General features: G+C 39.5%; 2 protein-coding genes across 2 annotated transcripts; one reads left to right on the top strand and one right to left on the bottom strand.

The window, feature by feature from the left end:
• Window positions 1-19,190: 19,190 nt before the first annotated feature.
• LOC135700272 (lactosylceramide 4-alpha-galactosyltransferase-like) lies at window positions 19,191-40,143 on the bottom strand. The gene is made up of 2 exons (XM_065220744.1): window positions 38,940-40,143; window positions 19,191-22,359 (listed from the first exon to the last, which is right to left on the bottom strand). The coding sequence occupies exons 1-2, from the start codon at window positions 39,638-39,640 to the stop codon at window positions 21,996-21,998; spliced, it is 1,065 nt and encodes a 354-aa protein (XP_065076816.1). The 5' UTR covers window positions 39,641-40,143; the 3' UTR covers window positions 19,191-21,995.
• On the top strand, window positions 26,139-30,437 carry LOC135700274 (uncharacterized). The gene is made up of 5 exons (XM_065220746.1): window positions 26,139-28,161; window positions 28,296-28,386; window positions 29,562-29,747; window positions 29,808-29,969; window positions 30,139-30,437. Exons 1-5 carry the CDS (start codon window positions 28,067-28,069, stop codon window positions 30,280-30,282), a joined length of 678 nt encoding a protein of 225 aa, XP_065076818.1. The 5' UTR covers window positions 26,139-28,066; the 3' UTR covers window positions 30,283-30,437.
• Window positions 40,144-72,089: the final 31,946 nt, after the last annotated feature.

Genomic DNA, 72,089 nt, shown 5'->3' with positions numbered 1-72,089 from the left:
ACCTACATTTTTAAAATTATGGAGTGTATGGCTTTAATAACAAGCGTACTGGTAGATCCAGAAGAGCGATTTAATTTGTACGTGAATTGCTAGAGCAAAACGTAAGAAGGTAATATCAGTGCTAACATTTGAAAACGGCGCAAAAGCCATTTGTAAACAAATGGTTTGTGGGCCCTTTACTCGCTACCCGAAGAACGCCCACGCAAACCAACAGCATCGTCAGGAAGGGGAAAATTTCCCCTACCCGATGTTGCTGTTGTGTCGCGTGGGTGTACTTCAAGTAGTGAGTAAAGGGCCCACAAACCATTTGTTTACAAATGGCTTTTGTGCCGTTTTCAAATGTTAGCACTGATATAAAGATTATTTCAAATATTTATTGGGCCTTATTACGGGTGTCACTTCACGGTGAAAACGAAGTGAAGTGACCAGTTGTCACTCACGGTGAAGTGATTGCCGTGTAAATCAAATGGGAATCACTTCACCGTGAGTGATAAGTTGTCACTTCACCGTGAAGTGACATCGGTAATAAGGGCCATTATCTTATATTATAGTTACTTTTTGAGTGATGTTGATTATAACACAATAAATCAAAAACAACACTTCAACGTTTAATTTTGAGAGAAGTTATAAAATTGTTTGTTTCCATGTAGGGGAAATGGCTCTAATGTTGGTCTATTGATCTAAAATTGAACCCATCGCTAAAAATCAGCTATTTATCAATTGTATCTATATGAACGCGTCATCGGGACGGTACCAGTGGATATTTTTGGTCGCTATTGAAAATTTATTCGATTGCTGAATTTATGTATGGGCGATTGCATTTTGCATTCCTCTTGTTTCTAATTCATACGAACGAAACGTAAATTTCATAATCATAACGTATCATTTTCATACGACACATTTATGAAATCTATATTTGTCTATTTCAAAAAAACATAAATGATAACGGAGGTGTTCGTTCATATTTCTATCGTATGAAATTCAGAATAAATTCTTTTTGGTAAATTCCATAAACATTTCGTATGAAATTCAAACGAATTATTTCCTCAGTGTAGGGATGACTAGGTATACTATTCAAAACGAATTCTTTTTGCCCAAATAAGGCCGGAACAAATCTCAAGTTTTTCTTTTGTCAGCCTCCCCCCCCTCCCTTCAAAATTTTGGAATATCATAAAGGGGGAAGTAAAAAAAAAAACTTTCAGTGTATATTTATTTTTTGAGTATCGGTATTTCATTTGGGTATGGATACTCGCTTTGCTAGATCTTATTATGTTGTAGAATATCACCTTGTTCTTTTACAGAATTTTTACATAAATTTGAAATAAACCGGTACGGCATGCCAGGTCCTTGAAATCGAATCAGCCGGTTTCAGTTGTTGAAAACGGATTTTATCGAACTCATTCCTAATCTTTTTTGGCAATCCACTAACCGTCTTCAATCTGATCGATCCCTCTTGTTCGTTGCGTACATCTTCATCTTGTTCCAGTCGGATCACTACCAAGAACCATTCTCATTGGGTCGGTATCCGACATTGTTACGATGGGCCCAGCCCACCATAGTCGCCAGATTTTTGCATTCGATCTAAATTTCTTAACTTACAAACCTGCTGCAATGATACTAAATTATTCAATTCTTTTCTACAGTGATTCAACCATTTCCGAGCTACATCCAATCTTTTCAAAATTGGTTTATATTCTTAAGAAGTGAGACCAAATCAGAAACGATCCAGGAAATTCATAACTGAGGTGACACTTTTCAAAGCAGATTCAAAACTGAGTCTGAACTTTTCTGCTGATGTAAGTTCAAAGTTTCGAATAAGTCATCAACATTTTTCTAACTAAGTCTAAACTTTTCTGCTATGTCATTCAATCCTTTTTAAAGTTGTCAAAGCTTTCCTGAAGTGATTCAACAAATCCCGAATCCAATCTTAAAAGAATTGGTTTCGCATTTTCTGAAGTCAGGCAACATTAGTTGATTTAATCCCTTTCCTAAATGAATCAAAGGTTTCCTGCATTGATTCAACTTTTTCCAACTGTTCTTAACTGCTTTGGCATTTGGCAAATACACAATCTTGTTTAGGCCATCTAGTTTTCTAACACTTTATGAGCTTAAATTTTCCAAATGGAGTAACATCTTTTCTGAAGTGGTTCATAATCTTCTTTAGGGAGTCCAAACTTTTCTGTAGAGTGATTGAATTTTATTTAATGTTAGTTTGAACTTTCCTGAAGTAATTTAACTAACTTTTAGCGTAGATTCCGCTCCTTTAGACCCCTCCTCGTTCTTGTGAGATTCACATCCTTTGAAAATTAGGCTGAGAAATGGAAGAATGGACCTTCGTGTGTTCATACCGGATACTAGATTTTTTAAGCAAGCACAAATGTTGAGAATACTGGGTTTCCATCCACAAAAGTACTAGGGGAAAAGTTCTCTTCGACAATACCTTAACCTATTATCGTCAGGGGGGTAAACAACGTCCTTGAGAGCTCAATTTTGGCATGTGGATAAATTGTGTTTCAGAGCAACTATTGGCCAAATTTGAGTGCTCTAGGACTTTGTTTACCCCCCTGACGAAAATAGGTTAAGGTATTGCCGAAGCCAACTTTTCCCCTATTTATATAGAAATTTGGGTTTCTTGATCAGCCAAGATGGATTTTGGCTCTGTCCTTTGAAAAACAGGCTTGGATGTTATAGAAGAGACCTTTGTGAGTTCATTCGTGATGGTAGATTTGTTTGAAGTCAGGTTGGATTTCGGTTCAATCGTTTGAAATTTGTGCTTGGATTTTATTGAATGGAAGTTGTTGAATACCGGAAGAACGAACCTGGTTAACGTTCACAAAAGAAGGTATTTTCATAAAAAATGATTTTTCTGTTTTGTCGTACTGAGTTTTGGCTCCTATCTTTGAAAAATAGACTTGTATTTTATAGAATAGAAGTTGCTGAAACCATACGTGATGATATATTTTTTGAAATATTTTTTGAAGCATGCACTATTTTTTTAGAAAACTGGGTTTGAATTCTCAAAAGTACTCATTTTTATAGAAATTTGGGTTTCTTGTTCAGCCAAGTTGAATTTCGGCTCCTTCCTTTGAAAAATAGGCGTGGATTTTACAGAATTGCTAAATCCATACGTATTCTCAAAGAAATTTGGTTTTTAGGTTCTGCCAAATTGCAGATTTGGGTCATATTTTTGAAAAATAGGCTTTTATTTTATAGAATGGACCTTGCTGAACCGGGTTTGTAATTCGAAAAGTATTTTTTTCTTCGAAATTTGGTTTTCCCTTTCTGCTAAGTTGGATTGTGATACTATTCTTTCAAAGTTATGCTTAGAATTTATAGAATTGACCTTGCTGAATTCATATGTGATGATTTTTAAGCACATACAAAGTCAGCTTTAAATTGACAAAACTAGGTATTTTTGTTAAAATTTGGTTTTTATGTTCAGCCAAGATGGATTTTGGTTCCTTCCTTTGAATATTACACTGGAATTTTGTTGAATAGGCCTTCCTGAATCCATACGTCTATTTAGATTTTTTTGAAGCAAGCACAATTGTTGAGAAAACTGAGTTATATTTGGATTGGGAGGAACTATCGAAAACAGAACGTTTTTTATAAGAACTTTTACGTTTGTGGTATTCTGCTTGATGGTTTAAAGGGTGTCCACGATGAAATTGCCACACACAAAATTGATTCGCAAAATTCGAGTTTTCATCCGATTGCCATCAAATTTTCAGGGATTGAGAAATAACTATTAAACTTCATTTTACCATTTTACTCGTATTTTATTTACAGTCCATACGCAAATGCCCGCACCTTGGCCTTAACCCCGGCCATAAGATTCTGCACAACTTGTGAATCAACCGTTTTTTGCATGTAAACCCATACTTTCTTCAGTTCCTCGACTGTCTTCACTACCTTAGGTCGTTTAAGAAGGTGCTGCTTCATAATCGCCCAGTACTTCTCGATGGGGCGGAGCTCCGGAGTGTTGGGAGGGTTGAACATTTTCGGCACGAAATTGACCTTATTGTCCGCATACCACTTCAGCACGTCCTTGGAGTAGTGGCATGAGGCCAAATCCGGCCAGAAGATTGTTGGGACGTTGTGGGCCTTCAGGAGAGGAAGCAGCCGCTTCTGGAGGCACTCTTTTATGTACACCTGTCCGTTCATCGTGTCCTGGGTCACGAAAGGTGCACTCCGCTTCCCGCACGTGCAGATGGCTTGCCAAACCAGGAATTTCTTCGCAAATTTGGACATCTTCTGAGTGCGGACATGCTCCGGAACGCTGAACTTATCCTTGGCCGTGAAAAACAGGTTGCCGGGGATCTGTTTGAAGTCGGCCTTCACATATGTTTCGTCGTCCATGATGCAGCATTCAACTTTCGTCAGCATGTTGAGGTACAACTTCCTGGCACGGGTTTTGGCGGACTTGTTCTGCTTCTCGTCGCGATTAGGGGGCTTTTGTAGCTTGAACGTTCGAAGCCCAGCCTTAGTTTTGGCTTTCTGGACAAAACTTCGGCTTAGGTGCAGCTTCTTAGCCACATCCCTAACGGAGGCGTTCGGATTTCGGTTGAAGGCCCCAACTACGCGGTTGTGATTTTTGGTGTTGTACGGAATACTTTTTCCTTCACTTCTGGGCTTCCGATCGGTGGTCAACCGTTCCTCGAACCGCTTAATCACTCGCGACACCGTGGAATTCGCGATTCCCAACGTTTTAGCGATGGAACGATGCGAGAGATCCTTGTTCTCGTGATGAATGCGCAAGATTTTATCACGCACGAGCTGTTCTTTCGACTCCATTTCCGCGAGTTTTGATCACAGGACTTTAAAACTTGCAGGATGTAAATAATGCACTATGAACTAAATCCACCCAAATTTTCATTAAATTCTACCCAACGGTTAAAAAGTTAGAGCAATTTCATAGTGTGGCAATTTCATCGTGGACACCCTTTATCCGGAATTTATCAATACCCAAAAATCAATTGTCCCTATTCATCTACATTATTACCAATGTTCTTGCTTGAAAGGATACAAAAACTTATGCGCGAAATGTCTTGTTGATAACCTGAGTGTTACATATAATAAAGGGCAACATTTGTGGCATTGTGTGTGTGTGTATGTGTGTGTGTGTGTGTGTGTGTGTGTGTGTGTGTGTGTGTGTGTGTGTGTGTATGTATGTGTGTCTGTGTGTGAGTGTGTGTGTGTGTGTGTGTGTGTGTGTGTGTGTGTGTGTGTGTGTGTGTACAATCTAACCCCCACTGTCCGGCAGTGTTATTATGGAAGAAAACTGCTTTTTATTACACTTAAATTAAAGCAGGTTTAGTCCGGGAGTAAGAAGGTATTAGCTCTATTGCAGCTCCAGTGACCCATTTCAGAATGCCTGGCAGTTCACGACCACTCCGAGGTCACTTTTACTTACAATAAGCCCCGCATGTTCACTCTACCTTTATCAAATGGATAATGGTATCATAAACACACTTCCAGATTCAAAAAATATTATTTCCAAATCTGGCACGTATATAGTTTTGAAATTTGTTCAACTGTATTAAATCGATTTGAATGGACATTTCTTACCAATTTTGTTTCGAATACCTCTTGATTCATCTGCTGGCAGCACTTACTGGCCCTTACCGGCGACCAACTCGCTTGATTCACTCCATCTTGATGACCTTCTGTTTGCCTATCAGCCTCTTCCAATTTTCGTCCTTCAGATACAAATCCGGAATAAGATCTTATCACAATCAATTTTAGAGTTTTTTTAATCGTTCAAATTTGATAAAATCCATAAAAACACAGAGACTTTTTTTTTAGCAAAATCAAAACACGTCATTTCAATCGCGCGGCCTACTTCCTTCATCGGCATGATGTCTATTTACTTCTGGACGAAAAATCATGAATTTTGAGCCGTCTAACGGTACCAGTACATGAGTTTTTGGAATGGTCCTTTTTGGGGCCCTATCGGAACCGGTTCTGGGTATCCGGATGTGGCCATTGTAGTGATCAAGACAGACCAACAATAACAAACCAAGTTAATTTTGACAATTCAAGGGCAACATTTGTGGCATTAGTGTCAAAAATCACGGCTTCAAAGAAGTATAAGGCTAATGCGAAGGCTAAGAAAAAATGTTAGCGTTTGAAATATATGGTTTAGATGTAATGTAAAACGAATTTAAAATGTTTTATTTTTTTTTTGGTTTATTTTTTATTCCCCCCCCCCCCTTGACTGGTGCGAGCATCGAGTGACAAAAGAAAAACTTGTGATTTGTTTCGGCCACAGCCCTTATAACAGTGGAGCTCTCAGAAAGGAACTTTCGGATAGATCACATCGGCACACTAATCATGAATCATAAGGTCTTTGTATTTCCCGCTCCATGGTTACTTGACTATAGATCCCAACGTTTATACACAAGAGAATAAAGAAATTAATAAACATAATTGCATTATGCAAATGCACCATCACTTGGCTTAACCTAAATTACGATTGGGAACTGCTTATGCGAAAGTAACACATTCAAGACAATAGAGCAAAGAATAGTTATTACGAGGTAAACAAAGGTTGCGCACGTTCGCGATGTTTGTTTGTTTTTAAAGAACTGTACTGCTTTCTAGTCATTCTAGTTTTAGGCTATCCTATTCGAGATTGATCTAATGATTAAACAATTGAATACTATATTTAATGAACAGAACAAAACGTCTTACGGCAATTTATGAACGAAGTGTGACTGTGAGTAACAATTTCAGATGATGTGGAAGGATGATCGTTCCTCAATTTTCGATATTCTTCGTTAAGTAAGGTTGGGTGATGTTTAAACAAGTTTTAAGTTATCCTCAATCGGGTTATATGTTTGTTGTTCGATCGTTTTCGGTTTTTCAGATGTTTGTGTTTTATTTATTAAGTAACTTGTTATTGAGGTTATTATTCCGGGTTATTATCATTATTTATTTGAGTTTGAATCAGGTATGTGGAAAATAGACATCGAAGAAATCAATTATTACGTTAAGGGGTTTTCTTAATACGCTTATCTACAAAAATTTAAGGTATATTTTGCCGGGCTTGCGCATGATGAATGTAAATATTTGATTGTTATGTATTGTTTCTATTTCGACACATAGAGCGAATATTTTAGGACAACCTATTTTTATGTAGAGCATTAAAAATTTTTGGTTTGAATGTTGTGAATTAATTCAGAAGAACGTATCCAATCGAAAGCATGTCGCCAGCTTGCGAATCATGTAGGGGAAGAGTGCCCCCCTCAATAATTTTGAAAATAAATCATTTTCAATGCTATCTCACAAACTACACGAATGGTGCTCCTATGAAGCATTATAGAAAATTCTATAATTCTAGCTTTTTTACGATTCCTGCATGGATGCATCACGATTATTGAATTGGATTTGGATTGGCCACAAATTCAAGAGCCACATGTGCAAAGGGCATACAAGCTTTTTGTATACAAACGTCGCTAGAACTATTCCACAGCCGCAGACAGTTATGAACAAAGGCGGGCGCACACTTTTTGCCTGTAGATTTGAAGACATACTTCAAATCTCCGCGTACATCGTACGGGTTAGGCAAAAGGTGTGCGTTTGACTTTGTACTGTCCCAGTAATGGCCCTCCGCTCATTTTCAACTTCTATTCAATTCTTATACTGCCGTACTCTAACGGAACTATCTACCTACCCTTTCCTAAGGACCATTCTCTAGCTAATAAATTATCACACTAAAGCTTCATGTTAGATAGCATTTCCAACCAACTCTACATAAGCAGGTTTGTCTACAAAAATCTGGTATGCCCTTTTCACGTATTGTTCTTGAATTTATTTTTAGTATATCTCATACGGGCCAAAAGGGTCCACCCGTAAATTTGTGTATTAGTTTGTTAATTTATCCAACAATCTTTAGGAAATTGCTTAATAGTGCATTCAAGATATGCATTCACCCAAAATAGCAAAATAACCTGTATAACATATTATCAACAATAGTTTTCATTTGATTTCATCGGCACACATGGCGAACTTGTTTTGAGAAGGATTAGTAATTTCCATTTAATTCTACTACCTTATTTGCTTATCCTTGACAGATACGCGTATTTCGTCTACAATGTGCAGACTTCTTTAGTGTCTTGTACCCTTGCACTGAACTGGCCGGCTTGACGTGCCGCAAGGGCTCTGTAAGGGTTCCTACTTGTAGAGACCTGAAGCTAAGTGCTAGTTCCACAGTGACAGTATCACATCATTAAGTTTTCCCAAATTGCTGTACTAACCCTTCATTTCGATGACTGTATGATTTCCGAAATGATACGGAAATGGGTTAGTGATGTGATGTTGTTTATACAACCCGAGCAGTGCGTGGGGTCTTAGGTGACATTGATCGAGTCTCTTTATCGATTTGCTCCTTTGTTAATAACTTTGCTGCAAAACCGTTTCTTTTCGTGTTTTCCCTTGAATGCGCTAGATAATAGCTGCACATATCGAACTGCGTGCTGCAAATGGCTGACAATGTCTTTTCATGGCCGTGCGGATGCAGGGAGGGGATCGATGAAGAGAGTCTGTCGGTGTCGCTTAGGACCTTATGCAGTGTTCAACTTGTATTATTTTCTTTGTTTTATTGTTAACGGTTTTCTCTTTTTGTCGTCTTCTATGTCACATTACAAACTATTTCAAATGTACTACGGACCGAGCCTTCTTTCGGATGCTGAGCGGACTGTCATCTGGAAGGGTTGCGCACGAGGAGCGATTTTAATCCCCCCAGTTTTGAAGACATTCCGGAGCGAGGATCCATTATGTTGCGTCAGAGGGATGATGGAAGTGGCATGTCAAGAAACATAATACAACAAGAGAAGGATTAAAGCGAAGGCATCAAATCAAGAAGACAAATACACAAACCTTTCTTCTTAGGTTGTAATCTTTGCTATCAAATTGTTCGAAGCATTTACTTTTGAGCGGCAGATGACGCGATTGTGTCGGTCTCATAGCGGTCGTATGAGGAAATGGAAGAGTTGCCGTGATATGTAATCTTCGATTAAAGGTAAACAAGGAGTACATGGGAACGTCGAAAACTGTAAGTATACTCCGATCTATTCTAGTACTCTTGTATAAAACCTATTGTAAACCGGCTAGATATTGTAGTCGTCGTCGCCGGGACGCATAGTCATGTGAGGATTGCTAGATCCGTGATCACTCATGATAAAGCGCACAAGGTTCTCAACATTAAATACATTGCACGGGTTGGGTCGCACAGAGGGTTGATTAGATGTAAATTGCTTTGAAACACCCGCATAAACGATAACCATAAGGAGTGCCTAACAACCTATTCGGGTTATCATGCCAACAATATGTGGTACGGTCGCACGATTTGTTATATCGTTCATGTATGGTGCTCGTTTATTAGGGCAGCTATAAACCCAGCAATTTGTCATAAGGGTCGCTGACACTCATTGCACGCTCTTTCATTCTCCGGCTGATTGAATGGATGACAGAGTTTGACGTCACACTCCTTCAGACGTTTGGGTGGCGGGAGCGCAAAAGGGATGACGGGTTCACTGAGCCTTACATATTTACATCTCATTGATAGGCAAATCACAGTTTAAAACTCACTAATAATCTCTTTCAATCTCTTTTAATTTCTTTTTCATTTACGGTGTGATGTAATCGATGCGCTATGTGACGAGAGCGCAAACAAAACGAGGCCATTGTTCAACGATACGAAAAATAATTAAAAAACGAAAATGAAACATGCAGACTTCTTCAGTGCCTCGTACTAATACTCGAATATCTAGTCGAGTATTAGTACAAGACACTGGAGAAGTCTGCACATTGTAGACGAAATACGCGTATCTGTCAAGGATAAGCAAATAAGTTAGTGGAATTAAATGGAAATTACTAATCCTTCTCTCTCTCTTTATACAGGTATTCCACTAAGACGCCCACATTCATCGGGAACAGCAACATGCTTAAGAATTTCATGTTATACATAATTTTTTTTAATCTGTTGCACTCCATTTTCGACGCATGGCCGTTTTACCCCTGAGAGTGGGCACTCTTGCCACATTTCCAGCATTTTTAACAGGCAGATTTGAAAAATTCATAAACAGCTTTTGATGTGATTTAATTTGGATTATATTGATGGTACATCAAGACAATGCCATAAACTTGCGGTTAGGTGTACGAACTCATTTAAAATCCACGATATGGATCATTAGGGTGGCCCCTAGATCCCCTATGAACGTTTGCTTAGTTAAATAAGTTGCTCTACGCAAGTAAATGGCTAAGGATAACAGAAAAAAAAAATTCCAGAGGCACCTTATCTGCCCATGAAAGCGTAACAATTTTTGCCTGATTTAGGAAATTTTTCATGGAACAGTTATGTTTTTATGGGTACCTAGTTAGTAGAGTGGGTCATCGTTATATGGAAAAACGCAAACCTTACCTCACCAATCGAGAACAACCCTTTTTTGGTTCTCTTTGGAGCCCCAAACAACTGTGCACAATTTGGAGACGATTGGTTGTAACTCGGCTCTCCGCATTGCGTTTGAAATTAGTATGGGAAAACCAACTTTTTTGCATTTTTATCCCTAGAGACCACAACTGTATTAACTGTATTAACCGTTCAACTAAGGCCTCATAGCCTAGTCAGTAAAGGCACGGTATTACCAAGCCGGAGGCGGCGGGTTCGATTCCCGGTCCGGTCGAGGGAATCTTTCGAGTTGGAAATTTTCTCGAATTCCCTGGGCATAGAATATCATTGTGCTTGCCACACAATATACAAATTCATGCAATTGGTATTGGCATCGAAAGCTCTCAATTAATAGCTGTGGAAGTGCATTTAGAACACTAAGTTGAGAGCACGCAATAAGCTAATATGCGCTAAGCAATAAGCTTGAAATGCGAATAAGAAGAAGAAGAAAGTATGTACAAATATAGTCCAGGAAGTGCCTAACAACTTTGCCAAAGGAAGTACAGTGCAAAGTTATAACTATTCAAATATTGAATTAAACACCAAAAATACCTTTTTCTGGCAACACTGCCGGTGTACCGATGATATCGGAGTTTCTTATCTTACTGATTCTGTATGTTCAGATGAATTATTCAAAAATAATTGCTCTATCTCATATGTGTAGTAGGATAGGGGCGGGGGGGGGGAGGGGCGTAAAAATATACCCCGCCCCCTCACTCATATCAATAGTTTCAACCTGAAATAACTTCGGAGTTTCTTATCTTATCGATTTGGTATGTTCAGGATGAATTATTCAAAAACATTTGCTCAATCTCAAAAGCGTTGTTAGAGAGCGGGGGGAGGGTTTACTATAATTCAGGGCTGATAGCAGTGTTAAGCAATAAAAATAGTGAATTAGTGACTAAAATCATTTAAAAAAGTGACTGAAAAGTGACTAATATCATTTTAAAAGTTACCAAAATGTGACTTAAACATGATCAAAAAAACTTCTATAAATAGAATCATGCAAATTGATTTATCAGTCATCCAAAAAAGGTAGACATTGATTTCCTATCTGTACGCATTCGTTTAAAGTTTATATTGCAAGATCTTGCACAACTAGACTAAAAACTAACAACACTGTGTAACACGACTTTCAATAACAGATATATTTTAACACATTTGAAATTTTTATGGTCTCCTGAATTAAAGTCTGGAATAAATCTTTTCTCTAACACGTTAAGCGTTGTAGATATGAACTATGATAATCCTCCGCGTTTGCTTAGTTACCTAATAAGAAGACATTGCCTAATTATTAGAACTATTACCGAAATGAGGAATGAAACGACGAGATGGCGTTTTAAAATATTAATTTTAATTTTTGAATTACTTAAAAAAGGTGAATTCTCCTACAAGGAGTTGACATTCATTTTACTGGGCCGAACATCTACTGGACCGAACAAGGCTGAATGAGTCATTAGGTCTTCTTGGGACAGTTTTTTTTTCATGAATGTTTCTACCATAAAGTACCATAGTTTCATTAACCTATGATCCTAATTTCACGCATTTTTCAAAAATACAATCCAATCCAAATAAATTTTCCAAAAATACAATCCAAATGTTTCCAAATGAAATATTTTAAATTGAGATAGAAATTCTGATAGGTATTATTGACTAGTGTAAAGCAAAAATATGATTTTAAAAAATATTACAACATCTTTAGAAAACTATTTTCATTTGCTCTGCAATGCTCATTACATTATTTATAATTCTCGTAAGCGATTGCCTGAAGAATTCTCCTGAAAATTCACCTGGAGTTCATCTCAGCATTTACGTAATATTATCCTGAAATTCCCATGGAATTAACTTAGGAATATTTTTTTTAGTTCTGCTAGGAAATCCCAAAAAATCTTCGAAATGCTGCTGGGATTCTGTTTTGAATTATCTGAAAAAAAATTACTCCGGAATATCCTTAGAATACTTCTCGAAACCCACTTGATATTTAGCTCAGAATTTTCTAAGGATATTCCTAAGAAATCCGTTGGAAGTATTCTTAAAATATAAATTGAATGTATGTTGGAATTAACGTTGAATTTTGATCCTTTCCTTGGTATTCAACTCACAACAATGAAATTCTCACCTGAAAAATTACTTGCAATTTTGCTTAGATATCTCCACAACATTTGTCATAACCCTCTTGAATTTTTGACCGAATTCATTTGAGGTTCAATAGAAGTTATACTCATATTTATTAAATTGTAATCTTATGATTCCTTCGAAAACTCACATGGAAATATTCTTCGGATTTTTTTTGTCCCAGAATCTTCTTTAAATTATCCCCAGAATGTTCTCTTTTGTATTATCTTGAAGTTCTCCTCAGAATGATCATGAAGTAATCCTCATTCTGGTCCAAATTTTCTCATAATTCCTTAAGAATTAGAGTCAAAAGCTGTTATGAATTTTCATTAAAATTTGGATTGAATCCTATTCAAAGTTGCCTTGGAATTCCACTCAGAATTACCTACAAAACTAGAGTTCTAGGACATTGAAAATTGACAAGAATAAAGTTTTCAACTCATCAGGTAAATGAACTTGGTGAAAGGTGAAATTTTAAAGGTGTGGATTCAAATTTAACTTAAACCAATCAGTAGATTAATTATATATAAAACCAAAAGCTACTTATTGATGAAGTGTTTGATTTTAGTTACAATATGGTTCTTATATATTGTAAAATAAATATTTAATTGTATTTGTATTGTAAATATTTAACATGGGTATTTGAGACTGTCCAGTTATGGGTAACAATTTGAATTCCAATTTGCCGTATTTAAAGTTCCAGAGCTTTACAGAGCTTAACAGGATTATATTTAAGTTGAAGTATTTCATTCAAAAGAATTTATTTTTATGGAGTTCATCTAAAATAAATTCGAGTGGAAGTACCTGAGAGTGCCTCGAATTTTCTTTATAAAAGTGAAGAAATTCTTTGCAGAACACTAAAACAATCATCAAATACGTCCTGATAATCTTTTTGAATTATAAACTTTTTTAAAGAATTCACCACCTTAGAAATTCCCATGCTGATCACCTCTGAGTTCTTATAAATTTTTAATCTGAATTGTCTTGGAGTTCTCCTCTAAGTGCTATTTAAAATTCACATGGAGTTCTCCTTAAGATTATCTGGAACTGCTTTCCAAGTAGTTCCTAGTCCAAGAAATTGTTCACAGGGCTACTTAAAAAACACTGATCTCACACAATTGACTTGGAGCTCTAGTCATAACCCTCGTATAGTTCATCCCAAAATTCCCTAGAATTTTTTGTCCGAAGTACCTTGGTATTACATATCTCTAGAATCTATTCTAAAATCTGTTCTGTGCTTTGGAAAAAGTGATTTTAAGTGTTCTTCAAAGTAACTGTATACACACTACGAAAAAACATGTAAATTTCAGTGCCCTGAGACCGACACATGCAAGCGGCCCTTTTGACATAAGAATCAGTTGAAAACGACGAGAAAATCAATTCAATCAAACGCACTTTTCGTCGAGTTGCATAGGTTTCAGTTTCAAGACACTTATTTTACATGTTATGTTTTATTACGTTCCATGATTTACGTCAAAACTGAATTACGTCTCGTGTAAAAATAATATTTTCTAAGTGTATAATCTTGAAATTTTTTAAAGAGAGGAAAAGAAGCACATTTTTTTTTCAATTTGGCATCGAAGTTGACGAGTTTATTCCGGTGACATCGAATTTCCGGTATTTTCCGGTTATCCCGATTTCCCGGTCACTCTGATTATTTAATTTTGCAGTTGAATCTGGACTCCTCAAAGGTGCGAAATCGCAAATAAAAGTGTGCTTTGATGATGTCTTGTCTTGGTTTCTTCTGCGTACTTTTTCGTTCGTTAGTTTAAGGAACTTCCAACTAAGAACTAAGTATGGTGTAGCACTGTTACATTTTTTATTGATTTTTTAAAGAATTTTACATTGCAATTCAAGCGGGAATGGCGAAAAAAGTGACTCTAGTGACTTTTTGTCGAAAATAGGGACTTTTTAGTGACCACCTTAAAAAAAGTGACAAAGTCACTAAAAAGTGACCCACTATCAGCCCTGCTATATGCAGTTTTTAAAACGAAAATTGTTGTAGTGTAAATATTTAATATCCACTTGTCCGTTCATTTGTTAGTGAAGAGATGTTTGAATTATTAGCAGCTGGAAAATTTTAAATTTCTCTACAAAGCTTTTATTAGAAATAGTAAACTGCCATTCGGGCCACACGCATATAGAAAACACAGAAGTAGTCGTACGTCAAGAACCAAAAACAAGAGAAAACGAAAACTGTCTTCACCAGTTTCGTCTCAGACACAGGTACAGTCGGATTTCGCTTGTTGGGCTAAGTTTCAGTTGGGCTCCCAAGCTAAACGTCACTTCTAACAGTGCTGATTCCTTTTCGAAATTTCGGCCGACTTCTTGCAAAAACCGGCAAACGAGTGGAGTAATGATACAGATTATTTCAATGCGATACAACGGGTTGCTTTCTTGATGGTTGTCAACGATATGGCTGAATGAGGGGTGAATCTAATTTCTGACTTATCAAGAAATCCACCCGAGACCTAGTTCAACATCAATATTTGCTTCAAGGGATAGAACAGCATCGAAAAGAGTACCCAGAGAAATCGTAGAATATATAAAAATGAAATATAATTCTTACAATCCAATGACATTTGTGTGAATATATCTGACATTGTATATTGCACCAAAAGAGTAGGGAAGAGAATGGGAGTAACCGCTTTACAACTGCTCTTATGAGATTGAGCAAATGTTTTTGAATAACCAATCCGAACAACTCGAGAGATGGGAAACTCCGAAGTTATTTTAGTCTTTATCTTTACTTTCATTGATATAAATGAGGGCCAGAAAGCATACCAGTAAGCCCACCCATAGGAAGGCAAGTCATCAGTAACAGCACTCCATACGGTTGTTACAAAACTAGAAAGATCTTTTGAAGCAAAAGAAATTTCACTTGCTGCATTCCTTGACATTGAAGGTGCATTCAATAATTCATCTCACGATTCAATGACTACAGCTATGATGAAACGTGGTTTCGATCAAAGTATTGTAAATTGGATCAATGAAATGTTATCAAAAAGAGAAATATCAGCAAACCTTGAAAGCTCACTCATCAGTGTAAGAGCAACCAAAGGATGCCCGCAAGGAGGCGTGTTATCACCTCTATTGTGGTCTTTAATAGTTGATGATCTTCTCAAAAATTTAATAGCCCAAGGTTTCGAAATAATTGGCTTCGCAGATGATAAAGTCATAATAGTACGTGGCAAATATGATTGTATTATCGCTAACAGAATGCAAATTACTTTAAATTTTGTCTCATCGTGGTGTGATAGGGAAGGATTAAACATAAATCCTTCTAAAACTACTATCGTGCCATCTACCCGAAGGAAGAAATTTTCATTAGACAACATAAGATTGAAAGGCACAGTTTTGGAACTTTCCAATGCTGTCAAATATCTTGGAGTAATCCTCGATAGTAAACTTGATTGGAATATGCACCTAGAGCAGGCAATAAACAAAGCTACTAATGTTCTATGGATATGCAAAAGAACATTTGGTAAACAGTGGGGACTGAAACCGAAAATGATCCATTGGATTTACTCGGCAATTGTGAAACCCAGGATTACTTGTGGTGCATTGGTCTGGTGGTCAAAAACAAAAGAGAGTGTTGCTCAGACAAAGTTAGAGAAGGTTAGCAACTCTCTCAATAACAGGTGCAATGATGAGTACACCATCGAAGGCATTGGATGCTTTGCTTTATATTAGAAGCCGAAAAGTGTGCTCTAAGGATTACAAGGTCAGTGAAACTCTTTGAAGGAGACCTTAGAGGACATCTTAGGATTCTAAAAACTGTTAGTATCAACTCTCTAGTAAGGAACAACGAAGACTGGATGGAGAAAAGATACAATTTCAATCGACTTTTTCAAGTAGTTGACCCTGGGCGTAATTCATGGCAATTGGGTGGCCCGGTTCTTCGTCCAGATCGGATTGTTTTTTTTATACAGATGGTTCAAGATTGAACAATCAAGTGGGAGCAGGAGTAACTGGCCCAGGGATAGAAATATCGGTTCCTATGGGCAGATGGCCAACTGTGTTCCGAGCTGAAATCCAAGCAATTTAAAAAAAATATATGCGTGATGTCTGACAGTCCAACTGCTCTAAATGCTTTAATGTCGGTGACATGTACATCAAAACTTGTCTGGGAGTGTGTTCAATCACTTCAAAAATTGTCTTGTCATAATTAAGTCAACTTATATTGGGTTCCTGGTCATTGTGGGATTGAGGGAAATGAAAGAGCTGATGCACTAGCAAGACTCGGATCTTCTCATAAGTTCATCGGGCCAGAGCCCTTTTGTGGCTTATCGGCTGCATCTCTTAGAATGGAACTAAAAGCGTGGGAATTTTCAAAAGGAAAACTGGAAGAACACTTCTATTGCTTGGCAGTCGAAGCGATTTATTAATCCAAACATTTCTGTGACCCACAAAATCCTGGAACTTTCTAAGAAAGATCTTACCATATATATATAGGTCTTATAACAAGTCATTGTCCGAGCCGTTATCACTTGAAGCTGATTGGAAAACTTCAAAATGATGTGGCATAGAAAAGGAAGACTCGGAACGTTTGCTATGCCACTGTCCGGCAATTTTCAATAAAAAGCGTAAGTTCTTCGACAAGGGGCTGATAGAACCCTTTGACATTTGGAGAACAACTCCCAGTACGGCAGTGCACTTTATTCGAAGTAAAGGGTGATACGGTCAAAATTTGGTCAATATCAACTTGACGTATTTCTTTCAATTTTGCATTTAAAAAACCTGAACACCCCTCATTTTGAAGGTGTGTGTGTGTAGAATGTTGCTCCTATTTTGATTTTGGAATTCACTCTTCAGTTGTCAAAATGCCGTCCAAGCAAGAAGAGCAGCGTATCAAAATTTTGCTCGCGCATCGCGAAAATCCGAGCTACTCGCACGCAAAGTTGGCAAAATCGCTAAAAGTTGCCAAATCAACCGTTACAAATGTAATTAAAGTGTTTGGGGAACATTTGTCGACAGCCAGGAAGTCTGGATCGGGGGGAAATCGAAAACCGGAAGCCGCTGAGACGACAAAGAGAGTTGCCGGTAGTTTCAAGCGAAACCCTAACCTCTCTCTCCGAGATGCCGCAAATAAGCTGGGTGTATCGTCTACAACCGTGCATCGAGCCAAAAAACGAGCCGGACTATCGACTTACAAGAAGGTAGTGACTCCAAATCGCGATGATAAACAAAATACGACGGCCAAAGCGCGATCCCGGAGGCTGTACACGACGATGCTGACGAAGTTTGACTGCGTGGTAATGGACGACGAAACCTACGTCAAAGCCGACTACAAGCAGCTTCCGGGACAGGAGTTTTATACGGCAAAAGGAAGGGGAAAGGTAGCAGATGTTTTCAAGCACATGAAACTGTCAAAGTTCGCAAAGAAATATCTGGTTTGGCAAGCCATCTGTACCTGTGGCTTGAAAAGCAGCATTTTCATAGCTTCCGGGACTGTCAACCAAGAAATTTACGTGAAAGAGTGTTTGAATAAACGTCTGCTGCCTTTCCTGAAGAAACACGGTTGTTCCGTACTGTTTTGGCCGGATTTGGCATCTTGCCATTACGGTAAAAAGGCCATGGAGTGGTACGCCGCCAACAACGTGCAGGTGGTTCCCAAGGACAAGAACCCTCCCAACACGCCAGAGCTCCACTCAATTGAGAAATAATGGGCTATTGTCAAGCGGAACCTAAAGAAGACCAAAAAAACTGCTAAGGGCGAGCAGCAGTTCAAGGCAAACTGGCTTTCTGCGGCGAAGAAGGTGGACAAGGTGGCTGTACAAAATCTGATGGCAGGGGTCAAGCGTAAGGCCCGGCAATTCGGATTTGGAAAAGCGGAAGCCTAACTGAATATTTTTCCTGAATTTTATACTAATTGAACTTGAAAAAGAAATTTAATTTGATTTTTTAAATAAACGATTTCACCGATTTACACGCGTTTTCCCTTGACCAAATTTTGACCGTATCACCCTTTATAATGCCGTGCTGGGATAATGCTATTAGTCAAACGATGGCGATCACTCCTAATAATAGTGATACGACATCTTGATATAGCTAAAGAAAAAAAAATGGGGAATATCTAGATAGAGCTGGAATTAGGGCGTAACAGCTTTTGTAAACAATGACTTATCTCGATGATTTCTCAGAAGCCATGGCTCTCCCTGGCAAATCGACATCACCATCGAGTAGAGGAAGACTTCCTCTACCCGATGGTTATGTTTATTTGTGTAGGCGTGCCTTGAATTCCGAGAAATCAACGAAAGAAGTCATTGTTTAGAAAGGCTGTTACGCCCTAATTCCAGCTCTATCTAGATATATCACAATAGATCAGAAAAATGGTCGAAGTGATGAAAATACCCGACAAGGAAAAAAAAAACCACCCATATCAAACTACGTCTATTAAATGGAGCACATGTTTTTGAATACATCTGAACATTCCAACTTGACAAGATCAGATCAGAAACACAGAAGTTATTGCAGTTTCAAGTTTTACTTCCATTTATATGAGTGAGGGGGGCGGAGTATAGTTAGCCCCCCTCATCTCTTAATATGCCTATGAGATTGAAAAATTGTTTTTGAATACGAACAACGAAGTTATTTCAGTTTGAAACTTGATATGAGTTACTCCCCCCCCTCCCGCAATCCCCCCTCCGACTACGCATATGAGATAGATCTATTGTTTTTGAAAATTTCATCTGAACATACCAAACCGATAAAATAATTAACTTCGAAATTATTTCAATTTGGAGTCGGACTTTCATTGGTACAGTGTTGGTAGAAAAAGGGATTTTTGACATTTAATTCTAAACATTGCTCTTTGAACAGCTATAACTTTTTTAAGGGGCATTCTAGCACAATACATCCTTGAGCAAAGCTTTTAGGCACTTCCTGGGCTATACTTTAACGCATTTAGATGTGTAGTTTGTGCAAAATTATGGTCCCTAGTAATAAAGATGCAAAAAGGTAGGTTTTCCCATACTAATTTCCACACAAATTTCAAACGCAATGCGGAAAGCAGTGCGCAAAACAGTCAGGTTCATTGAGTCATTTTGATATGAATATGAACTGCCATCTGCCTCATCATTCACTGCCTCCTGAGAGTCTGAATGATTGAGAGGTAAACGAGTCACTGACAGCCGAGCACTCAGTCAGTAGCTCAGTCAACACGTTTATTCTGCCGTGATGGACCCAATATTTGTTTTGAATAACTGAGCGTACATTTTCAATGGAAAAATGACTCAATTACATGCTGTGTGAGCGAAGGCAAGCAGTGTGCGTCGCCTGCTCGTGAGTGACTGAATGTTTTTGTTGGCTCTTTCATTGTGTCGTCCTTTACCGTTTGGTACAAACGGTCTGCACAGAGCAATGGATTGAATAGTGCAGTGCTTTCACACTCAGTCTCAAGTCCCAGTCCCAAATTTTGCACAGTTGTTTGGGACCCCAAATGGAACCAAAAAAACATTGTTCTGAAAAAATGATCATGATGACCTATCCTACTAGTTAGTCTTCGGAAATAAAAAAAAATATGATCATGTGATGGTGGACTTTGATGAATATAATTTTGATTGCGACAAGTTTAAAAAAAAACATCTATGAAGAAAACGAGAATCATGATGAAAACTAAACTATTTGAGTCCACACTTGGTCCTATGTATGTCACTTATTCGTAGTTGATGAAGTTGGGAGCATGAGCTCATAATCACATTTTTTTTCTAAAATATCGATTGTTAAATAAGATTCACTCGAATAGCTAATTGATCTCAGACTACGTACACGGTAACCGGAAAATATTCAATTATGACTACCCAAATGTACGCATTTTTGAAGGAAAATTGGACTACCCATGAAATGTGATTTTTGTACCCATTTCTGAGTAGCTGTTGCTATAAAACTGAATAACAATTATCAATTTATGAGTATCATTTTACTTATTTAATGGGTAGTTCAATTTTCCATCGAAAATGCTTATTTGATTAGTCATTATTAATTCCTTTGTAGTAATTATTGAGCATTTTACGGTTAATGTAGGGTTAAGAACGGCCTAAATCCACCGATTTCCAAGGACGAGATCGCTAGTTGTGACCTTCTGAAAGCAAATTTGACAAATTTTAAATATCATATACAAACTCTACCACTTCTTGTATCTTATCAAATATCATTATAGTATCCCATTGTTTCATAATACCGAAAAATAGCATTTTAGCTGTAATGAGCAATTGAGCCTGCTTGACAACTAGTATTATTTGGAACAATTTTAACTAGTATCTCACTTTCCGGCACGTGCTTCCAAAAATATGGTATTTTGTAATCGTAAACTTGAACATATTTGTAGTTCTGTGGCGAACGTTTCAGCACAATTGATCTTAAGAGAACAAAGTTGTCAATTTTGTATGTTTATCGAACAGCACTGTACATACAAAATGTTGAATCAATTTTCAGTGTTGCCAGATGGTTTTCAAATTTTTCAGTTCAGAGTCACATTCTTTTCTATACAATTATTTGCTTACATTTAAAACTTTCAATACTGCGCTTTCAATCGATGATGGGTCCAAATTATTAAAAAAAAGCAATCACTCTGCAAACATAGTTGAATATAATTTGTAATCAAAATGCCCTTCGTGGCCCTGACATGAATTTTGTGAGATGCGAGGTAATGCGTAGAAGATGGTAAAATGAGGCAAATAGACCAATAAAGGCATCTTCATGCAGAACATTTAAATATCGGAGTCTGTTGCTCCTATCACTGTGCCTGATTTTTTCGAGACATAATAATGGCATTCAGTATTTCGTAGGTTAGGTTTGACAGCCATTAGATTTACAGCTGGAAATACTGTTATTTGTTTTGCGCTTACCATAGTTTGTGGATTGATGCCTGCATAGACGTAGGAGAAAGAGTAGATGTAGGCACTAGTTACAAACATCAGCACTCTAGAAACGCATAATAGAAATTCTAACACCAAATGTTTACTTAAAATGCATATTACACATCTAGGATCTTGCTTTGCTTTTCCTCTCCTTAATATTTAATTATTCTAAAACTTAACCATGCCTTAGTAACACGTACGAAATAATACACACTCACGGGAGAAGCTCATTCGGCACAAAGCTCTCCAGGGATTTTTTTTTTCGCAGAACACAATTTTCCGGAATAATCTGTTTTTTTGTTTCACTCTATCTTGCCTAAGTTTTGATAATTTGGCTAAAAACGATATCTTCCAAGCTTCCGCGATATTGTTTTTTTGTTTCGAGGTACCCAGCGTGTTATTCGAGTTAGTTTCAGTCATGCTACAACTATAGAAGCTTCCTTCGTAGAACATTTCTATCGGTTTTCCGGGAAAATTTATGCTAAATGCGACAACCCCCACACTCACACACCCACACATCTGTTGAACGTACAACCCAACTCAACCCGACAGACGATCGAACCTCTAAGCTAGAAAAACTCCCCGCTCGCTTTGTAGACACGCGGACAGTACTGTTCCGCTAGCACCCCGTAGGCAACCCGGGAGCCAACCCGTACCTTGTTATCCCTGCTAAACTTGTTCCACACGTGCGTCACGATGGATCGGTTGAGGGTGGCGAGCGCTTGGTCCAGCCACCGTTCCTCGAAGAACTGCAGATAGTCGTCGAAGTTTATGGCATAGAAGGCCTCCGGTGGGTACACGGTGAAGTAGCGGCAGCGCTCGCGTGTCATCATCAGCGGTGCCTTGGTGCTGCATATTCGCTTCAGCACCCGGGTGATTACGCCCGGTCCATTGTTGCCCCAGTCCTGGCCGTTGAAGTTGATCAATAGGTCCCTGAAACGAATGATTAAGCAATCAATTATTGGCCTTTTTTGTATTCTCCAACCGGTATTATCTTCGTATTGCTTCCCGATCACAAATGTCTTCATCTTATTCTTTCCTTTATTTAACGTCGGTCTCTGTTCCGCAATCTAGTGCCAATCAACGACGGACATCGATTGCCATCCATTGACGGCAATCGAATGTGCAGGAAGGCAGCTTCCACACCTGCGTAGGATATCGCACCCATTCATCAACACACATGGGCCGGGACCAACGGCTTTACTTCCCTTCCGAAGGAAGACGTGACCAGATATTTTTATGCCTCAGAAAAATCCCACCGACCTCGGCTGGGATTGAACCCAGACCCATTGGGGTTAGAAAGCAGTCACGCTTACCACTACACAACACCAGCGCCGGCGTCATTTAAGCTAAGAGGAAGAGGAGACAATTGGATGTGTTCTTCTTCTCTCCCGGAAACAACCGTGCAACAACTATTTCATTATTGACAAATCCAAGTTTCAATCGGCCACCGTGGCGCTGCAATCGCAGCGGTGATAAGTTCGAAATAATGTGTCAAACTGAATACATTTTTGAAACTTCAACCAAAAAACTATTATTTTCTATTTATTCTCGCGAGTTTCTGTGGAAGTCAAAACAGGATCCGAACAAAAAAGTAGTACTCGTAATAATGGTATATAATGCTGAATTTTATCGTGCTTTATTTCGAAAATATCTTCCAAATAAACAAGAATCATCCAAATCACCCGATTCACCCAGCGACTAAATCTATTGTCACTTAAAAATTAATTTCAGTCGGTGTATTAATCAGCAGATTAAATCGTTTTTCGTCTGGTGCTACACCGAGCAATCGGCCTATTTAATAGTTTTTCGTCGATTGATTTAAACGCTGTCCAGACTGGAGAGTTATAACATGTTATAACGGTTGTCAAATAATTGCAACACAGCAACCACCATCAAGATAGCGCTATAACATGTTATAACTCTGTAGTCTGAACGTACTATTAGTCGGCCAACTTTGTCTGTTGTTTAATCCGAGGGGGGCGACACATCTAAATTTCAATTCTAGATGCTCAAAAAATCTCACACTAGCGAATCAATCTTCGAAAAATCATCTTTCATTTCTCGCATCTACTTGCATCGCGCTTCATCTTTTTGCAGGAAATCTTCAAAATCGACATAAATCTTCCTTCTATCTACTCAGAGTGCGTGCAGCTAGCCACAACAAAACACAATCTTTTCTGCATCGTAGATAGAGTCGTCCCCCTCGGTTTAATCGACAGATGATTTCAAACCCGCATAAACGCGAACCATAAATTGACCTTACCTAAAATGGTTAAAAATTGTTTATAATCCCTGCTAAACTTCAACTGAAATGGTTATGGAACTTTACATGAACGTTTAAAAATAAAGTTTCAACCTTATGTATTATGGTTTTTTGGAACTGGACCTTACAAATAATGGGTTGTTAAGAACCATTACCGTTCCAAATTCTTGTTTTCTCCATACATTTTCGGAAAGAGAACTATATTAGAACCTTTTAACTTATGGTTTGAGAATTTTAATGGTAATGGTTATGGTAGTCAGTAAGGTCCACGAATGGTTTTGTAACATCAATCAACTTTATGTGGAATATATCGCGAATTGGTTGCCTGTAATTTACTGATTACCAATTCACGATATATTCCACGTAAAGTTGAGCGATAATACAAAACCATTAATGGACCTTACTGACTACCATAACCATTACCATTAATGTTCTCAAATCATAAGTAAAAACGTTCTTATATAGTTCTCTTTCTGAAAATGTATGGAGAAAACAAGAATTTGGAATGGTAATGGTTCTTAACAACCCATTATTTGTAAGGTCCATTTCCAAAAAACCATAATACATAAGGTTGAAACTTTATCATTAAACGTTCATGTAAAGTTCCATAACCATTTCAGTTAAAGTTTAGCACACACTTAGAAAATAATACCGAACTCGGTTTAATTTTCTACCGAACCTCATCGGTTATCAACGAGAAACCGAATAAATCGTTTAAAAACATTTTTTTAGGCGGATTTATAAAATCAGACCCGAATTTCGGTAAAATAGTATAAATTTGACAGATAAAAACGAAGGCTGAACCGAAAAGTACGGTAAAGTATCAACATTTACGAATTCGGTACGTGAAAACCGAGAAACTCGGTAAACTGAACCGAATATTCGCTAAAACGTGTTAAACGTCAAACGTTCCACTTGCGCTCAACTTCGCGACGGAAAATTTAACCGAAAACTCGGTTCTCTACGAGGTTCTATAAGCTGAGTCTAAAACTATTCAGCCATTTTTTCTCGAGTGTGGACGTGTGTCGGACGTGTGCAAAAATGGAAAAGGTTCTGGAGCAGCTGCAACAGGAGGATGCACGTTTGATTGACATCTTTTGTAAGTATTTGAAACTAATGCTATGATTTTATTTGCAGGAATCTTGTGCTATCGTTTGTTTTTACTGCCGTGAAAATATACAGGGTTATGTCACTGGCTTGCAAAGGCATTTTAAAAACCATTTGCATAAAAATGACTTCAAAGCCAGTGATATTTTTTTTGACTGTGCTTTTCCACGCTGTAACTCGCGTTACGGGAGTTTTTATTCGCTGAAACGGCATATAGTGGAAAAGCATCCGGCAAACTCTCGACGTTCTACCATAGAGGTAACTCTAAAACCACTGGGTCCCGAAGAAAATCATTATTATTTTTGGCTCACTCAGTACCAGAACAACGGTCCCAAGCAGTCCCAAGCTATTTCACTCACCCCTGCATGTTCTGCATGAATCCACACACCCCTGACGTTATCTGTCAAAATTTCATAGCGAATCAAAACAAACATAGTGTAGTAATAGAATTTCAACTAGAATAGGGTACGTTAATCGTTTGCTTGGGACCAATAGGCTACTAAAGTGGTGAGCCAATTTAAAATCGTTAGTTTCGTATTGATTGTTGGTTCTACCGTGGAAGAAATTTTTGATGATTGTCCTGTGGCAGGACAAGGAACATATGATGATTTATTGTTCCAGAATCAACAGAACGGTCCTAAACTCGAATCAAGTATAGATTTGGAAGAGTTAATAAAAATAATAAATATTAGCATCTGCCGCATTACATATGATGTAGGTTTACCTTACACAAAAATCAATGATTTTATAAAGCTTTGTGACGAAATAGTTCGGCACGTATCAGGGTACCTTGAGGCAGAAACTGTGAAATTTTTGAGTGCACAAGGATTTGATGTTGACACGAAGGATTCCGTAGCGTTTCTAAATACATTTAGACTATGCAATCTTTTTGACCAGGTCAGATCCTTCAAAAAGCAGACACAGTACTTGAATAAGCTTGCCGTTTCTACACCCAAGCCGAGGGATATTTTGCTTAATCGGAGACAAGATGTACGCCACATCGAATCACTTCCTAAAAAAGTTATGGTAAACGAGACCGCTTCGTACACCAGCATTATTGATTCATTGAAATTCATATTCAGAAGCCCAGAAAATCGGAAACTTTTGAATGAACCGAATCTAGAAACTTCCAGCACGCCTTGTGTAACCGAATACAGCTCATTCAGGACAGGTGAAATTTTCAAAAATAGCGAATTCTTTCAACTGTATCCTAATGCCATCAGGATCAGTGTTTACCAAGACGATGTGGAACTTGGCAACGCATTCGGTTCAAAAGCCGGTATAAATAAAGTTTCTAACTTATGTTTCAAAATACAGAATATTCCTGAGAAGTGGAATTCTTCACCACGTACAGCTTTTCCGCTTCTATTCTGTACTTCAGTAGACATAAAAAAGCATGGATTCACAAAAATTCTGGAGCCTTTCGTCGCTGACCTAAAAAAGTTGGAACAAGGCGTAACGGTTTATTACGGTTCAGAGAAATTCGTCTTAAGAGCTGTTATGACGATTTTCTGCGGCGATACACTTGCGGTTCATGACGTGTTTGGGTTACTTGGACCAAGGGCCAACTATTTTTGCCGAATTTGCCAGATTACAAGGAATCAATTTCATTCAAATCCATCCGAAGAATATCCGTTGCGATCGAAAGAATGGTATGAAGATCAACTTGCTGCAGTACAGGATGGTTTGCTGATACCGAAAGATTGTGGACTGAGTACATCAGGATGTATTTTCAATGAATTAGAGTTCTACCATACCAGTAACAACTTCTGCCTCGACAGCATGCACGACCTTGCTGAAGGGATAGTGCCCCTGACGATCCAACTAGTGCTATCAACTTTATACAAACAAAAACATTTAAAGATAACAGCAAAGTTCATAAACAATCGCATTAACACATTTCCTTTTGGTTACGCTGACCGCTGCAACAAACCTTCACCAAATTTTAAAGACGAAATGCTCGCTAACCCTGCCCAGCATAAAATCAAACAAACATCTGCACAGTCTCTTCTCTTGATAAGAGCTTTCCCGTTCCTTTATGGTCATGTTGTCTCCAAGGATTGTATGCTCATGCGTATGATCGGTCATCTAATTAATATCGTGAGGATAATTTCGTCACCAGTCGTATCTGAACACCTACTTGCACAGCTGGAAGAACATATAACATACTTTGAGGATAGTTTTTTCGAAAACTTTAAGCAGCGTATCAACAAGTTGCATCACTTGCGTCACTACGCTCTCTGCATAAGGAAGAGTGGTTCAATGAAACAATACAATTGCTTTCAATTTGAACAAACGAACAAAATAAGCAAGAATCAAGCGAATACGTGCAAAAACTTTAAGAATATTTGTTCCAGCTTGGGCAAGCGGCAATGTCAGAGAATGATAATGAACGTGCTTGATAAGCCATTCCGCGACAAGCTGACATTCAACTCTGGAACCCTAGCCTTACGTGATGACTGCCTCAGTGAACAATTTCTGTATCCACATCTGCAGTTTATCTGCAAACCAAAAACCGTCACGCTTAATGGGGTTGAGTTCAGAATGAACGCGATACTTGGATTAAAAATTCATGACAACGAGTTCTATCCGACATACGGGATTATACGAGAAATCAATGTCATCGATGGAAAAGTTTTCTTCCTAATTCGATCCTGTAAAACTGCGACGTATAATGATTTTCTAGAAGCGTACGAGATAGAAATCCTAGCCAAAGATGATTTTATGTCTATTGAAGAATGCCATACGCATTCAATATTTTCATTCTGGTCACCATACGACAGTCCGAAGAAGTACATTTCACGGCGAGTGTACAATCAAGATTATTAGTACAAGTAGTTAACAAATAACTCTGTTGGAACTTTAGAATATTTAATGGCAGTAATTCTTTTTCAGCTAAGGAAGAGATCGACAACTTACAAATGTTTCTATCACTGAACGAACATGACTTTACCAGACTCGGACTCACTACAAAAATGATCAAAACTATACAGAAGATACAAACACAGTACAGAAATTACGATGAAACTAAGAGCACGGAAGAATGGCTTGAGGACACTATGGTTGACGCTGATTATCATGAACAAGCTGATGTGTCCAGAAGGGTGATCAATGCAAACAATCCGTATGAAGGGATCATCTTGGAGCAGGTTTGAAACGTATCAATATTATATGTGGGTCATTCAATCAACGTATATTTGTTTCTATATATTCTAGAAAATCAATATTGATCGGGTATTTGATCGAACCGACAACGGAATATGCATCATGGAACTACTGAAAGAAGGTGGACGACCCAAGGAAACGATTCGAAGACAAATCACAGCACTTCTTTGCGATTGCTTGAAATCATTGTATGGAACGTAAGTAATCACTTTGTTCCTAGAAATCTATTGAACGTTATTTTGTAATTTATTAGTTTAAACGAAAACCTAGCTGACGATGTTTCTGATTAATACAAGCATAGCTAATTATTGATTTGTTTGTTTGTTTCCAGGCACGCCAGCAACTTCTACAAAAATCAGATCGCCTTGTCACTGGTTGAAACATATCCTGCACTGAGTTCGAAGAATGCCGAGATTCCACAAGTAAGTCAACAGTTTTAACTAATAGCGTTAATTATCACCAATAATTAATAAGCAATATATTGAAACTTTCTACTATGTATTTGGAAAACATTGTTTGTGCTGCAGCCGTAGTTGACATTGTTTACGAAACTTAGTGTAAAGCAAGCAATGCGAAGCGTCAAAGGCAAAGGAATTGAAATGGACAAAAAATTGGTCGAATTTCTCGCGCAACATTTGAAAAGGGAATATTATTGTTGATCGATTCTCTTCATCGTTTTTCTCTCACGAATTTTGTGGATTGTATCGCGTATTATTTGAATTAGAGTGCCTGAATTAGTAGAGCGACGTCATCTCAGTCATTTGACAAGCCTTCTGCTGGATTGAAACGGCGATTTGTATGGAAATGACACCTAATCGGTTGTTCCAATTTTGACATGTTACTCTACTAATAAAGGCGCTCTAATTTGAATGATAGCTTGATCAACAATGATAGGCGCTTTTCAAATGTTACACGAGATTAATATCGATCAATAATTAAATTACAACAATTCTCGATTGATTTTAGAATAGGTCCCATTTTCATTTGTCAATTAAATAATCGATTAACTTTATTCGCTTTCTACCGCGATCTGAGCGATGGATTTGCAATACTGATCCATGCAATCAACAGTTCAAGGTTTGAGATTTGATTGCATGTGTAAATATTTCAAATCCATCGCTCAGGTTGCGGTAGAAACCGAATAAAGTTAATCGATTCTTTGATCGAAAAATGGAGATAGGACCCATTCTAAAATCAATCTAGAATTATTGTTTGTCCCTTCCTTTTCCTTTGATGCTTCTTCTATACAGTGTTGTCACTCAGTTGTGTGTGTGATTGCTTCACCTCGGTAATCCCAAGGGGGGGAGGTGGCTGTCAAATACGAACAATCGTCGCCTACCTCGCATAACTGGTTCCAAACGTAAACAAGCCATAAGAAACCTACAGCGTTTGTTTACGTTTGGAACCAGTTTCATACAAGATGATCAGTAGGCTGATTTGACAGTACATCCCCCCCCCCAGGGTAATCCAGCTCATTGGCTTTACACTACGTTTCATAAACAATGTCAACTACGGCAGTAGCACAAACCTCGACACAAACACTGTTTGCCAAATAGTAGAAAGTTTGTCTTGTAAACTGAATCTCGTTCGTTTTTAGTCGCTGTGGTTCCATCCCCACGGAAGAGGGCTGAACCGTCATGCTGGCAGTGTATATTACAGAATGGAGAATGTGGCAAGGCAGTCAGATGAACGCATAATCAAACGCCGAAAACTTGGTGAATTCAGCCATACAAATGAAATTGATGCGACTCTTGAACAAGAAGATGACAATATGGAGGACCTTGTAAATTTAAAGGTAAATATCAAAATGGGTAAACGATTAATATTTTCTTACAAATTTCAGGTGCTTGAATTGAAGTTCATTGTTCCAAATGTTCAATCTAAGGTGAGAATTGTTGAACTATGGGAGAAAACATTTGCAAGTCGACAACAAAAACGTACAGCGGGGACTTTGGTGGAATATTTGAAAGATTTTCCCGTGATTGGTGCCTTTAATGGAGAACTTGTAAGTGTATATTGAATAATCTCATGAGTACTTTTTCAATAGGCTCTGTGATTTCTTTGATAGATAAAAACAATCTGATTATTTTACTATATTCACACCCTTGTCAGGACCTATACAAAAACTGTACTTGAGATTTGGTAGATCGAATATTAATAATTTATTTCTGTAGATCAAACTGGAATTTACAAAAATCAAGCCTGGAGCGAAGTCGTTCACCGATCACTGGGAAGAATTACAGAATAAGATCCTTAAGCAGTACGCTGATATGTTCGTGGAGTTGAAAAACAGTAAGTTGCGTTTAAAGCTTCAATGAGTCCACACATTTAGATAATTAATTTCCCATAGAATTCATCAGAGCGCTGGCAATAATCCGTGCTAAATGCCCATCACGTGGTGTTAAGCGAAATAAAATCAATGATGCTACCAAGAAAAATCCATTGGCTGGCGTCATGGAGTGGATAAGTGTAAGATTATTAGATTGCCTATTGGATAGGTTATCGTATTATACAAGTACCTTTAATTTTTATTTTCAGCCAGAAGATGATTTTCTCACTGATAAGAATGGCCCGGTATTGATTTGCCGAGGAGCGTTCATGGAGGATTCAGCAGACTTTGCCGTCTGTTTGGGATCAATGTTGGTCAATGTCCAACTTGACGTTGCGTCTGCATTTAAGGTTTGGTTCGGTTCGTTTACTGCATTCGGTTTGGAACCACCGCAACAGGACAAGCAGTTCCATTCCTTTCTTGCCGGCGCAGTCTATCGTGTAGGTAGTATGAGCACTACATGTGAGAAATTTTTAGTTTCGCTCGATTGAGCCTCTCCTTCTCATGGTAGCGACGGTTCCTTTTTGAACAGCTTCTTTTTTTAATAATTTGCAATTATAAAATCACATTTCTGCATCCCAACCCGCATAAGCGCGAACCATAAATTGACCTTACCGAAAATGGTTAAAAATTATTTATAATCCCTGCTAAACTTCAACTGAAATGGTTATGGAACTTTACATGAACGTTTAATGATAAAGTTTTAACCTTAAGTATTATAGTTTTTTGGAAGTGGACCTTACAAATAATGGGTTGTTAAGAACCATTACCATTCAAAATTCTTGTTTTCTCCATACATTTTCGGAAAGAAAACTATACTAAAACCTTTTAACTTATGGTTTGAGAACATTAATGGTAATGGTTATGGTAACCAGTAAGGTCCATGAATGGTTTTGTAACATCGATCAACTTTATGTGGAATATATCGCGAATTGGTTGCCTGTAAATTACTGATTACCAATTCACGATATATTTCACGTAAAGTTGAGTGATAATACAAAACCATTAATGGACCTTACTGACTACCATAACCATAACCATTAATGTTCTCAAACCATAAGTAAAAACGTTCTAATATAGTTCTCTTTCTGAAAATGTATGGAGAAAACAAGAATTTGGAATGGTAATGGTTCTTAACAACCCATTATTTGTAAGGTCCGCTTCCAAAAAACCATAACACATAAGGTTAAAACTTTATCACACAAACGTTCATGTAAAGTTCCATAACCATTTCAGTTGAAGTTTAGCAGGGATTATAAACAATTTATAACCATTATCGGTAAGGTCATGTGATGGTTCGCGTTTATGCGGGAAAACAAATAAAATAAACACACTTCATACATTTCTTTGACAAAACTGGTTTTATTTTTATGAAAATTCGAAGCAACGTATCCTTAATCCAAATTTAAAGCAGGATTTGAAGTGAAAACCGAGCGCTGCCCAAAAGAACCGAATTCCGTAATTACAACAGGTGGGTCGGTTTGTTTGACAGCACTCGGTAGTTCTTGAGTGAACCGATGTTCGGTAATTTCTGCTTAAATTTATTTTTCGTCAACCGAGATTTTCGGTAACTTTGACAGATTGTGGGTACAAAAAGAACTAACGACTGCTCGGTTATTCCTCTTTGAACCGAGCAGACTACCGAGCGTTCAGCAGATAAAAACTCGGTTGAAATCAAACCGAGTTCGGTATTATTTTCTAAGTGTGCAGGGATTATAAACAATTTTTAACCATTTTAGGTAAGGTCAATTTATGGTTCGCGTTTATGCGGGAACCTTAACCTGTTTTCAGAAATTTATAAGTCTTGAAGTAGCTTTTTATTTAAGAACAATGCATTACAAAATAGTTTCATGCATTTTGTACAAGATTCATCCATGCTGACAAGAAATTTTCATGAAATTACATTGAAATTAAACAATTAATGAAATTGTCAAGGGCTGTCACAGACTTATCGCCGCCGGTTAGTGCTTAATTCCTGCCACCAGGCGCGCAGGTGTTTAAGTTGGATTTCTCATCTGTCAAAATACAAGAAAGTACACGGCGAATGAGAACGACTCAAATTTGAGTTTAGTTCACTCATAATCGCCAAAAGTGCAGGAACTCAGCGATGAGTTAAGGTTCTACAAAGGATCATTATTTTGTTTACTTCTTCTTTTTGAAATATTCTTCGATCATCATTTTCTAAATGTATTGGTAAAATTCATTGGAAGTGCATGTCCCCACGCCAAAACTGCCCATTTTTCATAAATATCAACTGGTATGGTGAGGAAAACTTAACCATCTCTTTTCTTCCTTCATTTCAATACAACAGCAAATGTGATGTCACACTATCTAGTGGATAAGAATGTAGCAGACAAAACATAAGCACTGCCAGACTGCGCTGTATGCAAGTTTGTTTACACCCCTGAGCGGGAAAGTGTATAACAGGCTACGTGCACTGCTACCATCAACCCTGTTAGTGTTGAATTTAATCTTCTGTGACTTTTTTAATTGGACCGGTAAAATGTTTAAAATGGTCATTTATGTTTTATTTAATCAGTTTTTGATATTTATCCACCATTTAATACATCCACTCATCTTTTTTAATAAGGCAGACTTCGCAATTAATTGTTTTAATAAACTTAAATTCATTGCTAGAGGCATAACATCTGGCATCGCTGTTTCAATGATACTTTCACGATTGCTAGCAAAGCAGTAAAGTAGAAATGGTTTTCTTTGTGATGAATTTTGTTCACCAAGAGTTTTGTGAAGCAGTTGTTTTGAGTTTCGTGTATTCGATTGCGTTTAATTGTGCTATACTTCGAAGAACACAAGTAAGTAAATACAGTGAATGTGTTTTACCCAAGAAATTTTCGTGTTTTACCCACGAAATACATGTTTTAAATTTTCGTATTCATAATATATGAATGTATGTGTAAACTAATGATGATGATTTTATGATATTTAAAAAAGAAGAAGAACACAAAATTACTTACCCTTTGTAGAACCTTAATTTGCCTCATGTTTTCCCAGGTTTTTCCAGGATTTTCCAGGGAAAAATTCCCGATTTTAAGAAAAGTAAAGATTGGATTCACTCACTATTGGTACTACTCCGAGACTGAATAAAATTTTCGTCAATTTCCTCATTTTCCGGCAGATTTTTTAGGTTTTCCACAGGAAACCATGAGACAAATTTTACTCATCGCTGAGTTCCTGCACTTTTGGCGATTATGAGTGAGCTAAACTCAAATTTGAGTCGTTCTCATTCGCCGTGTAGATTCGCTGTCGTGAAAATTATCGCGTTTCTATACGTTCGCTCGACCGTTCGCGTTGGTTCGCGTTTGACAGAAAATTGGTTCATAAAAGTCCCCCTATTATCTCTCTTAGCATTATGCTCTTCCTCTTAGCATTTAAGAATCTTCCATTTGCTTAATAAAATTCCTTGAGTTTCACACGGTGAATGAGAACGACCTACATTTGAGTTTAGTTCACTCATAATCGCCAAAAGTGCAGGAATGATGAGTAAATTTGCCTCAAAACCTCAAAAATCTGCCGGAAAATTTTACTCAGTCTAGGAGTGAATCCAATCTTTACTTTTGTCATATTTGGGAAGTTTTTCCTGGACAAACCTGGAAAACTCTGGGAAAACATGCGACAAATTTACTCATCGCTGAGTTCCGGCACTTTATGTGATTTATGAGTTATCTAACCTCAAATTTGGGTCGTTCACATTCGCCGTGCAGGGCTTTGGACTGTAGATTTCCACATTTCTCAAGGGATCCGCCGAGGGAGAAGACGGCTTTCATTTGAGTACCTCTCAAATTCTCTTTTACTCAGAGTTACTCTGGTTTGCTCTGAGGTCCGATCTACTTTTCGACGAAAACAGAATTAGTAGGTGTCGTAACCTTTCCGCAACATTTTCACTTGGTCACACGAGCAGTCACCGTGTTCTTCCGTCAATGTGTATTGAATCTCTCCCCTGCAAATTTCATAACATACGCCTAACACCGACAAAATTCGCCAAGCGCTTGCACACAGGTAACATTTCCATAGAGATCTCCAAGCGCAATCTCACGAACACTAAAATCCACCATCCATCTCGCCATCCATTTATAAAAATGAAGAAGAAGAAGAAGAACCAAAAGTTATCGCGATATCACAACTACTTATATGTAGCGCGCAGTCACTTTTGTGCATCTGGAGAACTCTCTTCGTGATATGATACACTGTCACTCACACAATCATCCACTCAATCTTGTTTTTCTCTTAGCTGGAATGTCGATTCTGGAAGTAGCTTGTTTTTTCTTGGCGCTTGGGCTGTAATAGAAAAGTCAAGAAATATCGACGGAAGAACACGGTGACTGCTCGTGTGACCAAGTGAAAATGTTGCGGAAAGGTTACGACAATGGCGCGGCGGCTCCCAGGGACTGGTACGTATTGGGAATGGATGGTGTTTAAAAAGAAAAAGTGCAGCATACGTTTATGTGAAAAATTTGTAATTGTGAAGAATGTTACAAAAAAAAAAAAAAAAATGTGTGATTGGAGGCATAAGCTGGAAGGGTTGGTGAGGCTGAGGAACACCACAGGCGGCGGCCATGTTGGCTTGATAGTTTCACGTGAAGAAGGACTTTTGTCTGGGGGAAGGGTGGTGGCTTTGTTGAAAAATGCAAACCTGTGAACAGGCCCCGTGTCTTGTGAATTTTTGATTCGTGCGAGAGGACGCGAATCAAATATGAATGTTAGGATTCGTGCGAGAGGACGCGAATCAAAAAATAAATAAATAAATAAAATAATGTTAGGATTCGTGCGGGAGGACGCGAATCAAAAATAAATATATAAAATAATGTTGGGATTCGTGCGAGAGGACGCGAATCAGTATGGAAATTTAGATTCGTGCGGGAGGACGCGAATCAGACTTGAATTATTTTAATTCGTGCAAGAGGACACGAATATTTTTTGCATTGTTTTAATTCGTGCGAGAGGACGCGAATCGGAATGAGAATGAACGATGATAATTTTACGGATGTGAATAGCAAACACCGAAAACATGCGCGCAATATGTTTCGTAGAGAACAGTGCTCATTGACTTATATACTACAGTAGGGCATATAGTTTTGAAACCTGACTATGCAAATGTTAGTTCGGATGCAATATTTAAGGTTTATGGAATCCCTCCACTTCGCGTTTTTCCTGGCACTGACCATCCAGAAGTCATACAGATGTGAAAATTTAATAATATGCTTGCGAATAAGGCTATACCACGCCTCCCCCCCTCAACATGTTATAATTGCTCCGTATGACCAGCGCTGGCAAATTTGAATTCATCCTGATGAATGCTGGCGTCTATAGTAGAAGAATATTGGGCTAGAATGGTCTCATTGTTAAGATTCCTAGCGGACCGGACATTGGACATGATCATGGTGATTCTAAGACAAAATTGATGAAGATAATCGATAAAAGTACATTGGACCTTGTGCAACGTTTGTCTAAAATTGTTTCTTCTTTAAGCAGTGGACAATTCTTGCATTCAGAACTGCAAGCCCAACTTTATTTTTTTTCTGGGTAACAGTCTATTCTGAGGACTGGTCTGTTATGGGGAATAGTTCATTATGATAAATGGTACATTCTAGGAAATATCATTCTGGGAAACGGCTTTCGGTGAAAATTTTGTCTGATATTCATCTTCCTTATCTATATATATAAAAATGAATTTCTGTCTGTCTGTCTGTCTGACCCTTATAGACTCGGAAACTACTGAACCGATTGGCGTGAAAATTTGTATACAGGGGTTTTTGGGGCCGTGGAAGGTTCTTATGATGGTTCGAGACCCCTCCCCCTTCTGTAAGGGGGGCTCCCATACAAATGACACAGAAATTTCTGCATAACTCGAGAACTAATCAAGCAAATGGAACCAAATTAGGCATGTGGGGGCGAGTGGGGGGGGTATAAGGAGATAATCATAGGGGGTAGCCCCTTAGATAATAGGGGGGGGGGGCTACGTACAATATAGCATGCTTTTTTTTAAATCGGCGCATAAACTCAAGCTAATATTGAATCCTGAGCAAGACCGGGCACACTCAGCTAGTACACACAAAAAACAAAAATTGTATCAATAAAAACCATACATTTTCAAAATAAAAGTTTCCCGACTTTGATAGTTTTAAGCACGAAAATTCTCAAAATGAAAGTATTTGATTTGTTTTGAAAGTTTATTTTTCATTTTCAACTTGTATTTTTAAAAGTGCATATTTTTAAAATGAAAACTGTTTAACTGTCAAAAACACCTTGTCATAGCAACGTTTTTGGCAGCACTGGACATAGATTTGCCGCTAATTTTAACCTTGACGTCAAAATTTGCAAATCGACAGTGAGCATTCATAAGGGCGTATACGCGATGATCGATTCTCTTCATCGATTTTCTCTTTTGTTAATAACTCGCTAGATTTAACGTTTGTCGGTGCGTTTGCTGTTGCTTTTGATAGCCAATGCAACATGTTACAACTCTACATTGAATAAATTCTACAAAATTGTTGCGCTTAGCTGTAGCAATGCAAAGAGAAAATCGATGAAGAGAATCGATCATCGCGCATAGGCCCTTATGCATGCTCACTGTCGAAATCATGTTCTTTGTGTGGAACGAAACTAGAAGCATAAATTAAATTCGTTAGATATTCAAGGCAATATTCTTACTTGCCGGATTGCTGGTTTTGCCGGATATGTAGTTCGCACGCGGTGACATCAACAGTTAAAATTGTAAGTATTTAATTATCAATATTATTGCATCAAGTAAACTTTATTTTATTTCCAGACGATGAAATCTACCGTTGTCATCAATAGGTCCGAATCAATAATCGGCGGAAAAAATCCATCTGAGTTCCGGATTCCATCCAACCTCGTCGGTGATCCAACTTTTGTGATAAAGCAGAACAATGACAACGATTTTATACTCGCTGAGAGCCTATGGATAATATTTGTTATATTTTACAATACGTATATTCTTGTGGATATTAATAAATATATTTGAGGTTATTTGTTTAATTCATAAAAAAATAATTAATAGAAATAATGCTTATAAAAAATTAAAATCAAAATTGATATTGTAATGTTGAAAATGCTTGAATTTAAATTGAAAATACTTATGTTATAGATTCAAAACGGCACATGTTATTTCAACTATACCAAACTTTCATGACAAAAGTTTGATTCAATACAAAAATAATCCACTTTTAATTATAACACTAGCATGCTTTTCATTTGACAGAACTACAATTCGTTTTGAAAGTTTCAACTTTTAAAAGTAGCATGCACGCAACTTTTGAATTGACAGTTAGCTGACTTTTGTTTTGAAAGCTAAAGACTTTCTACCAAAAAGAACCAACGAAAACTTTTAATTCTACCAATGGTTTTTTCAGTTGTACTAACGATAATTTTTTGTGTGTATATAATATATGATGATAACTCTTATTATGATAAGAGTCTTACTCAGCAACAATCTTCATTTAGACTATTACTAACTTCTTGAAAAGGCTACGAATGTGTACTGATGAATCATCTACATCAAGCGGTCATATCAAGAACGTATTGCTATTGAGAAGGTAAACAATATCTGCAAATAATAAACATTCAACCAGTGCGGTTATAAATAAATACTTGTTGACTACAGTACATTTGAGAATTGTGATTTCTTTCTGGGAATCTACTAAAAGCCAAATCAATATTAAATGTAGAGAGGTGAGAATGCCCTGATTTTTTTTAAATTTTACGGCCGATTCAAATGTGCAGCGTTCCTAATTGTCAAAACAATAGATTTTTTTTTTTATCTAGATAAAAATAATATGTACGGAATAGATTAGACACGAACCAACTCAAAAAAAAAAAAAAAATGTACACGTGTTCGTAGCTAGGATACACATTTTTTGCGAACACGGCGGCAGATGGCAGTTTTGTGCTTTGATTAGAAATTTCATTGTAATTTGTATGGTCATTAATGTCGGTTTGTTGGAGGTTTCCCCCCGGCGATCTCCTCGCTCATATAGTGCCAAAGCCGAATCACCATGTATATACCCACCATGGCCCATAGGGCTTTTTGACGTTTAATTCGAGGTTTATATTACTGCACCATTTAAATCGAACTAGTGCGAACAAGGGGGAAACAGATTAATGGGACAACAAACTGTCCATTCGTCCATGTGTGCTAGATAGTAATAGTAATTTTCTCTAACAAACAGTACAGTACCAGTTTCAAGGTCACCACATTGCAATGTTTGCTTGATATAATCAATGAGCGTCCCTTTCTAGGGATGGTGGTTCGTAGATACTGAGAAACTCCAATGAGTATTCACCCTTCTTATTATCACATGCTGTTCTCTTGAGTTACAGGAATTCCCCAAATAGCGCCGTGGAAGGTGTCACCCACCGCAATTTCTCTGCTGTCCTCTATCCAATTGAGCTGATACATTGTATGTTATTACGATCTACCATAAACCTGTCACCTACAGGAAATCAGCTCAATTGGTGGGTAAGTCAAAAGAACAGCATGTGATAATGATGAATACTTATTGGGAGTTTCTCGATATCTACGAACCATCCCTTGAAGGGGACGCTTATGTTTCGCGTGAATGGTATTCGGGGTAATGTTATAGAATCGCACCCTTTAGCAGCACCTACCTGACGCACATCGCCGCCAACTCGTGCCCGTGTCCGTCGGATTCAAAGTTGATGACTCCGGCTGCCACCCAGCGGGGCGATTCCGCCCCGGCATAGTTCGGTTCCATCGTATCGAACGACTTCAGCACCACTACGTCCAAGTCCAGATAGGTTCCGCCGTACTTGAACAGCGTCAGATATCGCATAACGTCCGACAGGTGGGAATTCATGTACTTGGAGCGGAAAATTTCTCCAGTGTGCATCCAATCTTCCAGCGGCGTATCCTGAGCGTAGGTCGAGAGGTTCACGTACCGCAGATTGATGTTGGGATACGCGTGCAGAGCGTCCAGCAGTGGAAGCGCACTCTTATTACGGAATCCCACCGGGGCTGCGAACAGCACGAACGCATTCCAGTTGGGGTTCATCCGTGCGGCCGATTCGATGGCACACGCTTGGCGAGCATTCAGCCTAATTATCCCATCTGCAGAGCAGGACGTTTCATGGAAGAAGATGTTCTTCCCGTGTTGAGGTTGTTTGTGTGATTGCTGCACATCTTCCAGTACCCGGAACGGGTCGGGGAATTCTCGGGCAAAGCAGTTCTCGTGTAATGGCTGATAGTCGATCGAGTACAAGACGTATACCATAGCCAGCACCAGGCCAACCGAGAGGAACACTTTCCGTTTGTTTTTACCATTAGCATAGAATGGAATGATGGAGACCATCTTCGTCGAGGTTCACTTATGGACTAATAAATATAACGATTTTTACCGTATTTTGAGATTCGCAAGGGTGACGATGTAGATGATAAGATAACGATCAGCAGTTAATACACAACTACCGGACTGGACTGAAGGTTGATGAAAGATTGGGGCGGCAGCCGGAGCCGTACGCTCAGGTACTAATACTGATGAATTACGAAAACGGTGGTTCCGTTATCGCGCTTATCGCCGATTAACACATTCATGACCGCAGAGGATTTCGAGAACGTAGATTATTGCACGGAGAACACTGGTAAAACTGATAATAATTATTATACTGCTGCAAAAAAACTCGATGATAAAACAGGAGAACTTCGAGATAAGGTCGTAATTGCTTTTGTAAACAAACACTTCATTTGACGATTTCTCGCGAACTAAAACGTAATCTAAAAAACTAACAACACAAACAGGTAGATAAATGGTTCCTCTATCATTTGGTATAGTTTGTTCACGAGATTTTTCTTTTATTCACGAGAAATCAGCGATTGACATGTTTGTTCACAACAGCAATTACGTCTAAATCTCAAAGTTCTCCGGAAAACCGATTAAACACGGGAGTGACTGTGATGTATTTGTTGTTGTTTTCTGAGATGTTTATTATTTACATAGATCAGTGCACGGTCCCTAACCTCACTTTTTGCTCCCTATCATTTTGCTTCTGAGTAAAAGAGATAGCAACGAATGGGAGCCAAAACAAACCACCCAAAACTGTCAAAACTTACGGGTGAGAGAAGAGTGCGGCAAATCTTCGTGAACTGATCAATTGCAATGCAATGCACTGTAACTGGCGAGTACCCATTAATGGGTGAAAAAGTACCCATTTTGTGGTAGTGTATGAACCTGTCAAAAAATGCGTAAATGAAAATTTCAAATAGTGGGTACTTTTTCACCCATTTCCGAAACCTGTTCAGGGATCAAAAATGGGTACATATTTACCCATTATTGGGTGAAAAATATCTTTGTTGCACCATAACGTTGCTGACATACTTTGTTTACATTTTCGAGTGCATTTGTTCCGAAAACTACAAAAAGTGATATATATGAATAGTTTAAAGAATGGTGATAGCTTCAAAAAGCTTCAAGGTAAGAAATGCTATATGATTTGAATGATTTCTTAGCTTATAACGTTTTTAAAAGCATATTTGTTTCATTCCACAAATTTGAGTCCCATTAATACATTTTAAAAAATGGGTACTTTTTTACCCAGTTACGGAAAACAATGCGTTCTGGAAATGGGTAAAAAGTACCCCATGATTTGACGTATAAGCTCTTTACCCATTAGTGGGTAAAAACGTTTTACCCATTTTATGAGTTTACCTACTTTACCGCGAAATGGGCACTTTTTCACCCATTAATGGGTACTTTCCAGTTACAGTGTGGAGCATACTACTGTCTGTCAGTTGAGTGGTGAAAAAGTGGTTGATTCAGAATAGAAAAAAGGTGAATATGTAATATGGTGTGTTTCTTTGCTATTCAGGAAGCAGCCAAAACAGAGATGGGTTGAGCTCAAAGCGGAATGTTTTGGCAAAAATGTATAAGTGAAACACATGGATACAATAAATAATTTTCGTTTCGTGTTCGTGGATATGAAAATTCCAATTCCTTGGCGTTTACCGAGATGGGGCTTCCCCACAGAGGGGGAGGGGTTCCGAATCACCATAAGAACCTTTGCCGGCTCCAAAAAACCCTGCATACAAATTTGCACGCCGATCGGTTCAATAGTTTCCGAGTCTAAAAGGGTCAGACAGAAAGAGAGAAATGCGTTTTGATATATATATATGTATCGGTTTTTACAGATATTTGTTTCCAAAGTCCAGCATCTTCAATATTTTCTTTTAAGAACCATGCACTTTACGTCTGAAATTGAAACGACAAAAATCAATTTGCAATATTGCTGAGTGATTAAATTCTAAAAACAATAAGACGAGAAACTGAAGAAAATTATGCAGCAAATAGAGCAAGACATTCATTCGGTAAAGGATCACCCTGTTTTAATGGTTTATTCTGAAATTGTGGTGTACAAATTTGTCCTATGGTATGGTTAATTTATTTTTCCCGGTTCTCTCGCCGACTTCCCTGGTTTTCCCGGTTACTTTTCAAATTCTCGGATGTTTCCCGGTATTTCTGGTTTTCCAGGTTTGCTGGCCACCCTGCTAATTTGACACTTACAGCACAGACAAAGAGACATAACACATTGAATATTTCTCACTGTAAAACATCGCCGCTAAAACATTGCCGCCATCTGTTGAATACACTGTGGTGGGCACTACACTGAACAGATGGCGGTAGTGTGTAAACGTCAAAGGCAAGGGAATTGACTATGCGCGCCACAGGTGGCGGTACTACCAACTACGATACTTTTAAATTGTCCGTTAAATGCTTGTTCTATGTGTAGTAGATAGAGTTAGAGTTGAATAGATAATGAGTAGAATCGAGTGAGCGTGAAGCGTGATAGTCCGTATGTAAACGGAATCTCATTGGTTAGAGAATTTTGATAGGTTAGCAGGTATAAATATGAAGTACCTAAGCTCGTTGAAGTCATCGCTCGCGACTCATTCGCTGCCAGACTGTTGAGCAGTTCAGTCGATTTGAATTCTCTCTAGTTTCGTTCGTTCGTTCGCAAGTCGAATTAGCTCCGCGTTGTGTAGTGACGCTCTCGCTGACCCAGCCATGGGTAAGAAATCGCGCGGTAACGCGAGTGCCGGTTTACCGGGAAAACAGACTCTCCCAGGAGACGGCGCGACCACCGAGCCAGCCCAGAAGAAGCAGAAGAAAACCCCATTGCCCATCCCGACAGGCGTTGCGGACCCGCAGCCGGGGCCTCCCGGAACTAAACGACCCAGACCTGAAGACAGCAGCGCCACCGTATCAGCAGCAAAAAAGCTGCTGAGCAACAATCCGTTCTCCGCCCTGCAGAACGGAGCGCAGCCGCAGTCGGACCCTGAGACGGTGCCGAAAAAAGTTAAGTTGCCACCCTTCTATGTGAAGGGCTTCCCTCCCGGGCTATGGGAGCAGCTGGATTTCTACATTAAGCAGGGCCTTCGCTGCACCATTCAACGGTGCACGGAAGGCTACAAACTGATGGTCCCGGCCGAAAAACACTTCAACGCAGTTCAGGCCCTCTTGGACAGAATGAAGCTGGAGTACTTCTCCCACGACATCGAGGCCACCAAGCCGCTGAAAGTGGTGCTGCGCGGGCTCCACGACATGGACACCACCACCTTAATGGACGAGATTAAGGCGAACGGCCTCAAGCCGGTCGATGTCCACAAGATGACCCGCAGCAAGGCCATCAAGTATCGTGACCAGCTCTACCTGGTCCATCTGGAGAAGAACTCCACAACCGTGAAGGATCTCCAGACGACACGCACACTGTTCCACATCGTAGTGAAGTGGGAGCGGTATAAACCCACCCACCGTGGCGTCACTCAGTGCTCGAACTGCCTATTGTTCGGGCACGGCACCAGGAATTGCCGCATGGCCAGCCGCTGCATCAAATGCGGCAAAAACCACAAGATCGACAACTGCGACAGCATCGAGGAAGCCGCTCCCACATGCGCCAACTGCGGTGCCGCCCACAAGGCCACGAGTAAGGCCTGTCCGAAGCGGGCCGAATACGCCGAGATCCGGAAGAAGGCCTCGTCCAACAGCCAGCCCGGTCGCAAGAAGGTTCCAGAAAACAACGCGCAGAACTTTCCTCCGTTATCACCGGTCCAATCACGGCCAATTCCAGTGTTGCCGCCGCTCCCGCTCAACCAACAGTTGGCTGCTGCCCAGTCGGCTGCCGCTGCAGTACCCAGTCAAGCCTCCGGCCCATCGACGGATCCCCCTGCTCCGGGATTGGCCGGTACAACCGGTGAAGCTACAGACGATTCTCCGCTGTCAACGGATGAGATCGTCACACTGTTGGCCCAGGCCATCATCATCAAGCGCACCTGCGCAACAAGAACACAACAGCTCCAAGCTATCATCTCCTTCGTCGCTAATTATGGACCGTGAACCCATAAAGATCGCCAACTGGAACGCTCGCTCCGTAGGGGCGAAAAACATTGAGCTTGCAGACTTCCTCCGCAAGCACGACATCGACGTGGGCCTTCTCACCGAGACCCACCTCAAGACCGGTGACAGCTTCTGGCTGCCCGACCACAGCATTGTCCGGCTTGATCGCACCAGCTCCAGGGGGGGCGGTGTCGCGGTCATCATCAAGAAAGGCATCAAGTACTGCACCCTACCCCACTACCGCACTTCCATCATCGAGGCCGTCGGCGTTGAGGTGGAAACATCGACCGGAAACGTCCGGTTCATCGTTGTCTACTGCCCCCGGCAATGTACCGTTAGCAATGGTACAGCACAGCAGTTCAAGAACGACCTTGCCATCATAACCCGCACCAATGCCCGCTTCGTAATCGGAGGGGACCTGAACGCCCGGCACGAGGCCTGGTGGAACTACCAGCAGAACCAGAACGGCCGCCTGCTATTCGACCATTCCCAGCATGGTCTCTATTCCGTCTGGTTTCCGGACGAACCAACCTTCACATCACCGACGGGCAACCCATCGACGCTGGACCTGTTCTTGGCAAACACCAGATTAGCCAAGCCGGTTGCCGTCAACGACCTGAGTTCGGACCACCAACCGGTGCTGACCGAGCTGGGCTACAACGTGGCCCCTGCACCGTGCCAGCGGAAGGACTACCATCGAGTCAACTGGGTCCAGTTTCGACGCGTGGTCGACCGCCACATCGACGACAACCCACCACTCGACACAGTGGAGGACATCGACCGGGCCCTGGAGGGTCTCCATCAAGCCATATCCGTGGCTGACGAAGAGTGCGTTCGACGAGTTCCTGTGAGGGGTAAGTTTCAAGCAATTGATTCCCACACCAAACTCTTGATTCGGCTCAGAAATGTTCGTAGACGCCAGTTTCAGCGGACTGGGGATCTGCAGCGTAAATACGAAATGGTCGATCTGAATCGGCAGATCGCTTCCAGAATGGTCTCAATCCGGAACGAGAGTTTCGGGCGGCTCGTTCAGAACCTGGACGACCGTTCCAGACCATTCTGGAAGGTTGCCAAGGTGCTGAAGTCTCACCCCAAGCCCATTCCACCACTTAGAGTCAATGACGAACGGCTTATCACCAACGAAGAGAAGGCCAATGCAATTGGGGAGCACATTGCCCAGTCGCATTTGCTTGGCTCTACAATCCCAAGTCCACTCGAGAACCAGGTTGTGCAGTGCGTCCAGACGTTAGATGCCTCCCCTTGTGCCGTCCCTCCAGAAGAACGGATTACAGAGGAACAAATTTGCTCAGCGCTGAAACACAGTACGAACATGAAGGCTCCCGGGTTTGACGGAATATTCAACCTAGAGTTGAAAAATCTCAGCGCGAGGGTGCACTCGCTGCTGGCTGCCATCCTCAACAGATGCTTGGAGCTGCACTACTTTCCAAGCATCTGGAAGGTGGCAAAAATCATCCCGATCCGCAAACCTGGGAAAGACCCTTCACTACCGTCAAGCTACAGACCGATTAGCCTGCTCTCAGCGCTGAGCAAGCTGTTCGAAAAATTGATCCTCAGCCGACTAAACAAGTTTGTGGAGGAACATGACATTCTTCTTCCGGAACAGTTCGGGTTCCGTAAGGGGCATTCCACCAATCATCAGCTAGTGCGAGTGATGAATAACATCCGGAGTAACAAAGCTGTATCCAAGTCCACAGCCATGGCCTTGTTAGACGTCGAAAAGGCGTTTGACAATGTCTGGCACGACGGACTTATATACAAGCTTTGTAACTCCAACTTTCCACCATACCTTGTGAAAATCACCCGTAACTATCTCCAGCAAAGGTCGTTCAGGGTGTCGTTGAATAGTTCCCTTTCGGGACAATTTCCGATCCCAGCAGGTGTTCCGCAAGGGAGTCTGCTGGGACCACTGCTTTACAGCATCTACACGTCGGACATCCCTCCTCTAGGAGACGGTTGCGTGTTCTTTCTGTTTGCAGATGACACCGCGATAGCCGTCAAGGGTAGGATGCCTCGTGAAATTACGAACAAGCTCCAACGATGCCTTGACACCTTTACTGATTATGCCACCACGTGGAAAATCAAAATCAACGCCTCGAAAACCCAAGCGATCATGTTCCTTCACAGACAATCATTAAAACTTAAACCGTCTCCCTCCTGTACCGTAATAATGGATGGTACAAGGGTCGAGTGGTCCACTGATGTTACTTATCTCGGGATGTTGTTCGATGAGAAGCTCCTGTTCCGCTCGCACATAGAGAAAACCCTAGTTAAGTGCTCCGCCTTGGTTAGGTGTTTGTATCCGCTCATTTGCCGCAGATCCCGCCTCTCAAGCCAAAACTAACTGGCTGTTTACAAACAGATCATAGCCCCCGCGATCTTCTATGCCGCCCCGGTGTGGGAATCGTGCGCTCAGACCCACAGGAACAAAATCCAGGTTGCACAGAATAGAGTGTTGAGGATGATCCTAGATCGTCCATTCGACACAAGAATAGCAGACCTCCATCAAGAGGCAGAAATTCCCAAAGTAGATTCCAAAATTGATGATATGACAACTAAATTTATTCAAAAATGCAATCTTTCTGAACATGCTTTAATAAGCAATTTGTACATAGTAGGTTAAGTGTATATAGTAGAGTAGGTTAGTTTTAAGCTGTCAATAGTAGTATTAAGTAGTTTCTCTTCAAATTCTAAAAACAAAACAAACCAATCCCACCAAGGTGGTCGACCGTGTACTAAGTCTAGGACTAATTCTGTAAAACAAATTTTGAATTTTGCCCATACCTAAAGATGAAGAAAGCAATTAAATCACTTAGTAAAAATTTATATGGTAATCGTCCAAGTTAAACTAAAATAAAGATCATTTAAACTTAAAAAAAAAAACTCGTTGAAGTCATTCTTGTAACGAATTTTGGAGGTGACGGACCACCACCAGCAGCAGAAACAGCAGCAACAGAAACACAACAAAAGAAATTTTGGAGGTGATGGACCACCACCAGCAGCAGAAACAGCAGCAGCAGCATATACAAATGACCCGTGGGAGCTGCATCGCTAATTCGTGTAGCCGTGACCAAGGCTGGAAACCTCGGTCCGGTCACGACACTATGAACAACTTACGAGTGTTATGTCTGTTTGTCTGTGCTTGTAGCTTCAACAATATGGCCGCAATGATCTGTTAAAGTTAGGAAAACCCTTTATATGACTAGACACTAAACAAGTTTGTTATAGTTTTTTTTAAAGAAATAGTGAAAGTGAATAGTGAATTAGTGAAAGTGAAAGTAATGCAATAGTAGTAGAGTTAAAGGAAAAAAAAAAAGATATACATTTCTTCTACTAAAACGGTCATCAATCAATTTCCTGACGCACTTTTCTGAGGCAGACTGTGACGAACCGGATGTGACTGGTAATGAATCCGATATTTTTAATAATATTCTAAGCTCTGACGAACAAACAAAAATTTCATCTGAAACACATTCTACGGAAATTGTGGTATATTGTCAGAATTTTAATCGTATGAAAAGCGCAACAAAAATGAATGAAATTTATAAAAATATACTGAGTTCCTCTTTTTCAGTTATTTTGGGCACTGAAACTAGTTGGAACGAGAACATTAAAAGTGAGGAAACTTTTGGAAATGATTATAATGTTTTCAGAGATGATCGTGACTTACTCGAAACCCAAAGAATGTCAGGTGGTGGAGTTCTTATTGCTATTTCTTCAAAATTTATTTCAGAACTTATTGTTTCATCGAAAGTAAAAGAATTTGAGCATGTGTGGGTAAAGACAAATATAGCTGGTGAAACTCATATTTTTACCACAGTCTATTTTCCCCCAGATTACGCTTGTAAGTCCTCGTATGAAAAGTTTTTCCAAATAGCTGAAGAAATCGTATTTCAATTTCCCCCTGAATTCAAAATTCATATTTATGGAGATTTCAATTGTAACCGTTCGTGAAATTTCGCTGAGGTTTTGATTTAACTCAGTGGCTTAAGCGCCACTCTCTATTAAGAGAGACCACTGGTCGTGTTAAAGCTTTGCCCGACAAATGAGACTTTTCTCTCAGAGGACCTCTTGAACGGTCATTGGTTACTAACGGCAATGAAAAAAACTATTAACTTTCTGGAAATGCCAAGTCCTTCAGTAATACAGGAATGGAGCGCATGGACCAAATAAATAAACCAAGGTATTGCTCTGACTCACCCCCGAAACGAAACGGAAAGAGAACGAAGGAATGCTGACTCAACTGAACGGAAACGAAAGAAAACAGAATGTAACGTAGTAAGTGTGTTTTATTCAGGGAGTAGCATTCAAAACGTTCGAAAAACTAATCTTCAACTTTTTCTTTAAACTATATTCTAGCATTCATTCGCATTGGATTTCTGAGAGGGGTTTACGGGAAAGAGCAAATCATGGCCATGAATTAAACATGCTCTCACATACCTGCGCAGGTTTTACTTAACGAAGTGATGAATCGCTGACTGCTGTCCGATGAGGGCTCGACGACTTGATGATGGCGGTGTAGCGATGGCGGCGTAAACGTGATGGTGCCGCTCACATGCTGCAGTATGGCGCGCAGCAACGGAAGGTGACTCGTACGCGGTATGGCCGAATTAGAGTTGCGGAGGGAGTGGCGGCTGGACGGAAGACTTCCGATTTGGCAATCGAGAGCTGAGCTACGACGAGAAGTCGTGCTGTCCCGGGAGATTCGCTCCGCAAAGAGAAGAGGCCAACTTACCTTCGGACGGCTTCGCGTACTTTGTTTCCGCTATGACCATCCGCGATGAAATGAACCCCCTCTCCCGTTGGATTGAATCCGGACCGTGGCACGTTTTTGGCGACGCACTCACACGGTCCGAGCTCTCGGAAATGATGGTCCACGGAGTTGTAGTGAAAGGGACCTCGTCGACGGATGATTGGCGACCGTCGGAAGATATTTCGCTTCGAAGATTAGCGAACTTCACCCACCTCCGTTTAGCTACCTTCGAAAAGGCGGGCCTTAGCAGGGCGCACGAGTCACGGGAAATGTCCGTCTCCCACGAACGATGATGGCAATGCCACAGATGGAACCCCCGATCCAGCGTTGATGATAGCCGAACGGAACGTATATCCAGCCCGTACAAAAAAAGCGCAACGCGCTGGAAATCCAACGCGAACTCACATTACTCATACAATTCTAAATTTTAACAAAATTCAATAAAATTAACTTTTTTGTACAATATCACAAATAAACGCACTGAACAGACTACGCGGAACTTAATACGGACTTATGTCCACTGTACAAAAAGAAAGAAAACGTTTAAAAAACCACTGGTTGATAAAAACTCACTCACTACTATTTAGTACCTTTAGAGAAACTTATCGCACAAAATCAATTTGATTTAATATAACTCGAGAACGTAAAGTAATTCGCGCACTTCTGTTATCCAGCCGATTCGAAAGCGAAATGGATGAGTCAGAATAATTTTGCAAGCAGGAAAATTCCTAACGACCTTTTCCTATTCAAATAGGTCATCTTTTAAAAACTCTCTCTTTATTCGAGAGTTGCGCCAAACCTTTCGAATGGCGACGGACTTCATGGCGCCTCCAGAAAGCATGTACAATATAATACAGCTCACTATAAGTTGAGCTTTTATGGCGAAGTTGTAGCCTAGACACAGTAAATATGGCAAAGATGTTAAATCGACACAGTAATGGTCTGATTTTATTTACACGGTTGAAATATTTCATTTCTTAGCAAACTTGACATAAAAAGGATTTAATTGTTAATTAAATTAGATTTCAACGAAAAACTATTTACAAATAAACGTAAAACGTTACACAATCAACGCAATGCTGATTTTATTCCTGATTCAGATAATGAGAGTTTTCTTCTCCCAGTCATTGGGGAAAACGAAACATTACAATTTATTTTTGAAAAAATGGCGTCTTTAGGATTAAACCAAATAAACCATATAAGAAATCAACAGAATTGTTTCCTAGATTTCTTGTTAACGAATATACATGAAGATTTCTGTGTAAGTAAATCTATTTCTCCTTTATGGAAGAATGAAGCATTTCACACAGCAATCGAGTATTCCATATTTGTTCATGAGAGTCAACACCCCAACGACAGTGAGTATGAAAATGTGTTCGACTACAAAAATGCTAATTATGATAATATTAAAACTAAATTCAATGGACTAAATTGGAAAACCATTTTGAAGGATCAGGTAAATGTTGAATGTGCCGTGGAGGTTTTTTATAAAATTCTGTTTGACGTAATTCACGAGGAAATTCCATTAAAATGGAGACGACGCAATTATTCCTCCAAATATCCGGTTTGGTTCACTAATCATATCATTAACTTGAAAAATCGTAAACAAAAAGCTCACAAATTATACAGAAAACATAAAAATCGTGATAATCTCGAAAAGTATTTAAGGATTTGTGATCAACTCAATGATGCAATTTCTTTGGCACTTTCTGAGTATAACATAAAAACTGAGAATGAAATTAAATCATGTCCAAGAAACTTCTTCAATTACGTCAAAACTAAAATGAAATCGTGCAGTTTTCCATCAAAAATGACATTGGATGAAAAGGAAGGTAATCATTCTGATGATATATGTAATCTTTTCGCCACTTTTTTTCAAGAAACATACACGAAATTTTCAGATAATGATCGTGATTATGAATATTTTTCTTATTTTCCTGACTTTTCAACTACTGTTGGCGTTAATAACATTTCGCGTCATGATATTTGGAATGGCCTACGAGATTTGGACGCCACTAAAGGTTCAGGACCAGATGGAATCCCACCTACTTTTATGAAAAACTTAGCAACTGAACTCACAACCCCTTTATTCTGGCTGTTTAATATGTCGCTTGAATCCGGTATATTCCCGAAGGTATGGAAAAAATCTTATTTAATACCCATATATAAATCAGGTAAAAAATCCGATATTCGAAATTTCGTGCATTCCAAAACTCTTCGAATCAATTATAAATAAAAACATTTTTGGCCAAATAAAACAAAGAATAACTAGTGCACAACACGGATTTTTTAAAGGCCGTTCAACCACCACAAACCTTTTGGAATTTGTGGACTTTGTATTAAATGCAATGGACAGAGGTAACCAAGTAGAAGCTCTATATACAGACTTCAGCAAAGCGTTTGACAGAATTTATATCCCAATGCTGATTTTTAAATTAGAAAAAATGGGAATTGAGATGGAGCTCATCACCTGGATTAGATCGTATTTAGTTGATCGCCAGCAAATTGTAAGATTCAACGAGAAAACATCTAAGCCAATTCATGTCACGTCAGGGGTTCCCCAGGGATCGCACCTAGGTCCTCTTCTTTTTATTTTGTACATTAATGACGTCTCTCTTATTTTAAAAAAATATCAAGGTACTTATATACGCTGATGACATGAAGCTATTTTTAGAAATAGGAAGCGATAACGATATGAATGTGTTTCAGAATGAAATAAATGTTTTTTACAGATGGTGTAGTAAAAGTTTATTGAAACTAAATATCAAAAAATGTAATCTTATAACGTACAGTAGAAAACTAAACATACAAAATCTTTGTATTACATTAGGTAATGAAAATGTTCAAAAATGTGAAAATGTAAGAGATTTAGGTGTTATTCTAGATTCTAAATTGACATTTGTGGACCATTATAACACAATAATACATAGAGCAGGCAATATGCTTAATTTTATAAAACGTTTCGGTCTCCACTTTAAAGATCCTTATACAATTAAATCACTTTACGTTGCTTATGTGAGGTCAATTTTAGAATATTGTAGCGTTGTTTGGTCACCCTATATGAAAAAGCATGAAGAACGAATAGAGTCAATCCAAAAGCAATTTTTATTATATGCATTACGTAAGTTAGGTTGGACGGCTTTTCCTCTCCCGTCATATGAAGCACGTTGCTTGCTGATCAGCATTCAAACATTGAAAGAACGTCGGGATTACGCAAAGATTTCTTTATTAAACAATATCATTTCGCAACGCATTGACTCAGCTGATCTATTGTCAAGGTTAAATTTGTATGCACCTTCCCGACAATTACGCAATCGACAGTTGTTCGCAGTAGATCGCCATCGGACCAATTACGCTAAATTTGGACCGGTAAATCAGATGATGACTGTTTATAATCATCATTGTGAAATGATTGACCTAAATATGCCCTCAACAGAATTAAAAATATATTTCAGAACCCTGCGAAGTCATAGAACATAAGTCTTAATGTTAATATGTAGTCTACGATTTGATTGATTGACGAATAAATAAATAAATTTCGATAATAAAATTAGATATCCACTTGAATTAACAGCAACAATCTCATAAATTAAGGATTATCAAAAAAAAAGTTTCAAAAGAAAATTCTTACTAGACATGAAATATAAATTTTCTACATCAGTTTACATAATTTTAGTTAACAGAATGTCAAAATTGTCGCACTTAAATTGTATAGCTCCGTAGTCAAAATATAGCATTAAAATCAACAGAAATTGACAAACTCCATTCGTACTCACCTTGAAGGGCAATTTGCACAACTCGAATCAAACGGTTATGACCTGCGAAGCTTTGTGGGAGCCATGTGATTCTAATAATCATACACTCAATTCTGTTTTTACGCAATTTGATGTTTTTAGATTTTGCCCTCATGCAGGATAGGTACAGCAATTTTAAAACCACCTGATTTTTCTTTGATTTGATTTTCTTTGAATAACAACAGAATTGAGTGTATTATTATTAGAGTCACATGGCTCCCACAAAGCTTCGCAGTTCATAACCGTTTGTTTCGAGTTGTGCAAATTGCCCTTCAAGCAGATGAAGGATAGTTCTCGTTTAGAGCAGCACACTATGTGTATCGAATACACGAATCCTTACACCCACTGTTGTCGATATAACACCCCACAATCAAAAATTGAGTACTGCTAACAGAAACATTCACGTAAATTCTAAACCCTGTGCTCTCATACTGCAACACAGTCAGTGGTTGAACTTCCAATACTGAAGACGGTGGTTTGGTGATGGGTGGTTTAAACGACTACAACTGTGCAGCGTGTGTGTTTCCACAGGTTAGGTGGGTGGAGAACGATATGAAGTTTTCCCATTTATAAAACCGGGTTCCCAACGCATGTGATGTATGTTTCAATGGGCTAAGCATCATAACAAACAACAATTCATCTGTGCAAGCTATTTAGGTGCTAGAACGGAACTGTGACGATGGGGTTGGAAACAGTGTCATAAGACGATGGAAATGATTTTGCAATAAAATTTCAATTCAAAATTTCTGCAGCTGGTGTAATCTTGATTTATGGCAGCGATCTTGTGATGTTGTGAACTTTCGTCAAAGTTCAGAAATAGAACGTAATGCGCTTGAAAAGTTTAATTCACGCAAGCTGGTTTAGGTTTTCCTTCCCCCTTTCATCGTGCATAAGAGCGATGGAGACGGTGGGTTGCTTTTATCCACCTACATTAATTCCGAAAACCCGTAAAAGCTTCCAGCCGTAACCCTCCAATCACAGGTACCATTGCATTGACAATTGAGATAAAGTAGTATTTATGACCTCCTGCAATAAACTTCGCTTCATTCCGATCCCGACCTTACAACAAACCATCTAAATACAGCATGCTTTTTCCTTCATTTTATCTCATGCACCTCACGGTGTATTTTAGGCATGGCGTTCCGTTGTTCCTTTTTATTTACGGCGGAGCACTTTTCTAGAGCATCCCGAAGAGTAGCTTCTGGCCATCCGCGTTGGAAAATATGTTTACAACCACCACGTTGCCACTAGAATCTCAGCGTGCGACTATAAACGTGACTTTTATGGACCTTAATGAGATGGCTTATTGGCCGTTATTAATAAATTATTATCTACCCCTGGGAGTTACGGTCCCCAATTTATGACCCACTCGGAAATGATTATGGTGACGATGCACTTTTGTGTGTACTGAGAAATAGAACACAACATCATCCTTCGGCATGCTTTGTCAAATTAAAAAAAAGGATGACCTAGAAACAATATTTAGGATAATTTGCCAATTGTTGCAGAGCTAAGCACGCGCGTTTTGTTATTTAGCGAAATTACGAGATTGAAAACGTTTTCGAAGTATGAATTCCTAGAGAAATCTTCGATTGCGATCCATGAAACATTTCCAGAGCTCATATGAAATTTATATTTCTGATGAATGTGGCCGCTTAGTAGAATACCTGTGTAAAGAAAAAGAGAAGGATTAGTAATTTCCATTTAATTCAAAATCCATTTGTTTTTCTGCCGGGTTTGTTTTGGTTCCCATTGCACTGTGGCCCGAAAAGGCTAATTAGTGGGAATAAATTATTTACCCCATTTCTATTGTATTCCAATAACCCCCTTATTTTTATAAAAACACAGCTAAAAATAAATTTTAATATTACATCCAAGAGGCATCCACTTCAATCATGTTCAATGTCTACTTCTTTTTGACGTAGGACTACGTCTTTGATTTCTATATGGGGGTACACTTTGTGAAAACCGAAAATGGAACATGTAACAAATTAAGAAATTGGTTCAATTTCAATAATTTTATCACCAATCGATCAGAAATATGGCTACGCATCGATAACAATGCTTCCGAATGTTGAACAAGATACTATTGAAAAACTGGTAAATGTCCAGCATTGTCCGAAAGCGTCGAATTAACTAACAAATCCACCAATTACCTACATGCATATTAGAGTGATGCAAAATTTGAAATTTTCGCTCCACAATACTTAAACGATTCCAAATCGGATCCTGACTAACCTCTCAAAATTTGAACCAATTTGGTGAGAAACTGAGATGGCACAAACCATTTGAAGTATGTATGGGAATTACTATGGTAAAACCAAGATTTTTATTCATGTCTATCTAATAATTCACCATATCGGTCTGCTTTAAAAACTTTCAACTGTGCTTGTTGGAAATTTTCCCAGCTAAAACTTTGTTGAAGACTATTTTTTGATTAAATGCAAGGATCGAAAGTTATCAATGGTTCAATGCGCTGATGTATTATGATCATGCTCAGTCAACTGCTCAGCAGGCAACATTGGTGTTTCTGGGGCGTTGATGAGGACACAAAAATCATGGCTACTATGTCACACTGCAAAATACAGTGTTGCCTACAGAGCAGCTGCTTGATCATGTCATAAGTTATTAAATTATTTTAATAAAATAATTAATAACTTTTTCCTGCCTCGTTTTACATAGAAACAATCTTGAGCAAAGTTGTAGCTGAGAAAATTTTCTATAAGAGTGGCCATCGAACTGTTGCGCAGCTCAATATGGAAAAACACTAGAAGGCAATGAACAAAAAGTTTAGATTTCCCATAGTAATTTTCATGTAAACTTCAAATGGCTTGTACGAAGTCTGTTTCTATCCAAATGAGTTGTAACTTTGGGAGGCTAATCAGGACCCAATTTGAAACCATCTAAGCACTGTGGAGCGAAAAAGTCAAATTTTGCATCAGTCTAATGCATATGCTGCTTCCCCAGCACAGTCGTCAGAGTCAAAGTGGCATTCGCCTCCGATCCTCGGGCGCGTGCGCGCGTAGGGAGGATGGAATTGCGTAATATTTTGCGCACTCATCGCCATACTCAGAACCACACGCTCCCAACGACCACACCACTGTGTGGTCGGTCGTCGAAATTAGTAGCAGCAGTAGCAGCAGTAGCAGTGCTTTCGGCATGTGGCGTTGAAAATTGTTATCCAGTAACAACGAAAGGCTGCCTGCAAGCAGCGAGCTGCAGAGCCCACATAAGCAACCATCAAAGGAGGAAGAGCTGCACCGCTATGCTATCCCAAGTAACAATTTAGGTTTTATGAGGGTTCTGTAGACTATGATTTAGTCTTGTAGAACGCTAAATAACAAAAAAATCAAAATACACCTTTTAAAGTCGGGTAGATGAATCGAAAATACTCAAGTTGACAGTCCCTTGGATTCTCTTCATAAACTTTCTCTTTGAAATTAATACTACAAATTTGATACGCTTACAAATAAAACACGGAAAGAGTTAAGATAATTGATGATTGATCACTCCACTAGCGGTCCTACGTCAAGCTTCCAGATCCTACTACTTTTTTTTTCTAAATCAATATGAAAGCTCAGTAGTTTAAAAAGACATCTCTGTCTGAAAATTTCTCAAAGTGAAGCTTGTAGAACTTTTCGCGTTCTGAGGGTGCCATGGCAGTGAACTTTTCAAACACGTCTGGTGTGTTTCGAAGAGATGACACGAGGGTGATAGACCCAGCTTGAAGTATTCCATGCACAAGCACTGTCCGTAGTCCTACCAGAGATTCGAGTCCTTGCAAGGTTTTGTACTTCGGAGTAACTGAAGTGACATGATCATTCAATACAGTTAGTTCAAAGTCAGGGTGTGCTCCCAATCGGAACACTGTCTTCTCTCGAAGTGGTTGACGTTTTCCGGATCTTTCAGGCGATTTGATTGAGACGCTTGGAATGGGAGTTCTGGGCCTGCTCTGGATATTCTTGAACACAGAGGAAGAATTTGAAATGACAGATGCCGTGCTAGGCATCTCACGATCTTGATTAGGAATTCTTAGTAGTATGTCGCTGAACTGAACCAACATATTTTGAAGTTGTTTCTGAGAGTCATTGATACCCTTTGCCGCAAAGTTCACTTGGTCTACAAAAGATCTCATTTGATTCTCTCTCAATTCAAAGGAGTCTGACTGAGCCAGAGATGCAGTGTTGATAAAGGGTGATACTGTCAAAATTTGGTCAAGGGAAAACGCGTGTAAATCGGTGAAATCGTTTATTTAAAAAATCAAATTAAATTTCTTTTTCAAGTTCAATTAGTATAAAATTCAGGAAAAATATTCAGTTAGGCTTCCGCTTTTCCAAATCCGAATTGCCGGGCCTTACGCTTGACCCCTGCCATCAGATTTTGTACAGCCACCTTGTCCACCTTCTTCGCCGCAGAAAGCCAGTTTGCCTTGAACTGCTGCTCGCCCTTAGCAGTTTTTTTGGTCTTCTTTAGGTTCCGCTTGACAATAGCCCAGTATTTCTCAATTGGGCGGAGCTCTGGCGTGTTTGGAGGGTTCTTGTCCTTGGGAACCACCTGCACGTTGTTGGCGGCGTACCACTCCATGGCCTTTTTACCGTAATGGCAAGATTCCAAATCCGGCCAAAACAGTACGGAACAACCGTGTTTCTTCAGGAAAGGCAGCAGACGTTTATTCAAACACTCTTTCACGTAAATTTCTTGGTTGACAGTCCCGGAAGCTATGAAAATGCTGCTTTTCAAGCCACAGGTACAGATGGCTTGCCAAACCAGATATTTCTTTGCGAACTTTGACAGTTTCATGTGCTTGAAAACATCTGCTACCTTTCCCCTTCCTTTTGCCGTATAAAACTCCTGTCCCGGAAGCTGCTTGTAGTCGGCTTTGACGTAGGTTTCGTCGTCCATTACCACGCAGTCAAACTTCGTCATCATCGTCGTGTACAGCCTCCGGGATCGCGCTTTGGCCGTCGTATTTTGTTTATCATCGCGATTTGGAGTCACTACCTTCTTGTAACTCGATAGTCCGGCTCGTTTTTTGGCTCGATGCACGGTTGTAGACGATACACCCAGCTTATTTGCGGCATCTCGGAGAGAGAGGTAAGGGTTTCGCTTGAAACTACCGGCAACTCTCTTTGTCGTCTCAGCGGCTTCCGGTTTTCGATTTCCCCCCGATCCAGACTTCCTGGCTGTCGACAAACGTTCCCCAAACACTTTAATTTCATTTGTAACGGTTGATTTGGCAACTTTTAGCGATTTTGCCAACTTTGCGTGCGAGTACCTCGGATTTTCGCGATGCGCGAGCAAAATTTTGATACGCTGCTCTTCTTGCTTGGACGGCATTTTGACAACTGAAGAGTGAATTCCAAAATCAAAATAGGAGCAACATTCTACACACACACACCTTCAAAATGAGAGGTGTTCAGGTTTTTTAAATGCAAAATTGAAAGAAATACGTCAAGTTGATATTGACCAAATATTGACCGTATCACTCTTTATTATCGACCAAAAGAGAGATTTTTTTACGGCGCTGTCAAGGCTCTCTGTGTTGGAAAGACTCATCCCTTTATCTAGGGGGATGATGGCCGTGTACAGTATTCCGACACTTGCTGGGAGTAGAGATTTTAGGTATGTTGCCATTTTGTATGCATGGGAGCTTAACAGATGTTTCTAGACTGGCTCAGCATTGTTCCAGGCAAGAGCTTCTTGTGGATCGTGATTCGTGATGCCTCAGTCCCAGTTCACATAGTCGGGATATATAGTCCAAGGCAGACATCTTTTCAGTTTTTTTTCCATTATTTAACGTCGGTCTCTGTTCCGCAATCATCGACGGAAATCGATTGCCATCCATTGACGGTAACCACCCATTCACAACACACATGGGCCGGGACCAACGGCTTTACTTCCCTTCCGAAGAAAGACGTGACCAGAGATTTTTATGCCTCAGAAAAATCCCACCGACCTCGGCTGGGATTGAACCAATTGGGGTGTTAGAAAGCAGTCACGCTTACCACTACACCACCGGCGCCGGCTAGGATGTTCAATGTGTTGAACAGTTTCCTCGCCGACAGAAAATTTCGAGTGAACGTGGAAGAACATTTATCGAGTGAAATGCCATTGGAAAACGGAGTTCCGCAAGGGTCAGTGCTGTCGGTCACGTTGTTCCTCGTCGCGATGCAGCCAATCTTCAGAGCGGTGTACTGCATACTGTCACCGTGCTGTTATATGCGGACGATATTTTGCTGGTGGTACGCTCTATCGCGATCTACAAGCCACGGTGAAAGCTGTCGATAAGTGGGCGAAGAGCGTTGGGTTCAAAATATCAGCTACGAAGTCGAACATCTTCTACGGCAGTCCCAACGCCCGTCGAGAACGTAGCATCAATATCAGCATCGATCGTGTAGTTGTACCGAAGACGAATCTTTTGAAAGCCATCGGTGTCACCCTCGACCGGTAACTGACTTTCAAGCAGCATTGTAAGACTGTGAAAACTACATGGGATTCAAGGCTGCGAATTCTTAAAATGATTGGGGCCAAACTTCCACGAGGGAAACGCGAGTCTCTTTTGTGCATAGTGTAGAGTCGCGCTTCGGATCCATACAAAATACACGTCCGATTTCGTTGGTAGTCAGAAAATAGCTAACTCTTTATTCCTCTTGCGTCTCAAAGCCATATTCCAAAAACAGGTAACTCATATCAAGGTTTTGTTAATGCAGGTATGCTGTATGTCAAGATCATTTACACTCAAGGTTAATAATGAATTATTGAACCGATACTACATTCCTCTCTTTCTTAAAACTACTTAACATCATTTATCTTAAAATCCTTAAAATACAATGGTCGCTTGGATTCTCTTCTTGGACGAGAAGGCACCTCTTCTGGTTGGACATGTACAGGTTCAGTGATACCAGTTGTGCTACCTGCTTCATCCGGTACCAAAGGTAAATCAACATCGTCAGCTGACTTTAACTTAGTGTTGGGAAGCAGAAACTCGTTGTTACCGTTCTCTTCACCAGAGTGAGTGACTTCCATTCGATCAGGGTTGACATTTGTATCTGAAAATATCTTTTTAACGTGAGACACATTCCGGTGAATAATTCTCTCCGATTCCGTTGACTGTAGTGTGACATCCGAACCCCTACGAGCAATAACTGTGAACTCTTCAGAATCAAAGGTCGTTGAAAGTTTGTTATCCCTTTGAATCCGTTTTACCACAACTTTATCACCTACTGATATGTCATCTAGTTTTGCCATTCGCCGTTTATCTGCATACTCCGCTTCTTTCATCTTCTTAACATGATCACGGTCCTGAATCTCTTCCAGTATAGTATTTCCTTTTAGCATGATACCAGGTAGCTTATCCTTTAGTTTCCTCCCAAACATCAATGATGATGGAGCCACACCTGTCGTTGAATGTGGTGTCGAGTTATGCATCAACACAAATGTCCTCAAATCCCACTGCCAGTCTGATCCAGCTGTCTCTTGACTGATTTTCAATCGTTTTACAATCGAACGATTTATCCTTTCTACCTCCCCGTTAGCTTGCGGCCAATACGGTGTTGTTCTGCTATGCTCGATGCCGTATTGTTTGCAGAAATCTTTAAGTTCATTGCTTATAAACTGAGGACCATTGTCTGTTTTCATAGACTCGGGCATTCCAAAACGACAGAAGGTTTCATGCAATGCCTTCACTGTTAGATTTGTTGTGATCTGTTTCATAATGATTACCTCCGTAAATCGACTGAAGTAGTCTATGATAACCAAAAGATTGTGACCAGTTGGAAAGGGTCCAACAAAATCGATTGCAATATCAGCCCATGCTTTCTCAGGCAATTTGGTTCGACTTAATGGCTCTGGATGATTTGGTATGGAAACCAGGGTACATGCTTTACATCTCTTCACATATTCTTCAACCTGTTTATCTAGAAGAGGCCACCAGACTTTATGACGGAGTCTTCTCTTCATAACCACCATCCCTGGATGTGATTCGTGTGCAATTTCAAGGGTACGACTTCTCAGAATCTCTGGAATAATCAATCTATCACCTCTCAGTAAAAAATTCTGAACCTGACATAACTCAGACCGAAATGGTTTGAACTCTTTGGCCATAGCATTCCATACTCCTGACTCCAAGCATTCTATAAGGTTTTGCAGTACCTCATCCTTTTGCGTTTCCTCTGCAACTTCTTGAACTGTGATTGCCTGTGGAATTCCAGCCAATGCTAATTGATAGATACAACTCTCATCCGTGACGCTGAATTCTGTCGGCTTTGAATCTGATAACCGTGAAAAAACATCAGCCAAGTTTTTTGATCCCGGTTCGAATACCACCTCATAATTATACGACTGTAGTCGCAATACCCATCTCTCTATTCTTGCACAAGGTTTTGTACGTTCTTTAAAAAGAAAGTGCAGTGGCTTACAGTCAGTCACTAGCTTGAACCGTTTTCCGAGCAAAAATAATTTAAATTTATCAACTGCCCAAACTAGACCTAAAGCTTCTTTCTCAGTTTGAAAGTACTTCCTTTCAGTTTCCGTCAAAGCTTTACTCGCAAATGAAATGATCCTTGTTTCACCAGTTTGGTCCTGTTGAAGGAGTACAGCTCCTAGTCCTGTTGGACTTGCATCTGCTATCACAATGCAAAGATCTTTTGGATTATAAAAGCCAAGACATTTTGAGTCGCAAATCGCAAACTTGATCTCTTGAAATGCCTGTGAATGCTCAGTTTTCCAGTCGAACTTTTCTCCAATACGCAACAAACTACGCAGCAACTCAGTTTTATCCGCCAACATTGGAATAAACCGTCCGACATATGTAATTAACCCCAAGAAACTGCGTAGTTCAGACACATTTACCGGTTCTCTGAACGAAGCTATGGCGGCAATCCTGCTCTCCGATGGACGAATACCTTCACCGGATAATTCGTACCATAAGAATTCTATCCGAGATACGTTAAAAACACATTTTTCTTCATTCAAGAGAATATCATATTCTCGCAAGCGGTTTTGTAGATGATTCAATCTGGTATCATGTTCTTTCTGAGACCGTCCTGTAACCATTATGTCATCTAGATAAACGACAACTCCTTCCAGTCCTGCAATGATTGATTCCATCACCTTTTGGAATAACTCTGGAGCACAACTTATTCCGAACATCAGACGTTTGAACCTGTATGTAAAGCAATCATTTCACATAGTTTTCTTTAAAAATAGTACAGAATACAAATTGCACAGTTCATGAGGCAGTTACAGTTTATTGATTATTCAAAATAATAAGAAAAAAATTAAACCTGGTGAATTTACCTGAACAGGCCTTGTTTCGTAATGAAGGTAGTGATTTCCCTCGAACGCTCAGAAATTTCAATCTGATGGTATGCCTCCCTGATGTCCAGTTTCGAAAAACGAGTAGCGCCGTTTATTCCACCGAAAAGTTCTTCTACGATTGGCAGTGGGTGAGTTTCTCTGACAACTGCTTGGTTCGCTCTGCGCATATCAACACAGAGGCGAATCTCTCCATTGTCCTTCAAGATAGGTACAATAGGAGACACCCATGCTGAAGGTTGATGTACTCGTTCAATAATATCCCGATCAACAAACTTTGTAGTTTTTCGGCAATCATCTCCTCCAAAGCAAACGGTGCGCGTCTATAAGGCTGCTGAATTGGCTTTACATTTGGATCCATACAAAATACACGTCCGATTTCGTTGGTAGTCAGAAAATAGCTAACTCTTTATTCCTCTTGCGTCTCAAAGCCATATTCCAAAAACAGGTAACTCATATCAAGGTTTTGTTAATGCAGGTATGCTGTATGTCAAGATCATTTACACTCAAGGTTAATAATGAATTATTGAACCGATACTACACATAGGATCGGCAATCGTTACGTCACGCTTTCTTTACGGCATCGGACTTGTCAGCAAGGCGAAGGATAAGGTTGTGCAAACTCTCGCACCCAGCTACAACCGGATGGTCCGGTTCGCCTCAGGAGCGTACGTTACCAGACCGATTCCAGTGTTCATGACTGAACATTGGCGTAGCTAGACAATTTATCTGGAGGGGACTTAGATAATTCTGGAGGGGGTCCTAAATAATTCTGGAGGGAGCCTGGCCCCCCTGGCAACCCCATTAGCTACGCCAATGTGACTGAACCGGGCACATTACCGTTCGATCCCCTGGTTTTTCAAGCTACAGCTCGAGTTGCCATTCGCTTGCTGGAAAAGGATAACAGAAATGTCGACTTTCCAGTTTTCCAACGATCGTCTGGCGACGGTTAATATAAATTTTCTGACCATCACTGTACGGACACGTTTGCCAATGCTCCCAAACCACGCATTGTTTGGTAGGTGAAACGACAGGTTAAAGCGGGAGATGCCCCAGATACAGTGCGTCCCATCATTCAGGAGTTGCTGGTAAACCGGTTTCACCGTACTTACTACGGCTATCTATACCGACGGTTCTAGGTATGAAGACAGAGTAGAAGCAGGAGTATTCAGCGGCAGTGTGCGGAAAGCAATAGGCCTTCCGTCACAATGTTGCGTTTTTTTCGGCGGAGGAATATGCGATCAAATCAGCTGTGAACGAGGCGAGTACAATAAATGACCTGATCATTCTATCCTATTCGGCTAGCGGTCTTTCAGCAATAGAGAGTGGCAAATCGCAGCATCCCTGGATCCAAGAAATTGAATGTCTGGTTCGAAGCCGCCCGATTCACTTGTGTTGGGTTCCCGGCCACGCCGAAGAAGCACGAAATAATCAGCCAATCAATATCGGTATTCCAGGAAAAGATGCCATTAATGTAATGAACCAAGCCGTCCGTCAACAGTGGGAGGCACGATGGGCGCAACTTACAGAACTCACACGAAAAAGTGGATCGATCAGAACAGTTCTGCCGACCAGGCTGACACACGAATTTCTATTAAAGAAATCATCGCCACCGACATGCGAATGCTGTGGAACGGTTATGGATGTCCGGCACGTAATTCTACACTGCAGGAAATTTGAGGCAGTCAGGACGAAACATGAGATCGATCCAACCAGTCTTTATACGGCACTATGTAACGATGATGACAGTGAAAAGCGGTTACTGAAATTTTTGCATGTAGCTAATATCTATCAAACATTGTGAAAACGAGGAAAAGAGCGAAGCGGATTCAGAGGACGTTAAGCACAACAGAAGAAAACAGAGGATGATGGAGAAGAAAGATACAAAGTGGGAGCAGAAGAAGACATTACTGGAGAACAAGATGAAGAAAGCAGGGCAGAAGATCAAGCGAAGGAGAAGAGTTGCCGCTGTCTAAGGGCAAAAATGGAAGCTGGTGAAGATGACAGAAGATGATGTGAAGAAAGCAGAAGAAGATGGAGAAGAAAATGGTTAGGCAGAGGATGAAGTAGAGCGCGAAGCAAAACGAAAAGGGGTGAAAGAAGGCAGAAAGGTGAATATAGGTGCAAACACGAATGAAGAAGATAGCGATAAAGAAGCTTTCGCTGAGGAAAAGAATATGGTAGCGGAAGGGAATACAAGAAGCAGGAAATATGCGATGACAAAGGGAATTAGCAGCAGACGGAGAGGAAGAAAATCGAATATAATATGATGGTGAAGAAATGAATGAAATAGAGAAGAAAACAAAAAGAGCAAGGAATTGAATCTGAAGTGTAGTGGAACGAAGAAGATACAGCAGTAGCAGAAGCGATGAAATCTGGACCGGACCAGTAAAGAAGCTAAGTGTGAACATAGCAATTAGCACTAACACCACATCATAAAACACACTGCACTGCACACTAACATTTTTACAAAATGACAACAACAAAATAACAACAACAACGACAAAATGTATGGGGAAACGAACCACTTTCATATCAGCTTCTCTAGAGGGCACTGTAGTTGGTCGATTTTTTTCGTGCACAATATGTGGAACCTTTGGAGTATTGGGAACATCTTGGCTGAAGACCGGATGTGAATCCGAGTTAACCTTGTAAACATTTTGTGGTGTGCCAATTTTTTTCTTCCGGTTCAGAATCCACGATATTTTACACTAAAATCGAAACTCAGAGAGTGAGCTACTTTTACTTAATTATGAGTCACCTTTACTCATTCATATGGAGAATTTTCTAAAAGTTTAGGTCACTCAGCGCATGAGTAACCAACGCTTTTAGCAATTTCTCCATACGAAAGAGTAAAAATTACTCACTCTCTGAGTAAGATTCGTTTTCAGTGAACAGTTATACAAACAAATAAATTCATCAATGGAAATCGTTTCTCCACTTATTCTTCGGTACACACATCAATAATATTTGCTTTTTTGACAAAACCCAGGTAATCATGACAGCTAGGTGGCGGGCATTTTTTTTAACTGTCCGCTTAAACAAAGCAAGCTTTGAACAGAAGTTTGACTACATTTGACATAAACAAATCCGGAGAACTTTGAGATTTGGGCGTAATTGCTTTTGTAAACAAACACGTTAATCGCCGATTTCTCGCGAATAAAAGAACAAGCTTGCAAACAAACTATACCAAATGATAGAGGAACTATTCCTCTACCTGTTTGTGTGATTAGTTTTTTAGATTAAGATTTAATTCTCGAGAAATCGGCAAATTACGTGTTTGTTTACAAAAGCAATTACGCCCTAATCTCAAAGTTCTCCGGAAATTCAATTTCAACTTCAATTTGCCAAACACCTTTTGCAAAAATGAGTTTGATACGCTGAAAATTTGGCACCGGATGTATTGGACAGGTACTTAACGAAAATTACTAAAATTGGCGCCGACCCGTACGAATTGAAATGCAACAGATACGAAATACCTTCAACGGTCACAACCGGATACGTCGTTAAATACTTGTCCGAGCATCGCTCACCGTTCTCCGGAAACCATGTTCAAAACAACAAAAGTGTGGAAGTGGAAGCGTACAAGAAATTTATGGATGGGTTTCTAAACGATGCAACAGGTCGTAAAATGGGAAATTCTTTTATTGTCCGCGGAAAGGTAAACCAATTTTTTATGAGACCTTATTATATCCACAAAAATGGCTAAGGCAGTTATTCAAATATAAATAAAATTAAAGGTGATGCACTCTATGAAACTCAATGATGCTATGCTGAATCTATGGATAATAATTCAAGAGGACGGCATTATTGATTCAGCTCATTGCAGCTGTGTTATTGGTTTAAGTGAAACCTGCTCACATGTGAGTACAATGCTGTATGCTTTAGCACACTTACATCAATTGACACATGTCCAGAAGGTAAGTTTGGGTTCCTGATAGAGGTTAACATAAAAACTGGTTTTTTTTCTATAGTTGACAGTCACCGACGTTCCGGCATATTGGATGCGTCCGGGAGTCAAAAAACTTAAGGACGATCTTTATAAGTCTGTTGAGAAGATGCAGTATGCAGCGCAGGTTATGAAGGTCACGGACATTGAATTCCCAAACACACACGATATTTCACACTAAAAACGAAACTCAGAGAGTGAGCAACTTTTACTCAATTATGAGTCTACGCTTTTAGAAATTTCTCCATACGAAAGTGTAAAAATGACTCACAACAGATTCGTTTTCAGTGAACAATTATACAAACAAATAAATTCATCGATGGAAATCGTTTCTCCACTTATTGTCTATCAGATGTCACTACTGTTGTTTGTGGTGACATATCTCGGAAATTACACATAAACTTTGATAAATCCTCCACTCTTGCGAACAATGCCTGGAACTGATTTCGTTAGAACTGCTCCAGGATCAAGAAACGTCAATTTGACTGTAATAGGCAACGTTTGCAACGGTTCAAATCACTCTCCACACTCCTTTCTGAACGGCATTAAGGTGAAAGTGACCTAGTGAGTGAATAAAAATTTCTAAAATGGTTTTCTCTGAGACATCACCTCATATTGGAAAAGGCTCCCGTCGTTTTGTGCAAAATAATAAAAGGAAAACATCGACGAGTAAAATGCAGTAAAAGCAGCGTAATGTCAGTTGATGCACGATATTAATGATAATTTTGTCCTTTTTGGCAAGTAATATTACACCACAGACAAACAGACATAACACTCACAAGTTGTTCATCGAACAAGCATTTAACGGTAAATTTAAAAGTATCGTAGTTGGTAGTACCGCCACCTGTGGCGCGCATAGTCAATTCCCTTGCGTTTGACGTTTACCCACTACCGCCATCTGTTCAGCGTACTACCCACCACAGTGTACTCAACAGATGGCGGTAATGTTTTAGCGACGATGCTTTACAGTGAGAAATATTAAATATGTTATGTCTGTTTGTCTGTGATTACACAATTGAAGTGCATCCACTTTGATGTGATATCAATATTAATTTTTTGCTGTGTAGGGTGCTCATATTGCCCAGTATGGTTGTTGATTGGAGCAAAAACTTAAATTTTTCAAACATATTAATTTAATGAGCATATCATACTTTTTCCATATTTTGAACACTGTATATTGACAAACATATTCCAAAGCATGAGTTGATCACAGATATAATACATTTATGAATGTTTTTCATGTTTTATAATGTATTTTTCTTAGGGGGACTATATTGCCCCTATCTACCCTATTCACTTCACCGTTCTGATGCCGTTGCTCATAGTAAGCGTGGACATTGAAAGTCATGGTTTGATCCCTGAAAGCTTGGATCGACGAAACGAATCATTTGCAGATGGTTAAAACAGATTTAGATAGGAATATAAATTATAACCATATTTTTAAATTTAACAGCTAGTAAATTGGGGCCGACCCCGGCGTAGTAGTTAGCATCACACATATTGATACACATATTATTTCACGCTCTAAAGGGGGAGAGGCGGTCTAAGGTTTTGTGACAAGCAATGCATTAGGTATAGGAAAAACGTTAGCCGGGGCCGGTGGTGTAGTGGTAAGCGTGACTGCTTTCTAACACCCCGATGGGTCTGGGTTCAATCCCAGCCGAGGTCGGTGGGATTTTTCTGAGGCATAACAATCTCTGGTCACGTCTTCCTTCGGAAGGGAAGTAAAGCCGTTGGTCCCGGCCCATGTATGGTTGTGAATGGGTGCGATATCCTACGCAGGTGTGGAAGCTGCCTTCCTGCACATTCGGTTGCCGACCGTCAATGGATGGCAATCGATGTCCGTCGGTGATTGGCACTAGATTGCGGAACAGAGACCGACGTTAAATAAAGGAGAAGAAGGAAAAACGTCACGATAGGGGGGAGGGGGTAAATTTTTCCTCGATTTAGCGTGACATTATTAATGCATGGGCCCTCACGAGTTCAAATCTCATCCCCGTACAAGTCACGAATGACCCCAAATGTGTTGAAGTAAAATCCCAGCAAAGCAACACCTACTAAACAGAAGCTTATAGGATAATCTTACTCATCGATCCCGATTGCATTCCATCGAACCGAGATTACCTCGTTTTCCACCTGACTAAAGGAGCATTGGAAAAATTCCAACTATTCCAGCAGCATGCAGTAATGCCCTTGGCTGAGCGTGCAGTAGCGGACCGGTGTTCACCATTGTACATATATGTAGGTCAAAGCCGAGAACAATTTAAACGATTCAAATTAAGTTTCCCATCCCGGACGGGTCGGTGGAGTCCCTTATCTGCCAATGTGCATGTTCTGGGGAACCGCATTTTCATTGCATTGATTCATTCGCTCGTTCGTTCATGCATTCATTCAATTTCCTCCTGCACATTGAATTTTCCATTTCATGTTCATGTTCAATTTACGTCAAAATAGCAAACGAATGCAATTTCGCTATTCACGATGTTTGTGTAGCGTAAACGTTGATTCTAAATATGTAAATTTTGGGCCGAATCACATCATGACGCAAATGTTCAACAAACAGTCCATTTTCCGAGATGGGGGACGGGGTGTTATATTAAATCCAAGTACCGAAAATTGGCCGCGCTCAACGATTATGGGGGGCTAATGTGTTGGGACCGAAATGAGGCTCAATCCAACTACGGTATGGAGCAATCGCTTTCAGCTCGTTGTATTTAATGGTCACTGATTTATAATTAATTTGATACAAATTCAATTTTCATTACCGATATTTTTGCTCCAGGGGCCCCAGGATCAGTCTGTCGACCTAAAGCGAGCAGCTTGTAAATCGAGGAATTTTATCTCTTCCATCTTGTTTCGTTTGCTGTGCCAATTCTACTCGATTGAAAAGATGTTTCCGATGTGTAATGGAAAATCGGTCAAATTGAAACTAAAGTTGATTTTAGTACGGTTTAAAGCACTGTATGAAACATTAAAAGGAAAAAATAATCCCTTGTTGCAAACCTTCAGGCGTAAAATATAAGTAGCGGAGATGGGGGTAAAATGCCCATGCTATGGAAGATTTCCGTTTAATCCACCATGTGAATCAATATTTAAGTGCAATTACATTTATATGTTGGATTATGCTATAAACTTCTCGGAAGTTTGTGATATGCACAAGTATTAGTGCAGAACTTAGCGGCGCCGGTGGTGTAGTGGTAAGCGTGATTACCTCTCACCCCAGCAGGCCTGGGTTCAATCCCAGTCGGCGCCGCCGGGATGTTCTGAGGCATAACATCTCTGATCACGCCTTCCTTCGGATGGGAAGTAAAGCCGTTGGTCCCCGGTTCATGAGTTGATGGGTCGATAAGTAGGGTCCAGGTGTGGAAGCTACCTCCCTGGCGTCGGTACCATTGGAGCTCAGCACGGAAAACAAGATTGACGGAAAACAAATCAAGGGAAAAAATAGTGTAGAACTTGGGGTCACTAAGTATTAATGAATTTATCCAATGTTCTGCACTAATACTTGTGCAATTCACAAACGTCAGAGAAGTATATTAGCAAATGTTTCAAGCGGAGACGAACCAGCCCAGGGCTGAAAATCTCCTTAATAAAGATATAAAAATTGTTATAACAATTGATATGCTCAAGTTAAATTCTTGATTAAATTATTGAAATTGAAAAGGGTAGCAAAAATCTGTTTTCGAAACGCTGCCCATACCGATTTATTACCAAGGAAGTATACATTTAGGCTTTATCTGTGTTCTTTCTCCATTGAATTTCAAATGTTCACGCCTGATGGTTATGCTTACCACACTGCTTTGCGGGGCGCATCATACCTCACTTGGAGTGAACAATTTTTTTGAATAAACATGCTATTCGAGCAGTCGAACCGCAACATGAAGGTAAAATCTATCAACTTGCATCAATCAAATATTTAATTTTTGTAATATTCAGGAATACCACCGTTCTAAATTTTATTCATTTCAAATTTTTCACCATCACATCAACTAGCAACTGAGGTAGGCGTATTAGACCCGCCATGGGTTTTTCCCCCATTTCCCCTATAACCATACATTGACCACGTTTCAGTTCCAACATCATATCGTCCTAGCATCGTGCCGAACCGAGGGAGACGAAAGATTGTCTCTGATACTAATGTCCGATAAATGTTCATCGTTCAATTTTCTTTTGCCTCGAGTCATGCCATCCATGCTTATGTATCTAAACAGCACTGACTGACTATCGGAAGCAAGTTATTCTATTCAGTCGGTCATTTTCGGTATCCTTCAGATTGTCGATGCATCTAACTGGTAATATCCGACAGAATAGAAACGATATGCTGGCGACGACTGGGAAAACTGGTCTGGTGTATCGCTTCCGGGCTTATGGAACAATTTTTCCGGTCAGTGCACTTACTGCCTTTGGGCAGGGTGTCACTTACTGTGTGATGGTGATAGTCCATTTACTGAAATTAGGAGTTAACACAGACAAACCGACATAAAACTCGTAAGTTGTTCATCGAATATGCATTTAACGGTAAATTATATCCCATGTTCCTCTCTGCCAATTTGTTTTTGAAAAAGTCAGTCCCTTTCGTCCTTTGCTCCAAGTCCCCGAACTGCGGTGACAAAAGGAATTTTATTAACTCTAGCCGGAAGCGCTCACCTGAACTGTCACAGCCAGGGGGCCCATTCTCCGATCCGTTGTTGAAATCTAATTAAAAACTGTTTATTCTACCAAAAACCTTCCGTTGCTTGCTTCACTTGTATACCAAAACAACCAAAGTAAAGCTCAAGTATTTATTCCACTTCGACTCCTTTTGGACACTCTCGCCTTCGCCCATCTTGTGTTGAGCTTATTTTCTTCCTTTCGATTTTAAACTTTCAAATTCCAAGGCTTGTCATCTGTGTCAAATTTCTTAAAATCGTACTGTTTGGCTGGAATTATAACGGTTTACCTTTATTCGTCGTTCAAGTGGTTTCCAAATAACCAAACACTTTTGATGAGCCTTTGCTGCTTATCGCCTCTTGGTTTTAGTCACACCGAGAGAAAGTTGTTAGATAAATAGCATGGTTTGAATTCAGGAACTCAATTACAATGCGACAAAGACGGGTAGACATTCCTCGGTATAGCTACATCCAACTTATGCTACGAATATCTTCGATATTTTTTGCGACTGTAAATATTTGTTCTATGGTATGCGGATTGAATACTTTCGATAAGGTGATTTCGTTCACTGGGTAATAATTATGTACCTATATTCAAGGTTGCAAATGCTCATTTTAGCTAAAACAATGTTTTTTTTAATTATGAAATAATTAGATGCTATGATCATATTTTGAATAGGTAAGATACAAGAAGATGTTGCGAAGAATGTGTTTGACATATTAAACCTGTTTATTTCACTTCATGAGAGTCACAATCAGCGATTTTTCACAAACTCACTCACTCACTCACTCACTCACTCAGCGATCAGCAAATCGCTGATTGTGACTCATAGAAAGCAAAATTTACAGGTTTTATGTTTCAAACGCATACTTTGTAACCTCTTCTTGTAAGTTACAAGTAAAACATGTCATCATACCATCTTTTGGTTTTATTATTCCGAAAAAAAATATTTTAGCTAAAATGAGTATTTGCAACCTTGCGGCTATATTTTGGGTATTTACTATAAGTTAAAGTCCCAGTTGGGGAATTTCGGGTTTTAAAAATAAAACCGTGACTGCTCACTATTGCGGTCTTACTTGATCGTGTTATAACGTTGAAAAATGATCATTCTCCCAAAATTTGACATATTAGGTTGAGATCTCAACCTGTACTGGCCGTTTGAAGTTTATATGTAAAAAGTGAATTTTGGTTCGCCTCGTCCTAACCTTTCTCCGCTAACAGTACTTATGTGAAATTTTCTCAGTTACAAGTTTGCTCAAGACCACTTTTTGATTTAAAGTCAAGAAAATCGGATTTCGAGGCCTATATTGCCAATTTGTTTAATTTCAAAAAATATACCGGTTCTTATACATCATCTGAAAGAGCTTCGCTTTATGGAGCACAGCGATATTTTTATCGATCCCATAGACATTATTCCCGATTTTTATTGTTTTGTTTTTAATTTTTGACGCTACATCTATTAGTTGACAGCTTGCTCCCATATACATAGTCCCAGCGACGGGCACTAAGATGGTGATTTTTGCTAATGTAATCGCACTTATTTAAAATAGTTCCAGTGTGTGTGTTTGGGTGTGGATACAATCCACTGACCAGCAGTGCTTTTATGGAAGAAACCTATTTGTTGATAAAACTGTTTTCACCGATATATGTAAACATTTTTAGCCCTGGAGATGAAAGTTGGTAGCTCCGCATTAACATATTCACCTATAAATTGGATATCTGCAGTGTATTTATTTACCATTCTAGAATTAAAAAAAAAACTTCTAGGATATTGGCACTTATTTAGCAATAAAGTTAGTGTTGCAATTTACATGCACACTTAAAAATAACTACTTTTACACGAGACGTAATCTATATTGGACGTAAATCATGGAACGTAAACAAACATTTCATGTAAAATTAAGTGTTCTCAAACCGAATTATAAGCAAGTCAAA

Source organism: Ochlerotatus camptorhynchus, unplaced genomic scaffold (assembly GCF_037179485.1).
Source record: "Ochlerotatus camptorhynchus isolate MF236.1 unplaced genomic scaffold, CSIRO-AGI_Acam_v1.1 ptg000131l, whole genome shotgun sequence".
NCBI lineage: Eukaryota > Metazoa > Arthropoda > Insecta > Diptera > Culicidae > Ochlerotatus > Ochlerotatus camptorhynchus.
This window is presented reverse-complemented; position numbering and strand designations above follow the sequence as displayed.

Bases quoted from the DNA above. Each gene is read 5' to 3' on its own strand.
- LOC135700272 (XM_065220744.1), bottom strand. From the start codon at position 39,640: ATGGTCTCCATCATTCCATTCTATGCTAATGGTAAAAACAAACGGAAA. The intron at 22,360-38,939 runs GTAGGTGCTGCT...CATTCGTTTCAG, and splicing joins TTGGCGGCGATGTGCGTCAG to GGACCTATTGATCAACTTCA.
- LOC135700274 (XM_065220746.1), top strand. From the start codon at position 28,067: ATGGAACTACTGAAAGAAGGTGGACGACCCAAGGAAACGATTCGAAGA. The intron at 28,162-28,295 runs GTAAGTAATCAC...GTTTGTTTCCAG, and splicing joins TTGAAATCATTGTATGGAAC to GCACGCCAGCAACTTCTACA. The intron at 29,748-29,807 runs GTAAATTTAAAG...TACAAATTTCAG, and splicing joins ATGACAATATGGAGGACCTT to GTGCTTGAATTGAAGTTCAT.